We start from the raw sequence: 70,104 nt of genomic DNA on the forward strand, positions 1-70,104 counted from the left end.
AGAAGCCAATTCAAGGAAGTGTTTGGTTAAACTTGTCAAGAGGTTTTGTCACAAGCTGTGATATTAAGGAAACTTACTTTCTACTTTTTATCAGCACAGAACCAGCAACAGATATGTTATAAAGGGTACATTGTTAGCAGCCTTGACAGCGTTTGAGACTGTGTGTGTGTGTGTCATCATGGCAAAATGTGGTCCTGGAGACACCCGCTGTAGTGGAAACTACCACAGAGGCGGTTTTGAGTACTTTGCTAAGTGCCTATATGTCGGTCTGTCTGCGGACGAATTCTGTTATCACAACAGCATCACAACCGTACGAGATGCAGTCACGAAACTTTACAGGTGAGTAGTTGAGATCAAAATGAAGCGAGGGTGCCCGGGGCAAGGGCGTAGGAAGTAGGGAAGGGGTCATTGCCGCCCCCCCCCCCCGGCTGCTGAAAAAAAGCTGCTGAATGACGTGTTGGATTGGTAGTAATGTGATTAGCTGAAGTCAGATGAGACAGAACTGAGCGCATGCCTCTTTACAGCAGAATGATTTCTCAAGGTAGAATTCCAGTCAACAAAGAGCCGAGGAGGATTAACTTTTACAGCAGCTTCTGTTTTCCCACATTCATATTGTTGTAAGTTCATTACAATGAACACAGCGACATCATGTTCTGTGTTTTGATAAGAGCAGTGCCACACCCAAATAAATCCCATGACTTGAATACACAAACAGGTTTCATGGCAGACAGATGTCGTGGTTCAGTGAAAACACGCTAGGAATTATTTCTGACAAGAGAAAGCTCTTTGTTGATTTTGAGGCTACAACCTATTTTTTTTTTTAATTTTACTTTAACCAGAATATTTACTACAAACAGTGTTACCAGATTGGGCAGTTTTCCACCCAGTTGGACTACTTTTTATTGAATTGGGCATGTAATACGATCATTTGGGCTACTTTTTGTACCATTTGGGCAGTTTCTCCAATGAAAAGTTAGGCTATATTCCAATTAATCCTCATATGATTGAGATTGACAGGCCACTGTGTTCAGCAGGCTGGACTTGACATAAGGACTAATAAAGGATGTCACTAATGAAATAAATGGCATTTCAGTTATTGACAACCAGGATAACATATATATATATATATAATGAGTATTCATCATTCATCACTGTGATGAAAGATTTGTCTCTGTTTCATAAATGTCATGTTGGAGATAATTGTGTGAGATTATTGTGACAGTGATTTGGGGTTTGCAGAGTTACTTGTTTTATTTGTTTAAAAGGAAATAAAACATTAGACTACTACTTACTACTACTACCTGTCAGGTCTGATTAAATCTCGCACCACTGAATACAACAGACAGTGCTGAATCACGAATGAAAAACTTTCAGAAAGTCTGTTGTTCAGCTTTGACAGATGGATTTAAACTAAAACAATGGACCCAAAAAGAGGTCATTACACAATGTGTCCCAGCACACATGGGACATAATTCTGTGTTACTTGGATATAATGAACACAAATTTCCCCTGCTTTACTCGTTATCCTGTCAATACGTGTGGAGTTTACCGGTGAACCGTTTTTGGGCACATGCTCAAGAGCAGGTTCAACTGGTCTGACGATAGACGAAAGGTGTCAGCAGGAAGACGTTGGAGTAAACACCCCCTTCATCAGTTGCCCACATTGTCACACACACAGGACAGGTGTGACTGACGTGACGCCACATTAGTAACTAGCTGCAGTGATTTCTTGCCTCTTTTGCTATACTGGAGGTTAACCTGTACACAGCAACACCTTGTTTTCTGATCATCAATCAGTGGAAACACAGGTAAGGAGCAATATTTCACCTTGCTCTATGAGTTTATTCGGTTGGTACTTTTCATGGTCTAGAATTGAAAATCTGGTGCCAGGATTTACCGTATTATCGTCCTCAAATCATTTTATTCATATGTTTAAAAAGCATGAATATGGTGATAGTAACATAACAGTAAATGAACGATAGTAAATTATAAAATATAGGATAACTAAATGAAAAAAAGTGTGTGTTTGCAGTATACGTGTGCTCACACTTGGAATCCATAACAGTGTATTAAAGCGATCGAAACTAAGGAATGACAGGGCACATTGATGCCATTTCTGAGTATGGTATGTTCTCCCGAGAGACAGGATTGACTCCACTGAGACAAGTACAAACTTGTGATTAAATTTTGATATGTGGTTGTACCAATTTTTAACCTGGATTTATTTGACAATCATCGGTCAAGACCAACAGGAGTATCTCAGATTTCAGGTGATCAGTTGAAAGATCTTTTCTGTCAATTGTGTTTTTAGGAACACATGGATGTTGCACACAGAGAGATCCGAGAGGAGAGAACCAAGGAGCCGGTGGACGACATCACCGAGAAACAATTCCTTAAAAATCTCCACTTGTTCATGAAGAAGAGAGATACACCCATAGAGAGAATCCCAAATCTGGGCTTCAAACAAAGTACTTATAAGTATTACTCATTTTAGCACATTTTGTGACACTTTGTGGGCTGTTTATTAATGCATTTATTTGCTTTATGTGCCAAAAAAATATGTGCATATATGTATATGGACATAAGTTAGTAATCCTAATTACCTATCAACCATTCAAGTCATTTTTAAAGCAAAAATGCCAAATATTACGTTTAGCTCCTCAAATGTGATAATTGACATTTTTTTATTTGTTTCATGTCATTGTTAATTGAATTTATTTGGGTTTTGGACTGTTGGTCAGACAAAACAAACAATTTGAGGACTCACTATTTACTGACGTTTTATTGAGCAAACAATCAATCAATGAATTGAGAAAATAATCTGCAGATTAATCAATAATGAACATTCTAATAGCCCTACATTCTAATAATGAAGTGTTTTTGATTATGTATATTTTCCCTATTTTCCCAGTTGATCTGTTTGTGATGTTCCAGACTGTCAAAGAGTTGGGTGGCTACCACCAGGTAACTAGTAGTAGTAAATATTTCCAATTTAACTATTATTATTGTTAGTTCTATTGTTAATATTATTAAACTATTAACATCATCATTTTTTGATAACAAAAACATTATTATTCATTGTTTGTTGTTGTTGTCAAAACTAATACTAACTCCAATGAAGTCACATAAGTAAAAACCACTGTTATGAGGTAGAAGGTAAAATGACACATTCATTAATTAAACATTAATATATATATTATATCGATCATAATTATAATAATAATAATAATAATTATACAAAGGCCAATCTAGGGACTCATGTTGTAAATTACCATGGGCTATACATGCTATATACTTACAGCATGAACTTACTTACTTATACAAACAAACACAAAATAAAATATGTATCCCGCTTTCTTCCAGGTCACTGCTCAGCAGCTGTGGAAGCAAGTGTACAACAGGCTCGGAGGAAATCCTCGCAGCACAAGTGCGGCAACATGCACCCGAAGACACTATGAGAAGTGAGTTCCACAGTGCTTGTGCATTTGACAGGCTGAGAGTGGATGGTATGTTTACGCAACGGTTTTATCTGATCAATGATTTATTTGTGCAGGCTGCTTCTGCCATACGAATGCCACGTGAAAGGCATAATGATGAATATCTTGCCTCATCATCAGCCAAAGCACATCCGCTATGCCAACTACAGCAAAGACGATGATGATGATGATGATGGCCAGAGACCAGCTAAACGCAAATTTTATTCGTTTTCAATACCTCTGCGCCAGGTTGGTATTATTTTACTCTAGATATGAAAGACATAGCAAAGATGTTCAACTGGTTTGCACTGCTTGTGTCTGCACAGACTGACTGACGTGATTGTGGTTAAATACAGTAAATGTTCTTCATTATGATAAGTGGTAAATAATTACATCCAACATTAATAATATTATTTAATATATGTTTTTCTAAGGAGCTTATTCCTGTGAATAATCTGATTCTGACAAATGACAATTTCCATAACTTGTAGTTTTTACAGTTTGGTTTTTATACGGATTAATCAGACAAGATTTACCGTGTTTATTAGTGAGTTTTTAGAGATGCTGGAAGATGGATTTTGTTACCTTTGGACAGAGCCATGCTAGCTGTTTTCCCATTGCCAGTAATTATGCTAAGCTAAGCTAAGCGGGTCCTGGTTGTAGCTTCATATTCAGTGTAGAAACAAAAGAAAGCAGATAATAATCTTCCCTACATGTCAAACTATTCCTTCAACCTCTGACGGACCGGTTATCTTTCCAACAGAATCTTCAAAACCTCCAGTCAGACCCACATGAGCATGCCTTCCCTCTGCCGCTCCACTACCCTCACTACTATCACCCAAGCCATGCAGTTCTGCCCCCCCATGTCCCTATCTCCTCCTCAGTGATGATGCCACATAGCCCCCCTGCTGCCTCCCAGCCCCAGTATACTTTCCATCCATATCGGCTAAACTCAACAGACAGGGTTAAGGAGCCACTGGAGCAGTTGCGCTACCTGGCAGAACAGTACAAGACCTCATCTGGATTGTCTGAGCCACTGAACCTGAGCGTTAAAGCACCAAGACAGGAAACCAACAGCAACCCTGCCTCATCGTTCTCCCCGCCGCCATCCAGCAAGAACCCGAAGTTCTTGAATAAAGCCTCCCCGCTGTACGCTCCTCATTGCCCGCGGGTGGTGAGAGGTGAAGGATGTGAGACAGAAGTTAGTGAGGCCGGTTTAGGAGACACACCATATTCATATCCTGGGAAAGACAGGGAGGGTGTCCTCGATGTCAATGCTATAACAGCCTCAAGCAGCCCCACATATGACTCCGCTGCGGCACTGGGAACAGACGAAGGCGCCGCCACAATGGCAGAAAAAACCAGCTCACCAAAAACAGACTTTTCAATCCGGTCCAAAGAAGAGAGAGAGGGGAGTCCAGATGTAAGTGGGCTCAATCTCATACTGCCCAGTCTCCCTCGAGACAACGGAGGCAAGATGGAAATTGAGATACCGCTGTCTGTGTTTCATAACTGGCTCAGGCTTTGCGGGTCAGCCACGATGCATGGAGCTAAGCAGCTACCGACTCATCCTGCTCTGGAAGAACACTCCGCACAAAGGAGTTGTTCCGACGAAGATGTCCCCACCGACCTGACATTTCACGCGAATCCCCGACACCAGAGCTCAGCCGCTGAGGATCTAAGGCTGAGGAAGAGGAATTTGCCAAGCCCCACGTTAACTACCCAGACAACTGCTGAGCACCACAACACAAGCCAAGATCCTTTCACCAGCTACAAGCCTCTGCCTTCAGGTGGAATTCTGAAAAATGCAGCCAGCCGGGATGTTTATCCGTTTCACCAGCAGGATATTTATAAGTCATATAGCTCCAAAGCTCCCTGGGATGAGACCCAGGCTCCCCCCATCCAAGCGAAAATTAACTCCAGTCCCCGCAGAGTTCAGCAAGACCTTGCAGCCTCTAAAACCTACAACGAAGACAACGTCCAGGATGGGATGGAGAAGTCCGAGATGAGTCCCTCAGCTGTGATAATGGTGAATTCCAGCTCCGCTTCTCTGTTGCACTTCACCACTGAAGAGGTGATGAAGCTGAAGAAAATCATCTCGAGCTCATGATGAAGATCAGTTCAGATATTTACACTGACTCTCCAACACCACATTAAAGCTGACTCACGTCACATTGCTACTTCATCTACTTCTTGAAGTTCTCTGTTTGGTATATGATTAAAAATATGTTTGTTATAAAGTGTCAGATGAACAAAAACAGTAATTTAATGAATAATATTTCATTCACATCAGCAGCAGAGCTTGATTTAAGGAGGATGTGCACCGTTGACCTTTTTTATGTTTTTCTGTACAGAAATATCACTTGTATAATAACTTTAATTTGAATTATTATGTAAATCTAAATAAATTCAGATAAATAAAATAGAAGTTTCATGACTCATTTGTTGATCCATTCAAATAAGTAATTATGTTTCATCAAGCTCATGAATCTTTACCACTTGGTTGGAAAAGGCGTAGCATAACAACCATTACTGCATTTTACGCCTTCTTAGAAAAGAAAAACTTCACCTTGTACGGAGGTAGTGGCGCCAAGCTATATTCAAGAGGAGGCATTCTTTTCTAGAACATCCGCAGTTTTCTATTCCCACAAGAATCTGCCTGTTTCAGTCTTTTTATGGGCTGTGCACACCTGTGTCATTACAGATGTACAGGTATGTGTTTGTGCACTAGTTAAATGCCCAGTAAACACAATGATATAATATTTATAGCTTTCCATGCGCTTTAAATTTGTTACTTCATGCCTTTGTGAACATATCATGACGGTACGCTTTAGTGAGCTTTGTTTTTATTTGTTTGTCATAGGTGCATGCTTGAAGTTTACATGTGCAGCCTACTCTTATGTTATTGTTACCGCTGTAATTATTATTCTACGATCCAATACGTAATGTGTGGAATTTTCAGGTGTGACAACAACATGGAAATAGAACTGACACACCCATCACTGTGACTTAAGACGTTGATTATTAGGTGCAAATTGCTAATTAACAGCACAAAAGTCCTGCAATAACTATTATGATTCATTGTCCTGAAATGTACTTTATTTGAATAGGACATTAAACCATTAACAAACAAGAGAATTCCACTTTTTCCATGGGTTTGTTTTGTTCACTTGTTTACCTGCTCTTTATCATATGAGATGCATCGCTGAGGTTTTTCAAAAAATGAGTGGTGATTGTGAGAAATCCAGTATGAACATGTTTAGGCAAGTGTTTCCTGTTTCTCAGCAGGTTATTGCTTAACTCAGAGGCCCTTTTGTTTGTGTGTGTAGTCAGTTTTTCAAATTTGCGGTGCCATTTGGTTATCAAAAACAAGAAACACTTTTGTTTTGAGCTACACTATGCCAAAAGCATTTTAGCTCACATAGTCACGTAGAGGGATTTACTGGGCTCAGGACAGGCATCAGGCCTTTATGTATGCCTCAGAAGCCCTCAGGCTTTTCACAGCACTTGCATGTTGCAAATATTGCCTTGCAAAGCTGAAATTGTCAGACAATGACACTCAATTGGAATTCAAGTTCTTGAAAGATTGAGGATATGCAGTACATGACAACATTCTTTAACATCATTAACTTCAACACAACAAGACCTGAATTATTGGAAGTACTGCACAACAGAAGTACTGCACAACAGAAGTACTGTACGCGTTTATGGAGTGATCAGTAATTTTGAATGAATAATAAAAACAACTAGGCTACACAATGTATTTGAAGTGTTCAAACCTCTTCAGCTTTCAACAGCGTGAACCCAAGCGGTGCGTTGCTATTGGACTGAATCCGAACCTGAGCAGCGTGCTGGTGTTTCACTTTTATCTAGTTATTAAAAGTCGATGATTGACGTTTAATTGTTTCATCTCGGTCTCGATGGCAGGGAAGTAGCTGCGTGTGTGTGTGTCAGGTAAACCCCAGGAGGTTACATGTGTGGCCATAACATGGTCAGCGTCCGTCGTGTCGGCAAGACACCCACTTGTGGGTACTCTGAGGGGTGCTGTCAACTTAAAGAAGGTTGTACTCTGGGACTATTTGCCTCATGACTCAGCAGAGAGGTGCAAGCAGGCAAACCTGCCAGGCTGTCACTGAATGGGAAAGTTGAATTGATCATAAATGACTACATACTGATGTGAACAAACCTTTAACATCATCAGAAAACATTAAATACTTGTATTTATGTCCTGTCTAGTGTTTGTTAAGTTACCTGTAAACCTGTGGTTTTATCATTGAGACGCTTGAGACTCAAACGAGCTAAACATTTGTCTAGTTTGTCAATGTAGATGTCTTCCAAACATTGGGCTTGAGGTTCAGTGAAAAATCATCATCAATATCCTGGAACTGCTTAAGAGTGAACAGAATAATTGTTAGAGGCCACTTGGTAGATGCACTGGTCTCTCTTTAAATGCATAAAATGTACAATATTGTTCGACAATGGTCCAATGAGATTTGTCTGCGCTTAAAATGGCCATAGAGTCAGTTTTGGGCTGGCTTGGGTAAACAGTTGAGATTCATGGAGGAGAGGTAGAAGAATGAAAAACAGCTGATGTTAACAGTAAGTTTCGATGTGTCCTTTGTGTCCGGGCGTGGCAACCACAAACGGATAGAGTAAGGACAGACCCTCACCCCTCCAGTGCAACTGTGGCAGGGTCATCAAAAACTGTAAAAATGAGAAAAAAAGAAAAATTAAGTACAGTGTTAAAAAAAATATGCTGGTGCTCTTAAATCAAATAAGCTTTGTAAGGTTGTTTTTTTTGTATCTAATAATAAAAACTGCCAGGCAAGTATCTCAAAATGGAAATAGTTTCTTTCTGACACACACTCACCACAATTAACGCCTGCATCTGTACAAACAGCACGCATCACACCATCCCGACAGTTGGAACAATTCATGCACATATCTGTTAAAACCACAGCTCAAGCAGAGAGTCTGCCAATTTCTTATCGGGGCATTGCTTGGTATGAGGATATAGTCCTTTTACTTTCCGGGAACACACACAAAAAATAATTTGCTAGATCACAGTGACAACAACATCTTTATACTGGCAGGCTGCATTCACCTCGGGGTAGGGGGTAATTTCTTTATTAGATTTTTTACATTTGTTTTTGAATGTATGCCCAGTGACAACCATACTGTGCCTTCAATACACGGCATATTAGCTTTGCATTTTCTGCTGCTTGTAAATTCTCAAAAACAACTTAATAATCCCCATTTTTATCATCTCTGCAGAGAGCATTTCAAGACTTAAATATAAATTCATCACAAGATCATTGTGTCACACTCTCAAATCAGTGCCAGTTCAGCACCGACTGTTCGTCACAGACATGGAAAATCACAGCTATGCGTCTAACGAGCATCTAGCTGCCGTCTGACCTGTTGTACACATAGAAATACAATATGGTTATGTATACAGTACAGAGACTCATCAGAGGTCTGACTCATTTCTAGAATACTGGTAAAAAAAAAAAAAACATTCACAGACGAAGCATTCAAAGTGTCAGAAAGGCAGCATTGTAAAAGCGGGTCATCTTCTTAGCTTGTTGCTTCACATATATCAACTATCAAAGTCTCCAGTGCAACCTGTTCTCCAGGACATCTTTTGACAAATCAGTGGCCTTTCTCTGCACACAAACCATGACATTCCTGAACAACGTCTGTGGCATTTGACTCGCAGGTGCATTATGTACAGACTTCAACTTGTAACTTTGACTGTTTGCCATCCTAAGAAGTCTCATTTATCTGTAAAACAGTCCGTGTTTAACGGCACAACGCCCACATTGTAAAAGAGGACCATTATGTGTTTGAGCCAAAGAGGTATTTATCTTGCTTAGCTGTGACGTCACCTGCCAAGTCATGTTACTGCTGACCTCAGTGGGTGCATGGAACAGTTTGTGACCTATGTCATTGTTCGTTATGTCTTTTACCATGATTATAAAAAAAAACCTTATTGTGTAATTACAACGTGTTAATTAAGCCTGAATCACAGAGCGCTACGATATAAAAAAATAAATAAACCTCCCACCGAAATTCCACAGTAATTGTGACGTGATTTCACTGAGCAGTCAATGCTATCGTGTCCATTGAAATGTTGACAGAAAAATATGAAAATATACATGCTTGTCTAAAGTATGTGAGCAATAATTTACATTTGCACTCAACACTTTTTGTCAGTCCGGGCATATCAGACATTTTTGTTTGTGTGTTGTAAAGTCAGTGCTAATTTTCATGCCTCAGAGTCAGTAGTGTGTCCTATTTAGCGTTACACTACCTCTAGTTACAATGCAAGCCTAATTAGACTGTCACAACACACAAGGGATTATGTGTGTCATGGCGATCATTAATGTGAGGATTTTGTATTTACTACACCAGGAGGAAGTAAATCACATCAACAAATTCATGCGCAGGTAAGAAAGCCTACCTTTCCTTGTAGTAGGAAGAGAGCAAAGTGCGTATCTCAACAGATAAATCCGGAACCACAAGACCCTTTCTGGGAGAGGAGGGTGTTACTGAAAAAGAAGAGGAAGAAGGAAGACAAAGAAGGAGGAGGAAGAGAAGTTCCTTTAATTTACAGTTTTAAAGATATAGATCAAATATTTTGAATATCTTCCTTTGTTACTGGAAACATTTTTCCCAAGTTGTTAAGCCGCAGACGACAGGGAATTCATTCGAGACAATCTTCCTTTACTGCACTATATTGTCCTCTCTTCCTTCTGAGGGTTTTTTTTTTCTCAAAGCTTGTCTTAAGGCATTTTGTTATTCAAACAACACACCCATATTTAAGGTGCAGACATTTTGTTCCCCATGGTTGCTTCTATAGAGTATAGCTGTATCTTTTCTGATCAGCATGACTGATGTTTTTGTCAGCAGGTGTTTGAGATAATGCACCTATTCATGTTGACAGTGTCTCGCTTATTGTCCCGTGTCATTGTTGGGCAGCATTATTTATCTCTTTGTGATCCTGCTATTTACTTAAACCTGTTTGTCTACTTGCAGGCCAGGCGCCGCTCCAGTTTTCTGCAGATGTAGACGAAACATGTGCAAATGAGGCATTATACTTCTTAAATCTGTACTCTTGGTTTACAAATCCATGTGCATGGTCATAATTTGTGCACACTGTTTTGCAGTCCATGCCCACAGATTAGTAAATCGTGCACGCAGAGGTCCACGGTTTAAAACTGGGCGGAAACAGTCTTTCTGTGAAGCAGCGAGTTCAACAGAAAGAAATGACTGAAATATCAAGAGGGTGGTGGACTGAAATGAAAAGCAGATGCATAATAATGTTATTTAGCCCAGCTCTAATACTGCCACAAAAAACGTGTTTCTGCCCAGTTGCACGCCAGGCTCGAGAGTACAGATTTACACATGGCTCTTTGTCTTTCTCAGCTGACCCCAGGGAAGCTCCGCACATTTCATCTCTCATTATGTTGTCAGAATACCTGGCATGGGGGGGACACATGTGTAAGTGGGTCCGATCTGATGTTACATTTCTGCATGCCATACAGCTTCAGATTTTTGCATATTTTTATATCTTCTCTTCAAAGCAGCAAGTAGTTTCCTTTCATTTCCACATGAACTGGAAATCAATTAGCAGACTCATGAAACTTGCTTGAGTTGTGAAGTCACTCACAGTGAGTGTATTAAAACAGCTACTTTCATTCTTTTTATATTAGCAATGGATCACATGACAACTTGTGTGTCACTCGTCGTCGGTCAGCTAGGCATTTCCCCCCAGGCCTAAGGAGCTAGCGTATTTCACGTCATTGTTATGGTTTTACAGCCTGCAACTTAACTGTTTTGGTCTGCTTTCATCAGCATAGATATTGTGCAGCTTTTTGTGCAAATAACCTCCAAAAATCCATGATAGTGCACTAACTAGCACTACCTGCCCAGCAACAACAGCAGACAGACAAAGTCAGTGACTGCCTGGTGAACATAGTGGAGCATTTAGCTCAGTATCTGCTGGATGTGTAACTAGGCAACTGTTTGCAAACAAGTTCTTCATATCAGCTTAACAGGTGATAATATGTCCAGTTTACAGCTTCTGTTCACTGCATCTTAATGTAACTTTGACTCAAATAAAAGCAGACAAGCTTCGCCGTGATGGATTACACAACTCTAGCAAGAGTCAGGAGTCTGCTAAAATATTCTAATATGTACAGAAATAAATGAAAATATTTAAATTGTACAAAGAACCATTTTCTATAAAATGATCAAATGTGATGTAAAGTGGGTGACTGAAAGTAAACCAGCAAAACCGCTGATATGGTCCTTAAAGGCTTCCGCTTGTGTTACACTACCTATTTCATGGTATAGCGATCCCTGCTTCACTGTAATGCGTCTCCTGGAGCTCGGCATTTCAATCTTCATGAGGTGATCACAGCACTGCTTCCATTGGCCTGCAACAAATAGCATAAGCAATGATTTTCAAAGCACATGACTGACAAGCTTTTGTCAGCAATGAACTTGCCATCAACTTCTGTCTTCAAATACACTGACAAACTGTGTCTATAGTAGCTGGCAGGCTGGTAGTATCTGTGCTTCTGTGGGAAATGGTGTCATACCTGTTGTGCCGCATACTAGATACCATACCTATAGATGTTGGCATGATGCCTTTTCTATACGATCTTAAATCCTGTCTACCTAATTATCAGAATAATAATTTGTGTTTGTGCTGTGTCATGAAGTCCAATTTGTGCTCCTGCAGCCTTAAATCTGAGCAACAACAATTTCCTTTGTTCCTTTGGCTTCATGAGACAAACCATGAGCCTGAATGAGTGGTGCAAGCAGGCAGCTGTGTGTCATCTAAACGTTGTGAAGGACAATGACAAACCAAAACAAAGCCCCTTTAACAAAAAGGAATATAAATTAAGGAGCACTGTAATGGGAAATGTGCTCACTCTCAGTCATACAAGTGATCTTTGCACGCCTGTTCACAGATAGGCCTGTAGGAGAATAACCGACGACTAAAAAGTGCCAAGATTTAGCTCCCACGTGTGTCATATGTGTGAGAAATGCCTGAGGAAGGCTGCTGTACTGAAACTACTGAACAACAACGTGTATTAGTGTGCTGTGCCAAGGACGAGGACATGCAGATCATTTCTTGTGCAAAGACAGTTACAGGCAAACACACCCTTGTACACACCAAGGAGTGGCACATCACCACATTCACTTATCTATTTTTGCCTCAAAAATTATTGCACAAAATGCAATTGCTCCCTGCAAACACTCTCTTGTTAAAGAATATTTATTGCATATCTTATTTCTCAGAAATGCACAGAGGCATAAAGAAGCTAGAAAGTAGCCTGAGGTGCACAGGATCTGATTTATGTTGCATCAGCAGACGTGTCTTCAGGTTGCAGAAACCTGAATGAATGAAAGTAATGCCCTTTTTCCTATTTCATCATCAGCATGGACTTCTCTTCTCTCTCCTTTTCTCCCACTTAATTAATCAAAGGTAGCTCCTACAACAAAGTAAATGTTGATGGCATAAAATATATTACACAATGTCAAGATTAAGTGTCCAAGCTAGTAGAAAGTAGAACGTAAACTGCTCAACTGAAAATGTCAATATTGGACCAATTTCATCTTGTAGGACAAGCTTGAGACTGATCTGGTAGAAGTTACACAATCATGATTATTGTTGTATAAGGTGTGTGTGCAATAAAAACTAATTACCTACCAGTCTTTTGAATTCACACAATTGGCTAAGTCATTCATATTTGATTGTTTTACAACACTGAAACCAATTTCGAACAAATATTTCCTCTGACCATGATGTTCAGGAAGGACACGCAAGGCAGAACAATAGGACTCCGCCTCTATATTCCTTTTACAATACAGAATACACGACAGAAAGATATGAATATTGAAGGGGAAAAGGAGCCCTGCGAGTGTTCACATTAAGGAGACGATACATTACAGTGACTGTATGATTTAATCAGGCAGGGTGGCAGTTACTGTCCCTCACCTTCTTCCCTAAATCTTAACAGTTATGTCAGGATTGGGCTCAGAGATCCAGCTTCTGCTGTTCTCCTCCCTTAGTAACCTTATTTGTTCAATAATTATCAGTCAACATATAATTGCTGCATGCCATTGTCTGTAAACAGGCTGATGGTATGTGGGGTAATTTGAGTACTATGATGATGGCACTTGGGTGCAGGACAAAACATGCCTCAGTACTGTGACTTATATCCCTGTGCCTTAATTTACTGTATAATTTGGCGTATTTGACCTGAATGGTGAATCATCTTATTGATTGTTATATAATTATTAAAAGAGCCTTGACATGGCGTTTCCCTGAATCAATTAAATGATTACTTACTATGTGTCATCTGGATCGTGCATTTGGTGACGTAAAATCTTTTACTCTCATAGCTTCTAATTCTAAAAGTATGCATTTGTTTTTGTTATAGATCTAGATTTATTAATGGATCAAATGACTTCTTGTATGTAAAGGTGTCACTCGTAGTGATCCCACAATTAATTACCACACGATTCTACAGTTTTAGCATCTTTCAGCTCATTGTTTTGCTTTTACGGCCAACAAATTTGCAGTTTGGTTCACTCGCGTCGTTCTTATGCAGGGCTGCCAAGTCTCATACACTGACCATGAGACTCACGCAATTGACACTTTTCACATGCTCTCACGCCACACGTCCTACCCAAAATGCACCAACTTCAACGACAATGAAGCTCACTCCAAACTAAATTGAAAAATAATTTTCAGCAGCAACAGGCAGACAGAGTTAGCAAAGTTAGCGACTAACTGGTGAACACAGTTGAGCATTTAGCAGCTAAAGAGCCAGATATTTCATTTGGGAGTTGATGGAGATCACAGAGCTGAAAGGCTGAAATATTGGACTTCATCAAATGCCCAGAAACACAAATGAATGCTAATGTCCCTCTGTGTCTTTTGGATGTATAAGTAGGCAACTGTATGCTAACAAGTTCGCCATGTTAACTTAAAAGGTGATAATATGTCAGTGTTTTGTTTACGGCTTGTTTCCGCTGCCAAAAAGTGGCCAAAAAATCTCAATGTCGTAGTGTAAAGGTAATACGAAATTAGTTCTGGCTGGAACGTCAACATAATGATTGGGTGTTACCATAATCAAAGTTGGGAACACCACTCCCCCTAACCCATGACTCCTTTCTAGTGTACTACATGTAGAACTGCTTTTATTGTCCTACCTCAGAAGATGTCATGTATCACATTGTTGTCTATAAATTCAATGGACACTGACTTCACAGTTTCCATCATCATGTTCATACCACACAAGTATGTCGCACATGCAAGTTAATGTGTCTGTTAACTTGAGAATTAAGTAACTAAGCAATGAAGGATAGATAGATCGATTAATCTATAGTCTATAGATAAATGGATCATTACATTTTGTTCATGTTCACTAGATGAGGAAGTACAGACCAATAATCAGTCAGATCTCAGTCAGAGACAAGACAAATATTTTCTTTGTGACACACTCATAAAAAGGCATGTACGTCTCACTGATGCCATAAACATGTCACTAAAGAATGCCGTCCTGCAGGTATGAGCAGGCGTATTTTGTATCCCTTTAAAATACAAATACAAAGCCTGATAAATATCCCCTCAAACCATTTCCAAGCATAGGCACTTGGCTGAGTTTGAGTCATGGCTGTAATCACGCAGGTTTGTTTCTCCTGCTCTTTTAAATGAAGTTATGGTTATAACTCTGCTCAGCTGTGTTTAAATTAAAATGGAGATGGTGCACTTTTGACTTTCATGTAACAGTATTACTTGCAGTGGGGTCTTGCCAAACTACTAAGATTCAAGACTGAGACTAATCAAGTTAAGATGGACGTTATGAAACTGCTCCAGCTGTCATGGGAAAGTTAAAGCCTCTTGTAAAAACAAGAGTGACGCCCTGGATAGACGGCCTGAACTGGCAAGTGCAGAGCCAGGCTAGCTTTTCAGCCTTTGGAAAATCTGGACTACTGACTGAAAGACACATCACAGGAATTATTAACTATTAACTACAGCCTCAATATATATGGATATAAATATCCATGACATTGCATAAACAATCTCTGACTATCTGACATAAAATGAGCATTACTGGCCTCACAAAAGTAGTATTTATTTCATGGCTCTTGAATAGATTTCACTATTATCTCTGCATCCAAGGAAGCTTTATGTGTGTAATAACACATTTAGATTTTGCAACCTTGGCAGAAGTATGAACTTTCTGAGTGCTCTCTAGTATTAAAAAGGTGTTGGTTGTGTTCACACCGTGCACCTGTCAGCTCAGGTGAAAGTACTTTTTCATTAATGGTGACGCTAAAGTAATCTCTTCTTCCTTGGCCCATTGCCAAAAGTTTATTGAAAGAAAACAAAACGTCCTTCTAATGTCTCAGCCTGCTAATATAAAGTCTCAGCAGCTTTGCTTGTAGGTAGTAGTGAGAGGACTGTATAAGTGGTCTTGGGGTTAAAACAGGCATTTTGTTCATCCAGGTCTCACTCATGTTATAGACGTGCTGCCAGAGGACCTCGGTCCAGCGCTGAGTGTCTTCAGGTCTGTGCATGGTCAGCGCGTAGGTCACATCCTCTCCTTGACGCTGCGTACTGATGTATATACTCCGGCCGTGGACAGGATCTCTCTCTGACATGCAGATCAGGGTATCCTGACAGAAACACACACACAGAAATATGTTCACATCTAATTAGTCAGATAATCAGGTTGGATTATTGCTTGAAAACACATGGTAAAGTGTCAAAGGAATGTTTTCCTGTAAACATTCATGTAGACATTACAGGTAGCCACAATGAGATACCTACGAAGATACTAATAGCTGACATGTTGACAGAAGCTCTGCCGCTGCCAAAAACATCCTTTTACAGATGTATCAGCTGACTATGTTTGAATATGACCGTACGCTTGAGACCATTTTTACTTTTTAACTTCTTTTTACATTTTAACAACATCATACACAATTAGGTAGTTTAATCCAGTGGTTCTTAACCTGGGGGTCGGGCCCCCACAAGACAAATCTGGGGTGACACAAGTCACAAAGGTTGGGAACCACTTTAATGTATTTATACTTTGTTGTTTTTTTATAAGCTAATCCAATGTTTTTAATCTTACTTTTGAAAAGTACTCTTGGTGACTTTACACCAATGGATTTGCACAATTTGTTTGTTATGTGTAAGGTGTAAGTGTAAGATTCACATTCTTCATATCTGTGATAGTCAAATTTCTCAAATGCAACAGGGTACTATTTAGTTTGGAATTAACTGACATTTTTAAATTATAAACTATATAATATGTCTCACAGAGTGTGACAGAAATGAATGAAAGTGCATAAAATATTCAAAAAATCACTCATTAATACACCAGTGCACTCTATTGGCCTGGGCTTGTTATTGTAATCAACACGGACAAAACTGTAAATGAATCCATCTCTTTATTCATGAGACTTTGCTCATTCAGAACCAACCTTTTTGATGGGGATTACAAGTAATGGTTCGTCCTCAGACTCCAGGTCTTCTTGACTCTGATAGCAGAGAAGACTTTGTCCCCTGAGGACGCCATAGACATTTTCCCAGCAATTAAGGTCCTCTCCAAGCTGAATGAGAGCAGGGAGTAAAGTGATACAGTGAATTGTAATGTGGAGCAATATTTAAAAGAAAGACAGGATAATACATGAAAATCTAGTCACCTTAACCTTGAGTTGGCCACTTATGACTGGCTGAATCATGCACACAGGCTGAGCAACTAGGCGGCAGCACATATTGCCATACAGAGGCAACCAGAATGGACTATCCTCTGGAAAAATAAAGAGATTAGGGATTCATTTTCAGGAGGAGAGGAGAGGAGAAGAAGAGTAAGGGAGACAAGAAGAGGAGAGCACTAACTCACCTGTCGCTGCAAGTGACAAATCATGTGTCTTGAAACCTTCCTGGATGTGTTCGATTGTCAGTGTTGTGTGAGCCAGCAGGTTATACTTGGGCCCCCTTCAGACAGAAAGCAAAATCGATATTTGCTCAGTTATAGAATATTCCCTTTTAGTGTGTGTTTCAGGGAGAACTGTCATCCTCACAGTGTGGACAGGTCAGGGGATAAAGGCGGTGACACACTTCCAGGCCGTTCATCTCCTCCACTGGAAACGGATCCACAAACAGCTGCAGACTCAAACGCAGCGCGGATCTTTTTCCCTGAGGAGCATCCCAGAGAGCCCCCCAGGCGGCTCAATCTCCTGGGTCCTAGAGCCCCCGGGAAGAAATCCTCAATCGCACAGCTGCTGTAGAGCTCAACACGAAGCTGAAACCCTGGACCTACCTCGTTGCTGCGTACACACACACACACACAGACATGTTTATACAAGGACATATGAAATGTCTTTAAAGTGGTGTTGGACAGAAACTGAACCTGGTGACTTACAATATGATAGTGTCTTCAAAACATATGTCAGTTAAAGTCCTGTCTACCATCACCAGACCAGTGTCATGGATCTCTGTGCCACACTGAAGCAGGCAGAACACGGCGCAGGAATGAAGCTCTGCAAGTAGAAAGAATAGAGTAAAAACTGCAATGATTCCAAAGGTCTTGCTATATATTTGTTTATTTCCTGTGATGAAATACACTCAGGAAAGTCAGGTACCAGAGAGGGTGTTGCAATCTTTTCAGTGCACTTTTATAAACTTCACCATAATGATATCTGGTAAAAGGACCAGGCATTACGGAGAGGCTGACAAGGTTTCCATGCAATCAAACGCTTTGTTTTTGAGTTAAGTTCCTCTTTCGATCCATATAATCTCAATTGAGACAGACTTTAGTGCGATCAGCTCCCTTGATCACACCATTCGTACTTACCTCCTTTGTTTTTGAAGTACTCTGAGTCTTTCCACATCAGTGGGATTCGCAGGTCTATAGATTACAGGTTAAGTTAGAAACTTAAAAGCCAGGTTCAAGTATTTTTATGAATTTGTGGCAAGATAATTTGTTAATACTCACCCGAAAGGGCGACTTTTCCCAAACATGGCACTATATCTTCAGATGGCCTGCAGTAAAAGACATAGATCATCTATACAACTATTCATACATACATACTACATACAGTGCAGCACAGTATGTACATGGGGTGAAACAACACATCTGGCACACAATCTCAACTAAACTGAACATCTGTTGTATTTCATCAAAATGTGTCCACAATGTCCACTATTACATACATATACGTGTATACGTGTAAATATGCATTATTAACACAATAACTCAAACCCACACCTAAACAAAACACTTTTTTAAGGGACTCAAAGGGTTGAAAATGTTAGCTTGTCTGACCTCTAGTGGCCAGTAGGCGGCATGACAATGTCCACACTTGCACCCACTCTGCAATACCACTGTATAACATTCCTTAATATGCCTCTCCACAGATGATAGATGTATTATCTGTGTATTTATTCATACATACAATATCTCCTTGCACTCCATCTGACCTGCGTCCCACTCTCTGTAGGATGTGAGCCTGCCTCATCTTCTGTAGTTGGCTGAGCAAGGCCAGGATGCGGGCATTGCAGCTTAGCAGGCTCTTGGAGGCCTCCAGGGCCTGCTCTCTCCTGGAACAAGCTGCCAGTAGCTTACTGGTCCCCTCTCGCATCCGCACCTCCCTCTCAACCTGCTTCAGGACCTCATCTTCCTGCCCAAGATTTGTGGGGGAAAAAACTACAAATATTTATATTCTTTTGACTATAAAAGAAAGAGAGATGAACAGCTTAGAGTGCTTGGAGGCTGGTACTAAGGATTATCTGACTTCCAGGAACCAAAGAGTCAGTCAAAGCATTTTAGCCAATCTTTGCTCCAATGTTGGTCTGTCAGTCGGTCCACCACTTTGGTCCAGACTTAAATAAATAAAACATTGGACAGATTGCCGTGAAACTGGTACAGACGTCGATGGTCCCCAGATGATGAATCCTAATTACTTAAATAATCCACTGACTTTTCATCGAGCACAACCAGCAGGTCCAAATTTTCATTTATCTACCAGAATGATTGGCACTAAATTTTGCACATGGTTTCCAGAAAATGTGTCCTAAAGATTGAAGCCCACCCTATGGTTTTGAGTGACATCATTAGATTGATTGTCATGAAATTTGATTCAAACATTCATGTTCCATGTTAAGCTATAGACTCGTAGTTCTGTTATTTGACATAATGTTATAATAATTCCAGTTTTCCAGTTGTTGTTGATGATATAAAGTAATAAACTACCACATTACATCAGGTGGTAGTCACTATTATCAGCCTTTCAAAGACTGCTGATCCTTCTGGCAAACACCCTGATCCAGACCTGTTACATAAGAGCCCAGGACCCATGGGGTGACAGTGTTAAATTAGGGCATTAATCCCTGAATAAAGTCCAGCTGTCAGAGCCCCAAGACTAAACTGATTCCAGGTGAGTTGGTTAGATTACAAAGCAATGACAAGGTGCATGTTAGAGAAGGTTGCCTTTGTCTTAAAGGCCTGTAACAACAGATTTTGCTTTACTATTCACAGAGCAATGGAGAAACCCTTCCAAAGTCCACTTGCAGTAGGTGGAATTCCTTGGGGGAATTCTTTATTGATAATCTACTGAGTAGCATGTTTCCTAATGAGATTTTACATGAGAGTCTCTAGTTGAGAGAGAGCTTTTTTATTTGTTGTTTCATTATGTGGACATTATAGCGTATAGTGATGATGATGAAGAGCTTGAAAACTGAAACTGCAAACTGTTTTTTGAGCCTAAACCCTGTTGACAGGTTGTGTTTTTGTTCTGAATAGATCCCAAATAATTACATAACCCTAACCCTAACCCAACTGGTTCAGAGATAACCTTGGATGGGTCATTTGTGCCGTATTACAATACCTTTAAAATAGCATAGCAGTATTTTGCACGTAGCATTAATGAAAACAAAACACACACATACACACACACATTCCTGCATTGAACCACAATATGAACACTGGTAATGAATTATTAAAAAATGCAAAATTAATTACAGAAATCATATTCTTTCACTAACCTGAGTGTTGTCATTCATGTTCCTTCTCTGCAGCTCCGGTCTCTGTGCAGTCGGCAGGCAGTACAGTGAGCGGACTGGCTAATCTCACAGCTGACTGAGAGAGTGTTAGAGTGGACCTGCAGACAGAGCAGTTAGTTACTCAACAGAGAGATCAAAACAGTCTTAAGCCTCACTACAAGAGGTTGCAGCATGAGGGGCTAGAGGAGTCTCGAACCTTACAGTCTTTTAATCCGTCAGCTCTATCACATGCAACAATGAATGCCTAAATATATAGTGATTCACAAGAGCACTACATCAGAATATTTAGCGTCTTCAAACAGAGATTCATTAAAAGCAGACATGTATTTAGACTTAGAGGACCAGTATAAGTAAAGGTAGTTCCTCTAAAACATAGCCAGTAGTAATAAAATTAATGAACTCCACAAAAACATACAGGACTTGAGTTTCTTGAGCTTATATAAATCTTGTACCACAATGGAAAGTACATGAATTGCTTCAAAATAATTTTAGTTCATAAGTAAGTAAAGTGGCGTTAATCCGTTATGATCAACACTGTGTACATTTCTATGCAATCTAATCCTGAAACAGCCATTGAGAAGCTTATAATGTTCCCTTGTGACTGAGTCAGAGAGGTGACTACACACTGGTACGGGGAATAATTGGATTGCATTATTGTATGATGTAATATTCTGTCCCCTTACTGTGCCTCAGAATGTGACTTCCTTCTGCGGTGCACACCTAGGCCTTAAACACAGCACATAGCTATGTGGTGATGTAAACATTCAAAGAAGCTTGTCATGTGCTGTTCATCAAGGCCAGCCAGCCACACACACACAGTCCCATAAGGTCGACGTCATAGCAACAAGAGGATTTAATGTCACAACCATGCATCAGCATCCAAAAAAAGTCGTAATGGCTGGAGGTGATCATAACCCAACTACCAGTATTTTCATAATACTGCCATTAGCTTCAGTTTGTGTGCACAAGTAAGTTTCCCCAGACACTGCACATTAAAGTTGATGAAACATTATACAGGTCTGATAAAGACGCAGCCACAGGTGATGTTCGAGGATGTACACCTTTATTAAAATGTTCTGTTTCATCAGAAGTAAACTCAACATAAAAATACTAAAGTAGAATCTACGTAGATGAAAGACTGAATCATGTCATCAGGTGGTGGAAGAACACGTTTTATTCAGATCTTACATAATCCCACGTTTTTCTTTTAATGAACTAATGAAGAATTTAAGACAACGCATGATGTGTTTTTGTTTCAAGTATCAAACATAATAATCTGAATGCTGTACAAGGACCTTTGAAGGATCAATTGATTAACACTATTTACAGTATAACAAAATGTCTTAACCTATGCTCCTTAGCAAAACAAAGTTTAACTATCTCTACTCTGAATATAATGATGAAATTCTACTGAATGAAATGTCTGATGTCTTGTTTTCTAAATGAAAAGTACCACAAAACAAAAAATAGTTTCACATTAGAATGGATGACTTAAAATTAGCACAAAAATACACAGAAGAGGCATCAAAAAAGAGAATACATTACAACATATATCTATACCTGATGTCAAGTAATCCGGTCATGTTCTTCTACCTGAGACCAATGTTTTACCAGTGGTCTGTGTTAAAATGGAACAGATATGAAAAAGAAAAATTCAAAAACCAGTTTGCTATTGTACAATACTTACATTTTCACAGGTACTTAGCAACCAAATTAGGGTAATCTGAGGCTCGAAATGTAATGAATAATTGGGAAAAGCTGCCACCTCTGAGGCAAACTGGTGATTTAACAATGTTGTGGTTATTGTGTACAATTCAGCACTTATTGTTGGAACTAATGCCCGTTTAAAATTCAAACTACTGTACATATTCAAAGTGCTTGTGGGAGTGAAAATGCATTTGTCAGTATAGTAAATTTAGCTTCACTTCATTACAACTGACAGCAAAAACAACAAAACCAAAACAGTCTTTCTGTTATAAATTAACCTTTACAGACATAACTTCACAAAACAAAAAAAATTAAAAAGACAAGCCACCTGCAGGTTGCTCCTCTCACTCCACCTCTCTATGGCTTTTATCCTTCTTCCACTTCTGTAAAAATGTCACTTAAGAAGTACTGAGAAACATTGGTGGGCTCCTCCTCTGTAGAGCTACTCTCCACACAGTCACTTTGCGGGGAAGCTGAAACCTACAACAAAAAGAGAAGAAAGGATCAGCTGTAATCGACTCCACCTGGGTGTGTATGAATTCCACTGAATTGAAATGATTCCCCATCCTCCTTACCTGAGCTGTACACTGAGAAGTGCTAGGAGCTGGGTCTGAACATAGTCGGCTGTGGTCAGAAGTCTGTTCGATGTCCACCTCTACTTGGGTTAATGATGTGGGAGACGATGTTGATTGGGTTTCCTCTGGCGGTAGTGTCGGACTGGGTGTGGGAGCAACATCGTATGATGTTGGGGCTACAGGTGCTGGGGTAGGTCGTTTTCCTGCTGCCCGTGGAGTTTTGACCTTAGGCCCGCTTGAAGGGGCAGTGTTGAGTGTCTCAGAAAGGAGGGAAGTGAAGCCTTCGGGCTTTCTGTCAGGTAATGGAAAAACAAAAATGAACTGACATTTAATTACAATTGATAGATATCAATATTAAAACTAGGAAAATTATTCAGATTTACAGTTTTTCCTCACCTATTCCGACACCTAGTCCCTCTAGTCTGTGCAGTTTGTGTTCCTGAGCTGCTATCCTCAGGGTCCTTCCCACCCCCCAGAGTCTTCTTTTCGATGTCTACATGATCACCACTTCCTTCCTGTGGCCCAGTGGAGACCGCATCAAAGGCTCTTGGCTGCGCAGAAGGCCCAGGAAGCTCTGAGTCCTGGGTGGTGTTTGTTTGGATGGGAATTGACTCTGCTTCCTTGGCAGCGAGCGCCTTGCTGGCTTGTTTCTTCCTTGGAGCATTGGGCTTAACCTGCAGCTTGGCTGGTTCAAAGAGAAATGTGTACATGATGAAAAAGATGGGTCCAATTTGCTGGGAGTGCAAAGACAAGTAAGTATTCCTCTACTGTATACCTCGTCTTCCAGTGCCCATCGGTCTCTGCTTTGTAGGGGGAATTTCAGTCTCATCATTGTCCTCTACAGTCTCTGGTAATTTGGATGGCTGGGCTGTAGTACTCTCTGTTCCATAAACACAAACAATCCACGTTTACCATTAGTAGTAAAACATGAATCATTAGTTGAAATAAATGGCAGAATAATGCGATCACTCTACCATGTGGATCCACTGGATTCTCCACGGTCGAAGCCTGGTGTGGGTAAGAAAAAGAAAATGTGTGACAAATACAGACATTTTATCACATTGCAGCAACAAGTAGTTCCTTGCCACTTCACTTACTATATATGCAGCTGGATCCGGCCCACTATCTCTTACATTGATAAGGCCTGCCTCACCACTCCCCTCCATGGTATTAGAGAGAGGCTCATCTCCCGCTGCTGCCAAACTCCCTCCAAGAACACTGCTGAGGGGTGAAGAAAGTTGTAGAATCAGACACCAAACAAAACCAGATCCACGCTCGCATGAACGGGATGACCAGCTGATAAAAAGGCAGGCACTAACTTCTGTTGTTGTATTGATGCATCAGTTACAGGAAGATAAGGGAGGGGCTCAGACACACTGTTCACCACCTCCCCTGACGAACAGACTGGGATCTCAGTCAGAGAGAGGATGAAAAACGGTTCATCTGGATCTGAAGGCACCTGCTGCGACAGCACTGAGAGCGAGAGGGAAAGAGGTTTTAGCCAAAGCCATGGTGCATTTACTGTATTTAATTCACAGCACAAAACCAACTGATGTGAACTCTAACGGACGTACTGTCGGAAAATATTGTGAGACTTGGATGACTTTGGGTCCCTCCTGTACTTGATGTTGATGCATCCTGGGGTTGTGAGGAGAATCAGAGAAACACATTTGAGGATTAATCCTTAAATTAGCTTTTTGATCAAGATTACACCCCACCCTTGGTTAAAGTTAATCAGTGCATTGACTTGGTCTAGTGCTTTGTTGGTACTTTACCGCAGTTGTTCCCAACCTTTTTTGTCAAATGTACCCCCACAGCCCTGTCAAATAAATATCTTAGCTGAGTAGAATTGTCAGGTACTTGTGTCACACAGCCGAGAGAGGATCCAGCAACATTTAATGGGGAATTTTGGTCACTACGTGGTTCAATAGCTTCCTCTACTGGTTCCTGGACGTCAGATCGGAGTTCAGACACAGGTTTGTGGAAAATCGAAGTATCCAGAGTATCAGAATCTGTGAAGAAAGAAGAACCATGAGTGATTAACAAATGTACCGAAAGGCCACGGATGGCAGTAATCCTGAATATCTGCTCAGCAGATATCAGAGGTAAAGACACTTTTATTTTAAAAAGGTGTCAAACCTGCTTCTACTAGTTGGGGTTGTGGAGGTTGGCTGCTGGGTCTCAGGTTGGGTTTGGGTTTAATGAGCCGGCCTCTACGAGTCTGAGGAGCTTTTCTTGAAGACGTGGAAGAGAGACTTGGCCCTGACTGATTAACATCACTGCTTTAAGTGGAAAACAAACTGTTAAAAGAGAAACTAATAATTCATTTAAACCATTAGGCTGTAAATAAGACACTTTTTGAGGACAGAATCAGGACAATATGATCCATATCTTACCTTTTGGCAGCTGTTTGCTTACTTTCAGTAGTTTCAGAGCATTGTTGGACTGCATCTTGACTTTGCTGACTTTTTGGCTCTGAGCCATTCTCTGAATGTGGCTGCTGAGTGCTTTCTGGTGTGGGCTGTGTCTCAGTAGGGAGTATCGATTCCATTTTTGACTCAGTTAAACCATCTTCTGTAGACTGGAAATCTGAAAATGGAGTTGGATCATCCGTTGGTTGGGTATTTGTCTCTGTAGCGCTAATGGACAAGTCCTGTTTGCAGTCCCATTGTGAAGCAGGTCCAGCCCCCACCTCGTCATTATTTGATGTTTTGTTCCCTGTGGATTCCAAAGATGTTGCTATAAAGATACCATCAGAGGACGCAGCCTTATCATTTGTGCTGTTGAGTGACTTCTCTGACTCTGCGGGTCCCAACTTTGTTGAACTGAGAGGTTCTGTATGTAATGAACAATGTGTTGATGTCTTGCTGTCTTTCTCCGCGAGTTTCGGTTCTGTTGGTGCATTGTTATTGTCCACAGACGGTTGTTCTGAGGTTACATTTGAAGAGGTGTCTATATGGTGCTGTTCTGCAGGTTTACTGATATCTTTTAACTGCAGATTTGTCTGTGTAGTTCTAGTGGATGATCCTAAATTGGGTCTGGGTTTGACCTTGGGAAAGCGTTGCCTTCTTTGAGGTACATTTTGTTCTGAGCCCTCAGAGCTTGAGTCAAGTGCACTTCCAACATCTGTCTTTTTGCCCTCAGTTGAAGATTCCTCTGTTGGTTTATGAGTAGAGCATAATTCCAATGATGGTACCGAAACTGAAGCAGTGCCAGTACTTTTAATTTGGCTTGGTTTTTCTGGAGGGGTGTTACTGCAAGTTGGTTGTGCTTCTACCTCTGCCATTGTGTTGTCAGTGGATTCAAGCCTTGAAGCTGGGCTGGAGGGTTTCTGCGTGACAGTGTCTTTTGTGGTTTGAGGTGTAGACCGCACAGTTCTTGATGTCTGTGGTAAGTTGGGTTTGACTTTTTTTAATTGACCTCTCCTAGTCTGACAGGTTGATGTGACTTCACTCTCTTCTTTCTGACTGACAGGTAACTCTTCTACATGTGTAACACATGAAGCAGGATGGTCGCTGCTCTCTTGGATGGGGGACGACTCCATGTTTGACCCATGTCCAACTTGTGATTTTGTGACTGTCAGCAGGTTACTACAACTATTCTCAGTTGTCCCAGCATAAGACATTGGTTTTTCGTCCGTGAACTCAGATGCTGGCCTTGTGTCTCTGGTGTCCTGTTCCATACTGGATTCAAACTGGGCCTGGTTTTCTGCGGCACTCTGATCTGATGTTGCTGCATCTGGTTCTGCCTGACCAACATCTGTTGTAGACCGTTCCTCTGTGGGTGTAAGAGGAGAGCCTAAATTCAATGACGGTATCAAATCTGAAGCAGGACCAGTACTTTGACTTGGTTTTTCAGGAGAGGTGGTGCAAGTTGGTTCTGCTTCAACCTCTACTATTGTTTTTTCATGGAATTCTGGGTTTGGAGTTGGGTTGGAGTCTTTGTCTTTGTCTACTGTGTCTTTTGTGGTTTGAGGTTTGGAATGTAGAGTTCTTGATGTCCGTGCTAGGTTAGGTTTGACTTTCTGGAATCGACTCCTCCTGGTCTGGTGAGAAGGTGCGTCTTCACCCTCTTCTTTCAGACTTACAGGTAACTCTTCTGCAGGTGTAGCACATGAAGCAGGATGGTCGCTGCTCTCTGGGACTGGGGCTGTGTCTGTGTTTGTCCCTTCTCCCATCTGCGATTCTGTGACCGCTGTGTCAGACGTCAGCAGATTATTACTACTTTTAGTTGACCCAACATGAGACTTCAGTTTTTCATCTGTTGACTCTGATGTTGAGTCTCTGGTGGCCTGTTCCAAACTGGGTTCAACTAGACCAACAGACTTCTCCTCACTGCCAGATGGCTCTTCTGTAAGTTTGACTTCAGTACGAGAACTTTCATCTTTTAACAATTTTTGACAGTCTGCTATCTTAGGAGTTTCTTCGGCAGCTGATAGTGTCTCAGTGGCTTGAGAAAGTTCGGGAGCAACTGTGTCTTCAGCTGCCCTTACTGTTGATGTCCCTGGTTGGGATTTTGACTGAGCAGCCCTTGAGGCTTGGCCTAGGTTCGGTTTTGGTTTCACCTTGGATAAGCGTCCTCTCCTGGTTTGTGGAGAATTTTTCTTTGAGCTCTCTGGACTTGACTGCAATTGAGGAGTATCAGAACCAGTCACACAGGTTTTAATAATGGGAATGTCACCATTGTCTGGTGTGCTGTTCTGTGCCTCCACAGTGGCAACAGCTTCTGATGTTTCTGTGACTCCATGACCAGAAGTTGCAGACATAAGAGAAGTGGCGCTGTTTTCCTCTTGTGCAGCAGGCTTTGATGCAATCTCTTCTTCTAGGTTTTGGCTGGTTTCGTTCACACTGACTGACGTTGTCCCTGCAATTAAACATAACGGCACATTTTTAATTTACTGTAATTTAATCTAAAACAAATGAAATACAATTCCAATATAAGGAATCTTGTGGCTTCTGCGCTCAAACCTGTCATGCTATCTTGTATGGATATTTGATCCTGTGCCGACTGAGAGAGGTGAGCCAGGTTGCCGATGGTCAACAGGGTTTGAGCAGCCTCGTTGTAGCTCTCATCCTCAGATACTATAACAAAAAGACCCCCAAAAAATTTATAATTTAAGACGGTCTAAATATATTCATGTTTTCCACTGGAAGCTACTGAGAACGCCTCTTCAACGTACCTTCTGTGTGTTCTGAAGAAAGGAAGTCTATAACATCCTGCAAGGCAAACAAATATATTTTAAGTCACATCAAAAGTTTCCCATATAAGCCAGACCGGTTGTGAAAGGATGTGATGTATATGGAAAACATCTCACAGTAGTCCCAGTTACACTTCATTGTCATTTTCTTTGTCTTTGTCAGTTGAAAATGTTTGCTTTGAGTTAATCCAGCTCAGCAAAATATGAAATACCAAGACTGCATGCATCATTGTTCAAACTCAAACTTCTTGCTTTTCTTAAATTATAGTGTGCAAAAACTGAACTTAGATGGAAATTATGCTAAGTCACAATATGACTGTGTGATCCGACCACAAACCAAATAAATACATCCAGTAAAACTGAAAAGAGGGAGAAATTGTCCCTTTTGTAGCTAAAACTATGCAGATGGATCACGTCAGATCTTTAAGATTAGATCTCAGAAATTATATTAAAATAAAAAGTGTAACTGGGGATAATGATTAAATTTCACTGGTATTACATTTTAGACATAGGACACTTACAACTAGCAGGTCCAACTGATGTTCACAGGGTTCAGCTGTGTCATTTTGTGCCAGCTCAAAAGAAGTATCAGGGCACAGTGCATCTTGGGAGATGCCCAACACATCAGGAATATTGGCCAAGATATCAAGCTATGCGTGGGATGGGGGGGGGGCCAGAGTGGAGGGTTTGAGTTATGGAATGTAAAACCATGCACAAAGAAAAAACAAATTAAAAAAACACACAAAAAATGCTGGTTATAAGGATTATGTCAAAATAAAATTAATGGATAGTGTGTATCTGTGATGGGAAACAGTTTCTCATACCTCCTCCATAGTCTCCTCCACTTCTGATATCATAGGATGTGGGGAGCGCAGGCTGGCAGGCACAAAAACAGGGGCAATGCTGTCCTTACTGGAGCTACATCCAGGGTGCTGGTCCTCTTCCACCTCTTCTTCCTCCCACTGCTTTTCATCCTCCTCATCACTGTATTCTGACTGAGAAGCCCTGAGGGTGACTAGTTTGGGCTTTTTGGACTCTTGGGCTGATTGTGGCTTTGATGATCTTCCCCTCTTGGCTGTGCATTTGAGTTTAGGCTTGGCAACAGAACCGGTGCATCCCGCTGGTGTGGTTTCAGATGCAGAGGAGTGTGCATCATCTTTGGCAGGGTAAGTCAAGGGCTTGGTGGGTTTGGGCACTCGCCCATACCTACAAAACACAATCACACACTGAACCATTCCTATCTTATTATAGCCAATGTATTTTCTGTGGGAATGTTTCTGGACACAATGTTAAAATGAGAGTCATGAAATATGTGGAAACATGAAATATTGTACCTGGTAGGTTTCGGAGGTTGAACGGTGGCATCCTCTTCTTCAGAGGAAATGTCGTCATCGGCTGACTTACTCTTATCGGCTTGCCTTAGCGGTGATGCATCTTTATTTACCTAAAAGGTTAGCATAACTTTCAGTAAAGCAAGTAACAATATGAAGAAAGACCTGATGACTCCAAACTGAAACTGAAATAATGACCTGCTCTTTAGAGGCTCCATCACTCTCGTCCTCTTTATCATCCCCCGCAGTATCTTTGGCCTGTGTGGAGGGTGGTGGAGGCTTTTTACCCCACTTCCGGCCCAAAGGCAGTACTGGTTTTGGTGCTCTGCCTCGTGACAGTTTAGCTGGCTTAATTGCGGTGTCCTTGGCTGCATTCATAGTCTCAGTCTGTTCTGAGCTGATTATTAGGACAAAACAGAGAATTTTAATGCCAACTGAAAATGCATAAAAAAAACTTTTTATTTAAAACAATATTTTTAAAGTTTCATTACATGTCTGAATTTGTACGGTCGTCAGGAAGTGCTGCCTCAGCGTCTTCGGGTATGTAGGCCTCATCTGAGCATATAAAAGCAAAACAGAATTAAGCAACAAGCAACAATCAACAAGAGCAACACACGAATGGAGAAAAGGGGATAGGGAAAAAGGGCCAGAACATAATTTTGACTAATTCTAAATATTGCTTGCCCTGGGACCATAAGCATTCATTTTCTAGACATTTAGTTAAAAAAGTTAGGCAAAGCAAAATGGCAGCTCCTGTGTATCTACATTGCAATGTTTGTGCACACATACCTACATTATTTAAATGTACCATGTTTCATAACAACATAGTAGAACATTTTCCTGAAGTAACTGAACGCTCTCCTGTACCTTGTTCATTGCTTTGTTCACCCGCTTTGTTTTTCTTGTCATTTGGTTCCTCAGTTGAGGCCTCCTGTTTATTATTTCTTTTGCGTTTTTTCTTAGGCTTGGAAACAGGGGTTCCTCCCTCATTACAGAGGTCTTCATTCTCTTTCTCTCCCTCCTCCAAGTCAGGAATTTCATTCTCCTCTTCCTCATCTCCCTCCTCCACATCACTCAGCTTCCTTGCAGCTTTTTTGCCTTTATTAGAACACACAGGGATTGTTGAGACAAACTCAGGGAGAACAGAATAATATTTGAGTTATGAAACAATAATACACAACTCACTGAGTATTAAACATGATGGAAAGCATGGAAAGATAGTTACCCTTCGCCTTTCTCTTTTGCTTCTTGGAAGAGTTCTTCTCAGCGAGTGACTTGAGTTTCTTCCTGTTTTTCTGAACTTCCAGAATCTTCTCCAGCAGCTTAGAAAAATACTCTATGTCCAGTTTGCGCCTCTCTCCTACAAAAAAATCGGCAGTAAATGTTGCATCAAAATACACATAGGGATTGCACAGGGAACATTCATCATTTAATGTTAGATTCAACCAGCTAAACATACTGTCCTACTGAATACTTACTGAAAGCTTTGTCAATCCTCCAGGCATTCTCTCGCTCTTCTTTTTTGAATTTGTTCTGAAAGTTCAAATCAATGCAGTTAACACAAACAAACACATGATTGTGTATTTAGTGAAGCAGAGTGCTGCTTCTTCATGCCACGTTTATCTTTAAGTGGATGTATATCTGTATTCACCACTGACCTTTATCTCTGATCGAGCTCTGTGAGGAAACAGTTGACAAATCATGGAAAAGTCTGTCCCCACCATGCTAACTGCCAGGAAGAACATGTCTGTCTCTGATGGAAAACAGCAAACAATCAAGACACGAAAAAACAATGTGAACAAGGTATACGAGTGCTATAAAGATGCTAGATTATAGGTATTTCTATCTATTATTCATATCAGTTTAACCTTCACTGGACCAGGGTTTCGAATGGGTCCCTTTCCTGAAGCTTGAGTAAGTTGTAGTGGAGCCGCGCTCAAAGATGGGGTCTCGATCCTGTGCTGGGTTTGGCCCTTTGGCTCGCTGGACTTCCACTGTCAAGCTGAGACACAGGTTGAGAGGATATGACTTAGCCGCTAATCGGTTCAAGCATCTCCATTATCACAATAATGTAGCACTGTTTTATTAAGTTTCAAGGTCAGTTTCTATCAAGGTGATGAGGAAGGAAGATAAAGGAAGGTAGATAAATATGAAAGAATGTCATAACCTATAGAAGCACACTGACCTCTCTTCATCAATGATCAGTGAGCCATCCTCTGCTACTTTGACCTGAGGGACCATGAGCGCTTCTTCCTGCTCTTCCTCTACCTCCTCCTCTTCCTCCTCCCTTGGGCTTGCAATTTTAGGGACGACTTCAGGTTCCTGCGCTCTCTCTGGTGACCTGCAGGGAAAGAAGAGAGTGGGTATACAAGGAACCTGTACATCCAGACTATTCCATCATTTAGACTCATTCATTTTGTTGACTTTAGAAAGATGATGGGATACACTTACTCTTCTCTTCCTGGAGAAGGTGGGACCACAGTCTCATTCTCCTGAGCCGAGTCTTCTATACTAGATCTGGAAAAATCGCAAATTACGGTCACGTAAGACGAGACACAAAAGGATGGAGGTAAAAATTAAATGTTACACAAACTTGACTAAGTTGAAGAGGAGACACTCACGTCATGGGGTTAGACACTGGTAGATAACGGATAAGGTCCCTCATGGTCATTTTGGCAGGATCTAAAGTATATTCCTTTGGACGTGCCTTAGCTTTCTTGATTTTCTGCAACATCAAATCATAACACTCTTTCAGTGTAATGAATCAAGACACATCTAACAGTATATATCTAATTAATATGTCACTAAACTTGAAGTATGTTTACCTTTTCTTTGTGCATCTCCTGTTTGAGCAACTCTCTGAGCTTTCGGGCCTTTGCAAGCCTCTGTAAGTCTGAAGGGTCATTCAGGAGTCTACTCAAGGAGAACGCTGGGGGAGACAGTGAAAGCCCACTCTTAGATGACACTAGAGTCTTGGCTTTCTCTGATATCGCAATAGCTTCTTTGTCTGGTAGAGAGGGGGGGACTTTATCTGGTAGTTTGGAAGGAACTTCTTTAACTTGGCTGTCTGATGTGCTGACGCTGTCGGCTGGCAGGTGCGTTTGTTCTAGCGAGTCCTCAACTGGAGGTACAGCTAAAGGTCCTGAACTGTCAGAAGAGGTGAGGGTGGGTTTAGGTTGCACTTTAGGCTGCTTGCTCTCTTCTGAAGGCCTCCGTCGCCTTGGGGATTGGAGTCCCTGAGGGACTGCTGCAGTCCCAGTTTGGCTGGACGTTGTTGGATTGTCAAGGTCTGAGCCAGGGACTTCAACAGGAGTTTCAGAGACTGCCTTGACTGGAGACTTTGCCGTCCTAGCAAGCGTGGAGGGGCGGCCTGGGGCCACTTTGGGCTTGATAGAAAACCGCTTCCTTCTCTGGACTGCTGCTGAGGAGCTGGCACCTTCCCCATTTTGGTCATTACCATCCCTAAACAGCAGTAAGAATTGTTATTTTTGTTATACATAACAAAAGTAGCAGTCATTCTAAAAATGAATTTTAGAAGCCATTCGATGCTCGTCACTCACCCTGGCGCTGTGGGTTTTTCTGATGGGGTCACAACAGACTTGTTATCTGTCACAGCAGTAGCAGTGCTGCTCTCACTGACGTCTTTGGGGGTCTCACTGGCCTCCTGACCTACTGAAGGGGTTTCCTGAGGTGTTGCTGCTGTTCTCCCTGTCGTACCGACATTGGGCCGAATACTAAATCTTGACCGACGAAACATTTTGAACTGAAAACACACAGGAAGTCAAAGCTGCATCAGCATTCAAACAGTAAAACCTGACAACCAGCTGTAAAGGAAACATTACTAAAGAAAACTATTTAGATTAGATCAATAGAGACACTTCATATCAGCACATTAGCTCATTACTAAGCATTCAGATCACTGAGTCAATGCAACACATGTCTGCAAACATTTCCGTTGGGCAGCATTGCAACATCATAACATATCAAATGCATGGCAGTGGTGGAAGAAAATTACAATTACTTTCCTTTCAATACTGTAAAAATGTTGTCATTGTCTGCTGCAGTAGTGTAAATTGCGGTTTCTCGTTATATGTTATATTATTAAATATATAAGGTTTGGTTCCTCCTACAAAAACAAACTTTGTAGGCGACACAAAGCAGAAACATTTAACTGATGTCATGAAGTATAGACATAATTTTGCCTTGTGTGAATGTAGGGTTTTCTCTAGTTGCCATTAGTATAACATTGAGGAAAGTACCCTTATGTTGTCCCATCCTCAGACATTGGTTTAACGTCAACTGACAGGACTAGTGACGTTGACAGCTGAGAAGCCGTTAAGTCTGACCGTTAAGAAAATCACATGGAAATACCACGAGAGTTTTACTAAGCTAACACACCGTATTCAAACAAACAAACAAACAAACATTAAATGGACAAAACGAGTCGAAAAGGGGCACAAAGCTGGGCTCAAACTCGCATAACAACACTTTTAGTATGCGAGTCTTCCTGACTTGCACCGTCTTATTGTTGACGTTTAGACGCTGAAGCAGCTACATTTATAGTTTCATTACGTCTACACGGGTTATTTTGCTTATAACAACGTACCTGTTCAAGAATATGTCGTTTGTTGGGAGAAATAAGCTTTCATTAGTTGACGCGGTGTGGCAGACGGCGAACCCCATGCACACACTAATCCGCCATGTTTTTTTCCTGACGTCATATTGTGGTGAGTGAAAGGGTTTGTGGGAAATGTAGTCAGAGCTCTGCAAAGAGACGGCTGAGGCAAGAGCGTACAGTCTATTGGCAATATTGGCCTTCTTCTCAAGGAATCTGAGCATTACATAACTGTTTGAAGGCTTTCAAGTTATTGTCAGTGGTAGGACAAGTTTATTTAAGTAAAAGTAACAACAAACCAATCTAAAAATTCATCATTTTAGTTACGTAGAAATAAAGTAGTATTAGCTAGAACATGTACTTAAAATATCTAATAATTCCATTATTAATACTGACAGATCAACATGTGAGCAGTATTTCGATGTTGATGAAGCTACTTTTGATTACTTAATATACTAGTAGGTAGTTTGGTGATATCAATTGCATTTTATGTTCATTTTTTGTGTGTAAAAAGTTCATTTTCAATGTACATGGTAACTTAACCCAATGTAGTTGAGTAAAAAGTACAATATTTTTACTTTATCAAAGTATAAAGTATCAGAAAGTGGAAAAACTCAAGTAAAGTACACATTCCTCAGCACATTGTCCTTTCATTTCCTTTTTCAAACATACTCACATGCATGTTTTTGTTAGGATTGAGTATAATGGCCAATGATGAAATCTAAGTGAGTACATTTTAGTCAGGTAGGCTACTGTTAAGGTACTGCAATTTTGAAATACTTGTACTTAACTTGAGTTTTTAATATAATATTAAATGAATATAATATATAATATTATTGTACTTTTTCCTGTTGATGTCATAATGATGTACATTTTGAGTTCCTAAAAGGCCAGTTAATGTACATTTAAATGAAGATTTTCTTTCTCTGTTGTGCGAGTAGTACATGTCCAACAATGATTCACCTTATCTTTCATACCAGCTACTGTATGTCACATGTGTAACATACAATAAACAGACATGGCCTATAGAAACATTTTTGGGAGTTGTAACAGAACAAAGACTGACGCCATCAGTGTTTGGGCACGCAGCAAAAACTCTGACCTTTGTTTCTTGAAACATACAGTTTATCTGTTGACTGTTGAACCTCCAGCAGATTTCAAACTGTTGGTTCACTAACTCAGTCAGAAGAAGGCGAAGGACGTTGTGATTGAATTATTTTATTTCTTTAACACAGACAGCATCAGCAGTGAACCTCTTTGGACGTGCCTTTCTCTCACACACCACATTTCTTTCTTCAGCAGATCATGACATAACATTTACTTCTTAGATCAGATCAGTGGTCTTTAGGAATAAGGGAACTACTGATTGGACAAATAAAAAACAACAACATCAGAGGTGGAGGTGTAAAAAATAAAGGGTGGGTCAGGGACAAGAGTTAGAAGAGTTCATCATTTGGATTGTCTTGCACACGTTGTAGCAGCTTGTCCCAAAGATGTTATTTGATCTCCATTGGCTCCATTTACTCAATTTCAACTGTGAGGGCAGAGACAAGAGAAAAAAAAAAAGGTGAAAATTGTGTTCATCCTGTATAGATGAATTCAGTTAAGGAATAAACAAATATGAACACATACTTACTTATGGACAAAGTTATGGTCAAGCAAAGGGATTTCCAAAAGGGTCCCCAAAAGCAGCTGTTGAACCAGAAGTTGGACCAACAGTAGCAGTCTGCTGTAAGATTGAGAAAAAAGGCCAACATTACAAATCATTACTGTGATACTTGATGTGGTGTAAATATATGTCTGTGTGAATCTCCGTACCATAGCTACAGACGGCACTCCAAACGGACTGGAGTTTGGGGCCCCAAACGCTTTATCAAACATGTCTTGATCGTTTGCGATGGGAGCAGAAGAGAAGGCGGCATCGAGGAGGCCCGGGTTAAAGCTTGGAGCTGGGGCTGCAGCTGGAGCAGGAGCTGATTTAGGAACATCTAAACAGGCACAACAGAGGACACAATTAGTCATCATATAATCAAATACCTGTCAACTTGCCAAATTTTGACTACATGCACTGCAGTGCCTTGCTACAGCCGGTTTACCGTTAACAACTGCTGACATTTGATTGACATCATAGTCATCATGATCTGCAGTATCCTGAGCCAGGCCCACTTTACTGGAAAAGTACTGATCAAACGCCCCGGCTTCGCTGCTGCTGGAGGCTGGAGCAGAGTTGGACCCTAGCTCCCCTTTCCTCGCTGGGATGGCAGGGGGTTTGGCAAGCTGGAAGTCCTTGAACATGTCCTTTCCAGTCTTCTTCTCTTTATCTCCAAGGGGGTCCAAAGCTGTGAAGGCACTGTTTTCTACCTTTGGAGGGGCCTCCTTAGTAGGTGGCCTAGGCGGGGGGCGTGACGGACCTTGCTGGTCACCCATTGCATGGAACGGACCAGGCTGGAAAGGATTGGTCATGGCGGGCTGACCCCAACCTGGAGCACCAAGTGGCCCAGCTGGTGGAGGCTGGCCCCAGACATGGGGTGGGGATAAAGGCGGGGCACCAAACTGAGATGGCATGTGCTGGCCCCAGACTGTGGGTGGTATGGGTACGCCACCAAAGGCAGATGGCTGTGGGAAGGCAGGCCTAGGGCCTGGAGCTGCCACTCCTGCCATGGGGAACATGGAGGGTGCAGCGGTGGAGGCTCCCCACATGCCCGCCGCAGGGATACTTGCGGTAGCTGGAGGACCTAACTGAAGATTCCCTGAATATAAAGACAAAAATGAATATTAAGGATTAAAGGGGATGAAATGTAAAGCCAACAACATCTTCATATTTGGATAAGACACAAAGTTCCCCTCTTGTGTATTACCCAGAGCAGCTATGGAGGAGGGAGTGGAGTTGGCAGGTGTACTGTTGAAAAGGTCACCTGAAGCAGATGACCCTTCAGAATGACCAGAAGCAGCAAACAGGTCTGCTCCAAACAGGTCACTTGCTGTGGACTATTCAAAGAAAATACACAAAAATATGAAGTATTGTTGCACCACCATTGACATGATTTTATACATGATAACTCATAAACTGCGCAGTACTTAGAAATTAATATTAAACCAACAAATTATTTTATGGAGTTATGTAGTCAGAAAACACGCCAGTATTTACCTGAACATTGATACATATGCATGCCACTTACCAGTGCTTTTATCACTGAAGCATGAATGTTAGAAAATAGATTAAGAGCAGAGATGACAAAGGGTACAGTTAATTGTTCAACAGCACAGTCAAAGTGTCACTTATTCAAGCCAGATATAGAAGCATGTGACCACCAGTGCATGCACGAAGACAGAACAGATCCAAACAACAAGCCCTTAACTGCAGTCCTTAATTATAGGCCTTGCATCTTAACTTAACCAAATGCATCCTCTGGTGCATCCCGACAGACACCAATGCGTAAATGCTCAGAAAGAAAGATGTTAGCAAACTAATTACGCTCAGGGAAATGTGCATAAAACCCATTTTAGGCATCACACATGCAACTCTACTATGATTCATCTAGCTATGGAATTTCACCTTTGCACTCCTTCGACCTCGTCCAGCCTTAGAGCTCTGCGGAGGTGGGTTTAAGACTACTGAATCCTTGCTATGAGTCACTGGGGGTTGTGGGTGATGAGTTATGCCATTAGAGACGGGGGCAGGTGTCAAAGATGAGTCAAAAAATGGGTTTTTGGTTGAGAGAATTGGTCCAGATTCATTCCCGTCCATCATGGTAATTGTGTTTCCCTGAGTTATTTTGCCCCCTAGTGGCCACTGTCCGTTACTGAGAGCGAGGATCATGGTCTTACTGGATAACCCATTTATCTGCTGACTGAGGTGTTCAGAGTCTCCATTCAAACCACCGTTAATAATTGTCTTACTAGCGTTGCCAGCAGGGCTGTTTAGGTGATTAGCGGTGGTGAGGGAGATGTGTGAATTATCGGGTGCAGACCGAGGGGGTGATTTAGAAAGGGGGTCATCTCTGAAAGGGTCAGTGTCTGGGGTTGGAAAGTAGCCAAATGCTGAGGAAAAGGGATTCTCTGTCTGGGGAGATGCCCTACGGTCAGGGGCGCAGGAAGTTACAAAGGAGTTTCCCTTTATGCAATTCTGATTGCTGTCAACTTCAGCAGAAAAGTCCAGCAAGAGAATATCATTAGAGTCCTGGTTAACATGAGAGGGACAGTGGGAGAGAAAAAAAAAGAAAGATTTATGAATCAGTTCTGCAGAAGGAGAAAAACACACGTGTTAACAAAATGAAAAATGAATCACATGGTGTGAAAAGACAATTTAAAGCTGCTACATGCAGAATATTTACCTAAAATATATCACTGTCACTAAATCTCCTGGTAAGTCACAGTCTAGAGTCCATCTTCCAACTTGAATAATGAGGTTGCTACTCCTTAGACAACAGCAAGCTATATAAATATGCTCATTGACCTGAAACTAGCACTAGCTCATTGACCTGAAACTCAGCTAGTGAATTGGCTCAGCAACAGTGATGTAAAACACTACCAGTACGAGACACCAGGTGTCACCAGAGTCAACAAAAATGTCTCTTTCATAGATTCTACTTGCAGCAGCTTTAAAGGTTTGATGAACAACAATGAGATTGGTATACACGAAGCACAAACTCAATTCTTAAAAGATCCTTTTGATTGAAGTCTAAAATCTACAATTTATGATATGAATACTCAAATAATCAAACACAAAAACGGTGACCTTTTTAGAACTGAGTTCACACATGTGGAATGATCAGGGACGTGCTGAGGTTATTCAGTGGAGCCATTTTTTTCTTACAAATACACTGAATCAGATCTTGGAAATATATCTTTGACAAGAGGCAGCATGTAGCAAACCACATTGTTAGGATTGCACTTAATAGTCTCCAACAGGCTACTGAAATCATTAAGATGTGTAAAAAGAAAGTATAATACTGTAAACACACACAGCTACAGTTCATTCACTAAGTATAATTCTACAATGTGGTTCAGATAAATGGAACATTTACACTATGGCACCACACTTACATTTGGAGCCTGGATGTCTGGAGGGGTCGACATGTCTCCAAAAAGGTCAAACTGCTCCACTGGCTGGATGTCAAAAAAGAAACAGAAACACACTGTATTTATTCAGCTACTATAAATCAGCGGTACTTCATTTAATGTTAAGCTGCAAACACAACAGAGCAGAAACTCTTACTTGGGCACTTTTTACTTCACTATCCATTCTTAGCAAGGCATCACTGCCATTCTGAAAGCAGGACAGAAAAGCAGAAGGTTAAGGAAGAAGCCAGAGAAACTATTTGAAGAAAACAAGTGCTTCCAAGTGCTTACCTCAACTACAGTGCTGCCATTTTCACCCTGTAAACAGAGGTAGACTGTTAATGATTATACTTATTTTCTTAATTCACTGGAGGCATGTATCATTTCAATGGAATGTCTGAAGATGTGATTCGTTGGAAGAACACAGAGAGGCAGTGTTGACATTCAGGCGGCGCATACAGTGTGTTCCCTGTCAGCCTTCCCAGATGACCACACCAAAATGCTTTTCTTCAGAAATAAAATGTTCTCCCTTTTGAATGAAAATGCCTCTGAACCAGTTACCTTCTGTGAGGCCTCTGCCTCTTTCTTCCTCATGTTGAAGATGACCTGGAAGAGATCTTTCAGATCAATGACCAGGGGCTCTGCCTGTATAGTGACAGAAAGACAGCACATTTCCACTGTTGTCCATTTGTATTTGTTGTTTATGCAGATTTTTATGTTCTCCTGTGACCGAGTGTGAATGTGTGAGTTGGTGTGTGTTGGTTTGTGAGTGAGTGTTACCTGTTGTGCTGTCTTTATGGCGAAGAACTGATGCTGCCCTTCTGCACCGCACACGTATCCAAACGCCCTGTTATCTGTTACATCTCTGGCGATGAAGGAGATCTTATTCACCACATGCTCATGTTCAATAACCTGAGTTATAAGGACAAAGGTTTTATTAGCAGGCCGAAACAAAATCTAATGAACTTTGCAGCGTGATGTGACAGTAATGGAAGGAAATGGCAGAACTCACTCCTGATTTCTCATCAATGATCTTGATGCCCGACATGGAAATGTTGACCCAGATCCTCTGTTTGTGTTTGCCTTGGGACCGAGCAGCTACTGCCATACCCTGGTATAAGATATGTTATTCCATCTTTTGTAAGTTAACAAAACTTGCAGTGAGGACACGTCTACAGCAAATATGGTGTTCTTGTAGAAAGCTGCCGTGGACTTGAATCAGCCATTATAAAATTTAGAAAGAAGGTGCTAAACAACACGTTTTTCAACTGCAGATGACCTGCAACAACAGCAAATGTGATACCCACCACACAGATGAATTATTATTAAAAAGCATTAGAGATACCAGCTTTAAAATGCTATACACTTAATATTTTTCATGACATTTAAAAGATAGCGGGACACATTCCAGAGTCCCATGCTGCACCTTAAGTTTCATCATGGAGTCCTGGCTCATCTTGTCTCCTCTGGCCTCTGGGACATCATCGATGCCAATCAGCTTGGCCTTGTACCTCACGCCATCCCCTTGAAACCTGCCCAGCAGATACTCATCTGTCTTCTCTGAGACTGTAAAAAAAAAAAGAAAAAATCAACAAAACTATGATTTCTACAAGATCAGATCAGAAAGTTTTGCAATTAAATAGTCAGTCAGATGTGTTGATCATGGCATGATCATAACCATCGTCACTCACCTCTCTTCTTCTCTTTCTTGAATGGGACCTTGGATGCGGCCGTTGCAGGGGAGGTGGGAGGGGTGTTGGAGGTCGAGGCTGTAGATAGGGACGCGACGCTGGGATCGGCCGGCGCGCTGTTCTCCACCTCTGCAGACATGGTGCGGAGCGAGCCTCACTGGACAAGTGGACAGTCAGCGGTAAAGCAGATGGCAGCTCCGTGTTCAGGGGCAGTGAGGTCAACCGAACAGATGACTCTTAACACCCACACATGCTTTTCTTGTTATTTGCCTGGAGCAGAAAAAGTGAAGTGGCACAGTGCGTGTGGTGAGAGAGAAAAAAGGAGAAGGAGATGACAGATTAATATACACTTTCCTTGTGAAACTGCAAACAAAGATATTGGACTTTAAAAAGGGCTACAATTAAAATACTTAGTTACTGCTAGAAAGGTATTTTGCATCATAAACATCATATTCTTTTAACAATCCACAGTAAACATTTACAACCACAGAAGCACTCTTCAAAAAGAGAAGCATAACAGGACATATGACCCATAAAACATCGTGGTCTCATGAAGACGAGAACATAGAAAACACACACTTTAACCCAGCTTTACACATGCTGTGTCAGTTGTTCAGCCCTGTAAAAGAGTCAATTATCCTAAAGACAAAGACGGTCACCTCTTTAGAAATGTATTGCTCTCCTGCCATTGAACTTCATATTTATTTAGGGAGGTTTACTGAGGACGAATACCTAGCCACCACTATAAAAGCACAGATGGACAAAGAAAAACACATTTTGATTTTTGATTTATCAGACCCATAAAAACCCAGTCCAAAAATCAGGGAGCTTTACTGTGGCTGAGAAACAACATCCTAGTCGTATGTACCCGCACATCAACAACAACACTAACATCAATTTGTCTGCCAACAAACTGGACATTAGTCATGAATACTTCTGCACTTACACAAGGTAGTGTCACATGAGGCAGGAACAACATCACAGTGGTTTGGTAGCAGATGCCACAGCAGCTGAGATTCTCCTCAACAATGTTAGGTGCAACTAACTTATTTCATGCTGAACCGTCAACAAACACAACTTAGTCACTTAATGAATCAAACAATCACAACAAAGTGGTGACAATCACATGCATTCAGCCAGTCAAAAAAAAAAAAGCCATAAAGGACTCCTGCTCTGCACAACCAGTGTGGAATACAACCAACGCAAACATGGCTCTGTGTGGGACATACATACCGTTAGGACCAGCTCCAGAGGCTACGTGGCTACAATACCAGTGTAAAGAGGCTGTGAATACTGTAGGACAGACCAAAGGTTGGAAGCGGGCAAAGGTTGAGCAATTACCTGAGGTTAATCTTACGCTAGCAGAGCAAAAGATCTCGTGATGCCCAGCTAAGCAACTACAGACGGAAATTGAAGCCTTTGGAATGATCATTTACCCACAATGCTCTCATACCAAGCCGCGTAAATAATCCTCAAAACCCGTAATATACTGATGATGTGAAACCTGCATAAAATGATCCTCAAAAGGAGCACAATCCAAATGCACCTGTGTGAGGGGACAGTCGGGTCCAGAGGTTTCGTGTATGACGAAATCAATGAGATAGATAATTCGTTTGATTCATAAAGGAAATGGCAGCCATACAAGATGAGATAACAGATGGGAACTTTAAAAGGGCACTGAGTGCATTCCAGGTTTGTGCAAACTGTTACCTCACTGTGAATCAAATCAAACGGCATCAGAGACTGACACAAGTATATATAGAGACTCTGTAAATGAACACCTGTTCAAAATAGAGGGCGTGAAATTGAGCCTGTTTACTCACTATGAAATGATTTCAATAAGGGTTGTATCACAGGAGCTACTGTACAGCTGTAAAACAATAAAAAACGTCATTTTATCCACCAGCACCAGTTTTGAAGTCAAGAAAACAAGCAGGTTAAGGCCTTGTGTGTTTGGTTCCCCATGGTGACATTTAAATTCCTGCAAGGCACAGAGACACACACGCTGTTTTTGTTGCTGTGCAAGGAAGCGTAGAAAAACAAGACATAACCCTAAACACTTGTTGATGCTCCATTTACACGAGCGTGACACGTGACTGCACTTGTCCAGTAACTACAGCGGTGTCAGAGTCCCACTAGCAGGAGGAAAGGCTACTAAAAAAGGTGAAACGTCAGCTGTTCATTGCACATTTGAGTTAAAGGATTACATTTTAACAACTTGCACAAAAAGGTACTCACAACTACCGCATGAAGGATGAGAAGAAAAATAGCTCTTTACAGCATCCACCAGTGTCACAATACAAATAACACTTAGCCACAGAACACAAGTGTAAATTCATATTTGTCAGCAGAATAACTGCAGTGCAAGGGCAGAAATGTCACAATCCTGGGCCGTCAGGAAACGTAAACTAGTGCACATCTGGAGGAAATCAGGGAATGACTCAGTCTGCAAGTGAATGAGATGGTGAAATACCACAGGCCCACTGTGAACACAAAGGGCATACAAACACTTTCATACAAAATGAAGACTGTTTTGCACACAAAACTAAGATATAGATATATAGGTATGCGGATGGGAGACGCAACTTACTGAAAATCACATCTTACAGGATTAAAAAGAGGTTTGTTGATAGAGGTTGATGCCAGAGGAGAGAGTTCTGAATACTTACAGGGAGAAAAGTGATGTATACTGTTTGTTATGCCAACAGTTGAGACAGTAAAGGAACACGAATGAGTCACAAATGACAACAAGTGATGCGCCTTCACCGCAGTTAATGGAAAAACAATGTTAAGTCTGAGGAGCAACTCTCACAGAGCTACTTGGACTTATGATTGCGGCTTTTACAGACGAACTAAAAAGAAAACAGCATTTTTGCAACTCCTTAAACACGACTACCTGTGGTCCTTTGGTAGGTCCTTAATGAATGCATGGATGGAAAATGTTAACAACGCAGTGACCTACCTGTTTGAAAGCGCGCAGTAAGACGTGGAGATCCTGCTTCTGGAAACTGTGATTTTTGTTCCCGTGATGCCTCCGCGGCTCCGGCGAAAAAATGAGTAAAACCAAACACCGCGTCGGAAAACGAGCAGGAGTCAGATGTTTTCCGCTAAATGCCGTGGACAGAAAGGAGAGACCGCTGCAAACTCCCTGTTTAACCCTTCACTCACTGACTGACAGACCAACTCACTGCAGATTTCAACTGCAAGAGGGGCGGTCTCTTCACGTGAAAGAGCCCCTGGTCACAGTAGGGCGCATGAACATATAGGCTACATACAGTAAGTGGGTCATGACAAAAAATGTGTCCATAATGTTGTATCATAAGAAGATAGAACTGATTTCATTATCATAGGCTACAGCACACTGTTAAACACGGCTGGCCTGTTTTCATCCCCTCCTCATCTGTTTGCCTACACATTTGGATCTTTGCACATAATTGATTAATTATTAGACAGTATGGTCTAATTATGAAGAAAAATATATGTTTAAGAGATTTCTCCGGCAGCTGCAGGAAGCTGTTTTCAACAACAACAAAAAAGCCCTAAAAACCCACTGAAGGCTACGTGCCCGGCACCAAACAGAAGTTAGACAAAAGTTAGCGACCTGCTGGTGAACATTATGGAGCATTTAGCTGCTAAAAAGCTAGATATGTCCCTCAGGAGTTGGTGGAGACCATCAACAGAGAGACACATTCGTCAGGTGGCCAGAAACATGACAACATATGTGCTGGACGTGTAAATAAGCAGCTGTTTGTTAACAAGTGCTGCATATCAACTTTAAAAAGTGACAATATGTCAATGTCTTAATTGCTTGTTTCTGCTGCCCCCAAGTGGCCAAAAAAAGAAGCTATTGCAGCTTTAATTTTCCAGTGTAATGACCCTCCAAGTAAGCCCCTCCTCCCAAGTCTATGTAAGTCTAAGTAATGTCCAAAAATGGGCTGTTAACCATCTTTTTTGTCAACATTGTTATTGTTGTTCAAAACAGCATGTATTTCAGTATAAGTCTTGTTTTAAATGAAACATGTGATTTGAAGCATGACTATGACTTTCATTTGTTTATATTGTGTAAGAAGACAGAATGGCGAGAAAATGGCAGAGGCTGAGGTGAAGCAAGGATTCCTTGTTGCTCAGCATTTGTGGCAGAAATTGCTTCCTGCACTGGTAACCCGAAAAACCATGAATATATACCACCTTCCTCTGCCAACGCTGTGGGTCCACAGCATTGGATGACTTTCCAATGAAAAAGCTCATTCATATTATCTAAACGTCACATACACTGAGCATCATATCATAAAGTGTGGAGGGAGTGAGGGGACAGACGACTCTAAACCAGAGGAAAGCTCCAATGTTGCTGACACAGCACAATTTTTGAAAGACCAGGCACTGCTTTTCCTTTTGCCGTGCACTAGTGTTACTGCAATTACAGTAAACTGACGGCTGAAAACGGGTCATAAACTTCCTCAGTATAAATGTCTATTTTGCTTGTGATACCATATAGGGATTCAGCCATGTAATGACAGTTTTTATATTTGCTGTTCAAAGCACTGAGTGCCAGTTATGATATTCCCAGGAAGAAAATCCTCAAGCCACACAGGAAGTGTTTTGTTTCATGTGTGCAGAGGCATCAGTAGATGTTTGTTTGGGATAATTAAGAGAAGAACTGGGTAGTTAGGATAATCAGGGACAGCCACAATTAAAAGGACAAAGAACTGTGTCTCCTTCAACAGAAAAAACAAAGAAATAGAAACAAATGATTGGGAATGGAAATCAGGCATTTGTACAGCTACAAAACTAGAGTAAACATCAGCATTGAGATCTGCACTAACATGAGTGGTGACGTCAATGTAGCTTTTTGCTGTGGACTGATAGGTTTCACTCGTGTAAATGTGTCTGCGTTTATTACTTCGTTGAGCCGTCACTTAACAATGAATTTGAATACACATGTCAGACAATGACTGATGGTAACTTAAACACCATAAACATCCCACAGCTGACATTGTGGCCTAACAGCACTATAGGTTTATAATAATGTTACTGTTGGCATTGTGCTGGAGCTTATCGGTTAAACAACAAAAAGCGTGTCCCATGTGCAGTTTCTGATCATTTCTAAACCATTGGGGTGTATTAGAGGTGGTGGAGTTGCCTAAAAAGCAAGAGTCAGAACATCTGATCGTCTCACGTCAACCCAAGCAAGCTTAAACTAATAAATAAAAAAATATATACATTTTGCTGCTTAGCTTTGCATCTCTTAACTGGAGCATAAATATCTGAATTCACAGTTAGCCACCTTCTGTAAACCTGTTGGTGCTGTAAAAACTGAAACCATCACAGAGCCAACCAACCACCGTATGAGAACCGCCAGATGTAACAATCCCATCTGCACCCATTACTTCAACCCAGATCCCAGTCATATATAGTCATATTTATATTTATGTAAGATTTTTTTGCCAAACAAAAACAAACAATGTTGTCTGATGTTAAGGAGAGTACACTGTACAGTATACCGTATGTTGCAGGTTGACAGCTGAGGAATGATAGAAAGGGACAGAGGAAGGACGTCCTTCCTGCCTTTGTATCCTGTGTTCTGCTGACAGAGGCTGGTTTTGGGGAGATGAGTCCCTCAGAAGCCAGATCACTGACTAGCTGAGAGTCTGTTTTCCCCTTCAGTCACCAACCACTGGAATGATCTTTTTCATAACATCTTATTAAACATTTAATATCATCAGACTTGTGTTTATAATTTCAGAACCCCGGAAAGGAATGCATGTATCTGTACAGCATTTTCAAGAGTTGTTGCTGCATCAAATCTGACATATAACATTTGCAATTTATACTGTGCTTTATACCCTTTCATTTTTCTGACATGAATCAATGCGACAATATTCACAAAATAAGGGATTGTGAAATATGTTTTCTCGTATAAGATTTTGAGACCGCTTCCCTTTAGTGACGTGTCTCCAGCATCACTGTCTGATGACGTTGGGTTAAAATGATGGTTCCCTGTTCTGTTTAATGTGATTCATTGTCTGTTTGGATCAGCTGCATGCCCAATGCAACCGCGCTCTTGCATACAGGAAGACATGCTGGACGCTCTTTACTCATGTTAAACTTTCGGGTAGGAAAAAGGAAAAGTATGGGACACCCTTTTCAAGAAGCAGACTACAGATGGCACAAGTCAGCACATACAGATTAGAGGATTTATTTTTATGATAGAATGCTGACAGAGACAATCTGATGGGAAGTGTCCTTTCCAGTTTATGACAGGAAGGCCACAATCCAAACATCAAGCATTTAGGGCGTGAATCCTGGAACCGGCTGCCACCACAACCAGAACCTAAGATAGCCACTTATCTCCAGTCCATAATTGAGGTAGTCTTAGATTTTATCCTCTCCGTCCCTCTCTTTTCTTTTAACTCGTAACTGCCTTCACTGCTCTTGACCATTTCAGTCTAAAAATACAACATAAAGGAGCGGGGCAAGTGTTGATGCAGGAAGCGTCATATTCTGTCACACATGACGACAAATTCTATAGGATGTAGTGTGTAAATTACAGTAAAGCGGGGCAATAGGCTGTTCTACAAGTGTTTCTACATAGTTCCAACCCCCCCCAAAAAACAGGAAGTCTTTCTAGTCAGGAGAAATATTGCAAGCACCTTACCTACCCTCTGGTTTCCTGAGAAAGCTGGGAGGAAACTGCCAAACCTCGTAAAAGTGGTGACCTAAGCACATATTTGTGCCTCTCCAGCGGGCCATGACCACATAGCCCCTAGACTACCCCAGCTCTGCTTGCAGATACAGGGAAAGAACCAGGACAGGGCAGCCCCCACATTGACTTTGGAGACATCGGGGAATACTGTGTTTATTTAAGTCAGCAGAAAACAGTCAAAATCAGTTTTACTCCCTCAGATGTATAACAGCAGATGATTTGTCAGCCTCCCAACGCTGCCGAACCTTTGCGTCCACGAATAATGATTCACCTGATCACGAATGATTACCTAATTTGATCATAATCCTAATGAGTCCTGTCCACTTTTAAATTCACTACTTTCTTTCATCTCTCTACGCTAAGACGTGCTCTGTTTGTCCCTCTTTTTTTTGTAAATTATACACGCTGCCCTCCCTCGTTTGAAGAACTAAGTACTGCAGACTCAGCAAAAGCCACTCAGATCACATGACAGACCATTAGGTGCAACAGTTTAAAACTTCCTGTGCATTGTGCAAGGCTTGGTTTTATATAATATAATAAAAAAGCAGTGTTTGACTAGTCAGAGATAGAAATTAATTCGAGTGTTTTAGTCTCTATGTTGGTGTGTTCCCTCACCCTATACAAACACAGTGTGAGAATGTTAGAAATGGACACACTACACCGAATACTGCCGTTATCTGTTCGATGTCGCCATCTTGTGGAAAAAGAGTTGCACTTCAGCACACGCTCAATAAACCTGGACAACCAGAACCACACTTAACACTACCTATCACCACACATTTTGATGTTTTCCAGGCATCTTTGATGTTGGCAGTTACAGCGAGTGTGTGCTAGTTGAATTTCCTGTCATTCAGTTTCCAGTAACGATTTATATTACAGCCCGCAAAGTACTGCATCTTGTTCGCCAGTACCTATTGGTGCCGTTGCAGGCTGTAATCTAAAGTGTTTCCAGTAAATGTACCATGGACGTTTCATGGCAAAGTAGTACAACAGTCAAAACCTGCCTCTTTAAATATTTGCTGTAAACCTGCCTGAATGATTGCATAATCTTGGAAACACATAAATGTACAAATTGTCTCCAAATAATATAAGAATTGTATTTAAAAATAAAAACCAAAACGCAATAAATGACCATTGGCCTTGTGTATATACAGTGTGTATGCACTAAAAGAAACTTGACACAGCGGTGTTAAGAGTGTTTGTCAGCTTTCGTGTGCCTCCCTGCCTTTCACCCAGTGCATGCTGGGATAGTTTCTATGAATCAAACTAGGTTTGTATTTTTATATAACTGTCTGTTTTAGAGTCATGTGCTCATGTCCCTATCTGAGTGTGAATGTATATGTTTTATTGGCTTTTAGAAAATCAAGGTATGGTTTCAATCAGTGGATAAGCACATGACTGAAAGAACAGTTTACAGATTAATGTAACCATTATATTAAAGGAGTTTCCGAGCACTGAATCGATGTGGCTATTGACTTTGACAACGACACGGTCCTGGTTGAATAATCATTGACAGAAAGGTAGCTTAAAATAAATAATAGCACACGACAACATTTGTCTCTTCAAAGGTTCATCATGAGGATTGAAGTCGTGCTCCCGCTGGGCTTCTGTGGCCTGTGTCTTACTCTGGCGCTTCTTGGAGAAGGAATGTATGTATATGTCCCATTTCATTTACACAACAGCAAGGATGTTGATTTTATGCACTAACTAAGAATTTGGTGCTAGACAAAGAGTTGCATCACTTGATATGTGTATTTCAGGGGAGTGGAACTTCCTGATCCACCAGCAATAAACTGTGCTTGGAGCCGCTGGTCAGAGTGGAGTTCTTGTGATCCTTGCACGAAAACCAAAGTGAGTCCATTCAAACTGTAGTCAGAGCCAGTGACATCGCCTTAGCTGAAGTCAATTAACTTTAGGAGCTTTAGCTAGCAGAACATTGACAAATCAATTTTGATACTCCAAGAAATTAGTAATTGAGTTTGTCATACCACATAAATGAGACAGTAGCTAACCAGATCATGCTAATTGGTATGGTTAAGCTACCTTTTAATCTCATATATAAATGTATTAAATTGAAGACGACTTAAATTAATTACTTCAAATGGAAAACTGAAGAAGAAACAAGAACACGTTTGTTTGTAGATACTGGATTTTGTGCAGTATCTAAATTTGAAGGTTTTATGAAAGGTCTGTGGCAATCAGCCTAAGAAGGCATAAAATTAAGTTTTTTTAAACTTATATATCTGTTACACAGTAAGAGCCTTGAACTTCAAACCCTTGGTTCTTTGCCTTTTTAAGAAAGTGTACATTCTTAACAAAGAGTGTTATCATTTGTGATCCTCAGAGGCGTTCTCGAGTTATAGAAGTGTTTGGCCAGTTTGGTGGCCAGCCCTGCCAGGAATCAGTAGGGGACAGGATGATCTGTACAACAGATGCTAAATGTGAGCTACTGCTTCCCCCTGCGTGCTCTGACACCGAGTTCGAGTGCGAGTCAGGTACTTCAGTTTTTTTTTTTAAGTCACCTACAATACCTTTCTCATTATTATTTTAGGCCCCTTAGTTTAACCCACATCTTTACACAGGTTCTTGCGTTAAGAAGAGATTAATGTGCAACGGGGACTATGACTGTGAGGATGGATCAGATGAGGACTGTGAACCTGAGCGTAAACCCTGTGGTTCGTCAGTCCTGGAGAACAATGAGCAAAGCAGGACAGCAGGATACGGGTAAGAGTGAGTTATTAAAGAGCTCATTCAGTTGGAATCAAAAAGTCAATATACAGTAATAGGAAAGCAAAATGGAGGCGTTGTCATCACAACTGGGAGAACTTAGATCAGGACGGCACATTTGCCCATTCATGGTGACTATACATAACAGATATTAATCAAAGCATTCAAGTATTCAGTAGAGATACTTTCCTGTTTCATTTGAGTTGTTTATAAAAACAATGATCACTGTCATAAAATTACATATTTTGTACTTGAATATTATCTAAATATCTAAATAGTTGGACATTTTGGGAACTGCACTTAGTCACTTTCTTGCCAAGTTAGAGAGAACAATACCATTGTCATATCTGTATGCTAGAAATGAAGCTAGAGCGAGGAAACAATATGCTTAGATTATTTTAGCATAAAGACTGGAAGCAGAGGGAAAGAGCTAGCCAAATCTCTGATGATATTTTTCACCTTGAAAAGAGTCAGGCAAGTTGTTTCCCCTTGCTTCCAGGCTTTATGCTAAGCTAAGTAACCCATCTCCTGGCACTCCATATTTAACAGACAAACATGTGAGTGGTATCTATCTTCTCTAAATCTCTGCAAGAAAGAGATATAATACAAATAATACAAATAAGAGTACAAGTAACAGAACCTGTACAGGAGTAGTACACTCAAGAACTCTTCAAACTTGGAAGGCATAATGTTGTATATAGTTTTACGTTTGTGTCCATGCACCAGAATCAACATCCTGGGTACAGATCCTCGAATGAACCCCTTCAACAATGATTACTTCAATGGGCAGTGCAATCGAGTGAGGAATCCAAACACTGGGAAGAATGACAGGATCCCCTGGAATGTTGGTGTGCTGAACTATGAGGTTAGCCAGAGCCACTTATCTTATTTTATGGGCATATGCGTGTGTAAAATAATGTAAAATGATGATGAATACACAGTATGTCGGTGAGGATAACACTTTGTCTCCCTGTCTTTCCAGACTAAAGTGGAAGAGACCGTTTCTAGAGAACTCTATGAGAACACACACAGCCTCCTGAAGGAAATGCTGAGCGAGATTAGTTTTAAAATTGATACTGGACTTTCCTTCAAATTCAACCCAACTGAGGTGTCCTTGTCCAATACTACTCTAAAGGTGGATTTCCAGGCTAATTTCGAGAAGAAAGCAATGATTAAGGAGGTCTCCGAGTACGCCACCATTAAGGTAGATGTCAGCCAGTGACAAGTAATTCACATGCAATTTATAAGTAATTTCTAGCACATACAACAACATTAAAGGTCCCATATTGTAGAAAGTGAGATGTCCATGTCTTTTCTGATTATAAAGCAGGTCTAGGTGCTATATAAATACTGTGAACGTATCGGACAGAGAGTGAACCTAGGGGCTCCATAAAGGGAATCTGTGAATTGTGCAAAGCTACTCTAGTGGTGTCCCAGAATAAAAATATAGAGCTGAAATTAGCATAATATGGGACCTTTAACTAAACTAAAAAAAAAAAAGACATAATTATGTAACCAGGATTATCTCAAACTATGCATGCTAACTGCCTCTGTGTTTGATAATACTTCTCTCCTGTACACTCAGAACAAGAGCTTTATGCGGGTGAAGGGCACAGTACAGATGAGCACCTACAGGCTGCGATCCCGTGCGCTCCAAGTGGCTGATGAATTCCTGGAGCATGTAAAATCTTTGCCTTTGCAGTATGAGAGGGGTATTTATTTTGCCTTCCTGGAAGACTATGGGACTCACTACACCTTCAGCGGGAAATCTGGTGGCGAATATGAGTTGATCTATGTTCTCAACCAGGACTCCATCAAGGAAAAGAGTATGTGTACCCCAGCAAGTCTCTCTTTTTGTTTTGATTGTGTTTTAAGTTAATTTCTCCATCATGAGATCTCTCAAGGCACAATGTTGACTAAAAGTGATAAGCACTCATGCTCTATACTTCATGATTCTTCCAGATCTGACAGAGAGAACGATTCAAGACTGCATCAAACTAGGCATCACACCAGATTTTGGTGGCACGACTTTCTCTGGACAAGCAAGCGTGAAACCAAGCTATTGTGATACTGTAACAACAAAAGACGGAGGTCTGTTTTCCCTGTATTACCTGATCACACTGATTAGTGAAGCTTGAAAGTTGATATTTAAAGGAAAGGTGCAGATTTTTCAAGTCTATCTTAATACAATACTCAAATGCCACATGTCCGCTGAAAGAGTTATTTGTTGCTGTGATCATTCTTCCTGCCCATACTGGCCATGCCTTCATAGCATGACTACACTGTAAGACATTGGGGACAAAGTCTACAGGGTTTAGTGCCAGTGTTTTATCCTGGCAATTCAACTACCAAGACGTATCCCTCCGCTGCAGCTCAGTGAGGAGAAGCTGTCTGGGGAAACACAAAGAGGGAATTTTGTATGAAAAAGGCAGTAACTTTTGAAGATTGTATTAAGATAGACTTCATCCTAAATCCAAACCTCTCTTTTCTTATGCTCAGATACTGTGATGAGTATGAGTAAGGTTTACATTTATGTATCTGTTAAGGAAAGTCACTAAAAGTTGGTCCCCTGTTGCTACACAGTTGAGACTTTCGGAAAAGCAGTGGTGGACAAGGTGATGACATCAGTCAAAGGAGGTACTCTACCAAGTGCTGTTGCTATGAGGGCTAAATTGAATAAGGACGGGGTGATGGACGCCGCTACGTTTCAAGAGTGGGCCAGGTCCATCCCTGATGCCCCTGCACTGATCAACAGTGAGGTAGGAATGATGGATTGGCAACGTGAAGCTGTAACAACATCATTATAGGTGTCACCCTATGATGAAGATGTTATAAGCAATGCTAGCGGCATGGCAATGTCAGTCCGTCTGTTGGTGGGTTGGTCAGTCCACCACTTTGGTCCAGACTGAAATATCTCAACAACTATCAGATGGATTACCATGACATTTTGTACGGACATTCATGGTGTCGAGGATAAATCCAAATGACTTTGGTGATCCTCTGATTTTTCCTCTAGAACCACCATGAGGTTGACATTTGATGTTTTAAGTGAAATCTATCAACTGTTATTGGATGGATTGGATGCACCATGAAATTTGGTGCAAACATTCATGTCACCCTCAGGATGATTTGATTCCCCGACTTTTCGTCTCGCGCCAACATCAGGGTCAAATATTTAATTTGTCCAAATACCTGCAAAATGAATCATTCCCTTCATTCTCAGCTGTACTTTGTATTTACTGCCAATTATCAAATGTTAGCATGCTAATACGCCAAATAAAGATGGTGAACATGCTAAAAATTTGTCATTGTGAGCAGGCTTGTGTTAGCATTTAGCTCACATAGCCTCCAGCATTGCTTTAGACTCTTAGTCATGTTGCAAGACAAATGAAAGATGATGTGATGTGATTTTTCTGTTATCATATTCTGAATGAAATGGCGCACATATTCTGTTGTTTCTGACAGAGAGAACCCATCTATACATTGATTCCATTGGATATGCCAGACGCTAACACCAGGATATCCAACCTGAAGCTGGCCACAGCAGACTATGTGGCAGAGTATAACGTGTGCAAGTGTAAGCCTTGTCATAACGGAGGCACTCTTACTCAGCTGGATGGAAAGTGTATCTGCCTGTGCCCCAACGTGTTTGAGGGCCTGGCCTGCCAGAATTTCAAGGGGGATAAAGTTAGAAACTCAGGTAGGAGTAAATATAAAATAAATCACAACATACAGTATCCCAACACACCAAGGCCATTCATATGACTTTGGGTCATTTTTCTTTTATGTGTTAATTTGGACAATGCTTTGCAGGTGCAAGACCTACTGTTATTGAGGAAGGCAACTGGACATGCTGGTCTTTCTGGTCCAGCTGTAGCGGAGGGATACGCGCCAGGACACGTGGCTGTAACATAGAAGGGGTCCCTGGAGCTGTGTGCAGGGGAGACACCACCAGTGAGGAATACTGCGAAGCAGCTAAATGATCATTTAACAAACCATCGCTCCCTCTCTCTGACACACACACACACACGAAAAGGTCTAAAAGATGAAAATCAAAATATTTAAAGTCATGAGTCAAGACATTTTTGTCTTTACATGCTTAGTCAGGAGAACAGAGCCATCTTGAGGTTGGTAATGGATAATGCAGTTCATAAATTACAGTGTTGTTATGTGTAGATAGACTTTTTGATTATTTGTTGTGATTTGAATATATGGAGTTTGAGTATACAGTATCAATTATAAATATATACATATATGGATTTAGTAGAAGTGAAACTTAAAAAATCCATTGTACCCCAGCAAACACGTCTTCTGGATTTTAATTTCTACAAATTAAAAAAATGCAATCAACATTAACAGCTACAAAACAAGTATCAAGCATAACATGTATATAATTCTAATAAAGGTGTAGTGCCACAGTCCTCCACTCAATACTGTACATTTTGATGTTTGCATTACATCAATACCATTGCAGATTTAACTGAGCCCCTTAAGTTCTTGCCATTTTGGTCTTTGTCACATAAATCAAATTAAAAGCTACCTTTCAAAACCATTTCATTCAAAAGTCTGTGCTGTCTTACAACCCAGGCACCCTGGACAGAAAAAAAGAGCATGACCTATTTAGTCATTAATCCGTCATTTTTAGATCCAAAAGAACAGCTTTTGGACTGCAAACAACGCTGTGTCTTTCCACTTTAGTTCACTTAAAATAGTGTTGGGCTGAAGTATGTATTAATGGGCAAATAACTCATCTTTAAAAGCATGGACACATTCCAGCTGGCTGCGCTGCACAAATGAGAACCAGATGAGTTGAAGCAGGATGGAAAGAGGGCTGACACAGAGGACAACTAGATATTAAGGTGTTGGACACAAAGGAAGACATTACATGTGCAGTCCCAGTAGCCATCTCTTTCACACACGTTTGTTAACCCATAAATGTTATGGCAATTTTCCATATTGGTGTAATTCGGGTCGTTTTTTTCGTGAAACACACTTTTGGAACTCTTAAACACAAGCAGCACTGGAGGCACAGCTATCCATTAGTGCCAATGCAAATCATATGGGGACAAACCCCCCCCTCCATCAAATACAAACTATGTATATCTGCTTCCAAGGAACTGCATTTCTGTGATGGTTAGCATGTGAGGGGGCAAATCATCAAGTTATTCGACTGCAAAATAAGTCTAATAGTAATTCAGAACGCTCTTCTTCTGTTGTGTACTTACAACTTGCTGCCTCCCCCCCGGGTGCACAGGGACTCCTTAACATAGGGGCGTTATATGCTGGAGGTTCTTTGTGTTATACATGCTTGAGCAGTAACTGTCATGACATATTTGCTTATCTTAACAGTCTTTGATTTCCATGTTTGCTCATGGATTTAAACTCACTCATTTAGCACTGACACTGCGGGCATGACTGGAGATCCTCGTGCCAGTCAAGGCCTTGTTAAGCAAACAGCAGTGAGTGCACTGCTACAGCCTTGCACAATATTTAGCACAGACCTGTAAAAGGGACAGTTAGTATTTCTTTTCTGCCTATTTTGGAGATTTTTTTTCTGAAGTGAATTCTTTAGGATTCTTTAGTGAATCGTGTAGGTCACGAGTAAACATGTCAAACTGGGCAAAGCACATAACAATAATTCACAGATTTCATTAAATAACTCCTGATAGGAAACAAACCATGTCTTAATCATAGAGTCTTAAATATTGTGTAGGACTTTGTGAATCTGAGCAGCTTTGGTCCTTCTGATCTCACACTTTTTATTACTTCTTCCTCTCTCAGCAGACTTTCTGCAAATATTGCCTCCTGTCACCACTTAAATAGAGAGGAGTTAAAGTCCAGAAGATTGTGTGTGTGTGTGTGTGTGTGTGTGTGTGTGTATAGTGGGGGTGATGAATGCATACTTGAGAAGTAACCACTGGGGGTGGGACCCCCTGGCCTTTAGGATGTCAGCACAATGGGGTAAAACTTTGGGACCTTATTGAGCTCCAGGGAGACCCCATTCACTCCGGACAGCAACCCAGCCTCAAGCCATTATCTTAGTCTAAAATGTTTTGTTCTTTCCTCAGTCTTCAACAGAACAGTTAGCACAAAATAATGAACCCCTCTTCATCGATGGACTGCCCAATTCTCTTCTTGCTAATATTTACTTATACTATAAAGTGAGTAACAAGTGAAAATCTAAAGCTTAAATGAGGACTTTCAAAACCTGTCTGAGAAACATATATGACAGGTTATATTTCCAATATACTCCATTAGGTGAGAAAAACACATTTGCCATTTTAGACATATTCAGTGTTTATATTCAACTAATTCTAACAAGAATATTTTGCACTTAATGTGCAGAGTAGAAACATCACGGCCAAAATGCAGAACTTACATCTCTTGTCCAACATTTCGGCCTCGGTGACATTAAAAACAATATTCTTGATACTTTTCAAAGTTCATCAAGCCGGTTCCAAGAAAAATATGTTGGCAAACAGAGAACACGAAGTTCATTTTACTTCATAAAAACTTAAATCCCAGAATTCTTCACTTTGCAACGTGCTGCTCACAAGCTAGAAAATGAATTCTAAGTTTGCTTTCAAAATGTGAACCTTTGTCCGTCTCATCTCATGAACATATAGTCCTTGCTTTCAATGAAGAAGAGGTGAGGGATATTTTTTTAACAAAAGCCATTGGAAGGGTGTGAAAGGAGCCCCTTCGCACTCCTAAACGCCTGGACACAGTTGGAGTTGCCCCCTCCCCACTTCCCTGGGTCACTAAAGGCATTGAAGTTTTAGAGGGCTGCTACGGCAGATTACTCCACACAGCTGTCCCAGCACCGTGGAAATGAAGTTATGCCCCTTGTCAGCTATGTTTTGTGTGCCCCCCCCCCCGTCCTGTTCTTCTCTCACCCCTTAAAACTTTGCACCACTGCTCTTTGGCTGGGCTGCGGGAGGAAATCATGGGAGGCAACTGAAGACAATTCCTATCCCGCCAACGCCATCCCAATAGAGAAAATTGGTTGATCTGATTGGTTGATTAAATATTCCTTATTAGCATCATTATTCAGAGAGGCTTAAAATCCCTGACATTCAACCCAGCACAGCCCCTCTCCCATACCAGACCCTTCCCCCATTAACCCTCAATCATAAATCAACCCCTCCTCCACCTTTCCCACCTCTCTAAAAGCTCAGGGTACTGCCTTCCTCAAGTCCACCCCCCAACCTCCAATTATTGTGGGTCACTGGGGTTTTTTTCACTTCACTTAGCGTTTGCTAAGTTTGTTTATTTTTGGTCAAAACTGAACTGTAGTCCAAATCAAGCAACATGTTAAAAAAGCTTAACATGTGAGCGTGTAACTTTTGAAAAAAGCAGTAACACAATCCCCCTCCCAGAAAATAAAAGTAGGATTCACGAGCACCCAACTCCCCCCTGCTGAATTCAATATACCTGACTTGCTCTGGTATGACCAGTAGCTTATAGTGCCTAATGTTAACTAACTTTATTAGTTATTGCTTTGCAACTGACATCAGCTTGCTTGACTTTATGACAACTTGCTACCAACTGATCCACTATGTTTTAAAATCTCATAGATGGAAATTTCAATGGGTCTTTTGGAAAATAACAGTAAATTCAGTATCAGTGTATCTTGCTGCCACAGGGGTCGCTGTTCAGCAAAACTTACACAGTCACTTTTTAAGACATTTAGTATTAAAGTGTATTACAGTAGCCAAATGTATGGGAATGTGTTTTTTTCTTTTCTTTTACAGCTAGGTGTATTTTCTAAGTTTAGACCTTGTAGAGCTGCAACAAATGATTATTGTCATTATCAAATTATCAATTGTTTTTTCATTTGTAGATTAATCATTTAGTCTATAAAATGCAAATAAAATAGAGAAAAAATGCTTCAGTGAGCCTAAGGGGATTAGTTTTGTCCGACCAACACAGAAAACTATTAGATTCACAATTATATAAAACACAGGAATAATTATAATGAATAATTAAAACCAATAATAGATGATCAAAACTGTCTATGGTCTAATCAATTAATCGACTAATTGTTTCAGCAACTTGCAAAAGACAAACACAGCAAAATAAATCCAAAGCAAAGATCACATGTCACAACATCTGCAATATTCATTAAGTTATTACTCTGTAGTAGTACAAGTACATTTTGTGGCTATAGTATCTGACCAAGAAAGATGCCTCACTCAGCCAGTTTCTACAGAGAGTGAACAGTTGCAGTTTTAACTTAAGTTGAGAAAATAATCTCACCACAAGGTCCATTAAGTAACTGTTTCCAAGGCCAAGAATGAACTGTGAGCCTCAATAGGTATAGGGTTTCCAATTTATGATTACTTTTTAGATTTGCGGAGAACCAACTATCACTTTTAATACTTATGTCTTACCCTCTTTTCTCAAACTTTTTCACTCCATCTGACTTCTGGTTCACATGAGGCTGACACGAGTACAACTGAATTAGAAGCAGTCTTCTTTATTCCAGGACTGGGAGCTTCAAAATAGGTTCAACAGGAAAAAGAAGTCAGTCTGGCGTCCGAGCAGTTTTGAAATGTTTTGCAGAGTTCCACTGGGACTTCAAGAGGGAGTTATTTCATTGCCACTGACTGAGGAACAGTGTCTGACATCAAACTGATCTGCAAAATAGGCCCAAAGAATTTCTCCTTCCAAAACCTCATGTTGGGATTTAGATGTTCAGCCAGTATTATAATATAATGACATATTGGGGGAGGACTATACACATTACACCAGTAGCAAGGTACCAATAAAGAGAACAACATGAGAAAAAAAAGATCTACAAACATCACTGATCTGAGCGAATATTGTCTACAACATGTCGCTAAAGTAAGGCTGCCTGTTTGCTTTTCTTTAGTGTAACCTAGAGGACCAAGGGTTTTGGGCGGGGCAGAGGGGAGGTTGGCCAAGCAACAGTTTGAGTTATGATGAGGCAATTTTAATGATGTTCTGGTCCCTGCACCAAAAGCCCCAGCTGACTCTTTTCTGTTTCGGCATGGGAAAAAAAACACAACATTCCTATTTTCCTCTGGTGCCAAAAGTTAATTGAAAACATTTCAGGGCAAAGTATAGTCTGGGGCCCCCATATGATTCTCATCCCTTCATTATCCTCAACAATAATAAAAAGGCATTACAATTATTAATGGTTGGAGTAGAGGCCTACTCTCTTAAAGTGACAGTGACAGGCTTTTGCTTCTCATAACAAAGGCCCAGAAATGCCTTCACCACATCACTTTGTTGGTACTTTTTAACAATCGCTGCCATTGTAGGATTTATTATTTGTGTCTTTCTTTTTAAGGTTGTTTAAACCCTAATGACAGATTATGTTTTTCGGAGTTAAGTATAATAAAGAGTGCCAAGCTATGATAAAGGAAGTTATCCTCACAGCCTCAGAGAGAAGTTAGAGAACACCACTAAACATCTATTTGTAAGAGAACGAACTGTTGCACAAATGAATGTTAAACCGTGGCGTCTCTGCAGGAGTTAGACCGAGCAATAAAGCTGAACTTTCTCACATAACTCCTCTGTCTTCCTCTGGGGTAGCTGTCTCCTCCTCATGCTCCCCCACTCCCTGAAAAGGGTGACAGAGGAAAAGAGTGAATGAAGTGCCCCCGCATTGTGCCGCTACACCATTGTGTATTTTGCATCTCCATAATAGAGGTGCCACTCGACTTCTCGTCCAATCAATGGGCTGGAGGACCCATCTCTTTTCCTTGAAAAGCAACATGGCTGCCATCAATGGTTTCAAGGCCCATTATCACAAGTGAAGGAGGGGGACACTAGCTTTTTTGTATACTATTTTGTAAGTATAGAGAGCTGACTGACTCATAACATGAGTCACGAGCATGCAAACAGACACATGCACCCTGCAACCATCACTGCTACCACTGATTCAAAATCGCCTTATACTCGGAAAATAGAAATCCTAAAAATCTAATTGTCTGTGACAAAAGAGAAAAACTGTAAGCACATTTGCGATGTATAAAAGTATTTTTTTCTGTCACCACTGCTTGGGAAATGTACAGCACGTTGAAACAACTGTACTGATTAAAAACACTTATGGTGAGCCTGCTGAGCTTTCAAACTGTTTTACAAAGACTTTAAAGGAAATGAAAGTTTTGAAGCTTTGAATTGTTTTAAGGCCTCTAACCTGTCTGAGGAGTACTGACACTTATTACTGGCGTCTCAGTCATAGTTTGGGTAAATACCAAGAAAACCAGAGGAACTTTGACTGGAGAAGAATCGTTTATAAAGGACCCTTATCGGATGTTTTACATGCATGATGGTACAAAAATAAACAAGGCCTCTAAATGCAGAAGTGAAATGACTGTATTTCCAGTGACACCTGGTAAATAATTGTGTTGGTGTCTTCAGAAAAGAGTTGCACCCAGATCCATCTGCTGATTGCTTTAATCACCACCCCAGAAAATTTCAGTAGTTGCAACCAGTCTTTCAAAAAAAAAGATTAGAAGTTCAAGACAGAGCCACACGACTTCCAAATGAATCCTTGTAAAACATATTTATTTAACGTGCATGTACATTCAGAGGAGTGTGTTTTTAATGGGCACTTAAAATCTCCACTCACCCGAACACAGACATCTTTTTCTCTCAGCGTGTCTTTGTGAAGAACACATGATGTGAGGATAAACAAACCGACCGAACACTTCTTGGCTCCATTTGTGCTGCAAATCCCCCAAGAGGAGGAGTTTACCTTTCGCCCGTCCGTTTGAACAGTTTTCAAGAATTAACACTTCACACCTTCTGCAAACATCCATGTGTACAAGGTCAAGTGTGTCCCTCTTGCTTCAGATGCATTGTCTGCTCTGGGATTTAGACACATTTCTGTGGCTTACGTCAACTTTGGTTTGTAATGAAGGGGTTGAGGAGAAAGTTTCTTTACAGCTGGTAAAAGAAAATTGCTGCGCTCTCACAGCATGCCTCTGATATGGTCACATAATGGTGAATAAAACCAGTATAAAGACTTTTAGGCACTTTTGGACAAAAACATTTTTCCTTCTTCTGTGGTCATAATGCAGTAAAAGACTGTGACTCAAATATTCATACAGTGCAAATCTCTTGTCACTCGTAAAGAAAATATTTTGACGAAAACAAGTTTATACAATATACTGTACAATTTATCTTTATATAGCTGACATACAAATATAGATTCCTTCAGCATTATCAGAACATGTTTGAATGTGTAAGCGAAATATAACTAAGAGGCTACATGTGCTGTTGATCTGATCCACAAACTGTCATTTGCAGGCTTTTGACAGCAAATGGCCTTAATAGTAGGACTTGGGTTGAATTTAAAAGCCCCCCATGTGTTAGTTTAAGGACAAACATGGCTGGTTACATCAAAGCAGACAGACTGTAGTGATGTGAGTTCTGGTGTTAATTCACAATGAGCAGGACTACTGACTTTCTAGCATCTCAGATTAATTTGGATAAAACCAAAATGGTGGTCAGGACATTTAGCACAGTCTGACAAGGTGGGGAGTCACTTGAGTTTTCCACGTACTGATACTCCTCCTCGATGTAATCATCATCAGTGTCCTCCTCAGAGTCTGAAAAGCCGCTTCCCGCGAACCTATCAGCAGAATCCGAGCAGAAAGTCTTCATGCTGACTTTTATATACTCGCATATGTTCCTCTCCGTCCCGTCACACACACAAGTGTCCAGCTGCTGCGCTTTCGGTATGGAGCGCATGTTGGCTATCACTTTGCGGCACCCGTCCGAGCACCTTTCCCCTCCGAAAAGTTTTCGGCAGTGAAATAAATACTCCCTCATAGCAGAGCTGCACGGCTGGTCCATCTCACACTGCCGCCGGGCCTCGGTGCAGCCCATGGTGCTGGTCCGCGGCAGGCACGGCTCGATGGCTTGTTTGGTGCTCCTGCAGACCGGATCCAGGGCGCAGTCGCAGTCCTCCAGAGCCGGGCCGCTTTGGGTTAGATTGAGCTGAATGAGAGAGGATATGCAGTGGCTGGGACACTTCTTACGGTCCCCATTGATGACGGACGCGCAGGCATAAATGTACTGGTCATAAGCGTAATGGCACTCCGGCTCTCCGTGGCACTTCAGGATGGCTTTCCAGCAGACCAGCCGGCGGCTGTGGTTAGGAGATCCGACACATACACCGATGATTAGGATCAATACACTGCATATCAAAACCGCTGTCCGCTCCATCAATATGGCACGACTTGCCATTTCCAGGAAGAATGAATCTTAAAAACGTTAGACTTCATCAGGGCTTCTGTATTTCCATCACGCTGCGTCAAAACAAGGTTTCTCTTCAGTGGTTTCATATCATGTCACAGTGTGTGACTTACAGTCAGTGGGTCACTAAGAAACAGCTCCTGTAGGATGTCCCAACAAGCCAATCATGTTCAGATCTCACAGTTTCTCCAGTTCTCGCCACTCCAAGTCCGCGTTTGGCGGCTTCACGTGCGCATGTGTGTGTCGTTCAGCACTCACGCAGACGAGTGAAAGTTTTGATCAACTTTAACGTGTCCGCCAAAAACAAAAAAAAACTGTTTAGAAGACTTATTTCCGAAACTCTTCCTGAAAGCACCGCGATATATCCTGGTTCCTAAAGTCACTCATCCGCTTTCACTCCCAGCCCGCACACACTCGACCTGCCGCGGCTCAGTGATGCGGGCTGAGCGGTGATGGGCTGATTAGGTTACTGCAACAGCCACGTCTGATTGGTCCGACGAACCGTCGTGATGACTCCGTCACACGCGGACTGTGACGTAAGCCAGCCTGCTGTTTTCAAACGGAAGCAAAAGGAAACTTTAAGCAACGACACTTTTTTATTATCTTATTATGAAAACGATGCTAAGATATGTATTTACCTATTCGTGTTTGATCAGATCACGCTTTACAGTTCTTACTATTTTTATATCTATGGGGGTACAACTGTTTAGATAGATAGATAGATAGACAGATCTCCTGCTTTGTATTTAACCACTACAAAACTTGGGTTTCTAATGATATACAGTTCAACGTCTGCGGTCTGATTCTTGAATAATTGCTCATCCCTGCAATGAGACCAGTACCTAATGAGGCACAGTTTCTTTGGAGAAACACTGGGATTGTGTTTCCTCCCTGCAGAGCGAGACGACAGCTGTTATAACACATGCAGAGCTCCTGTCTTACACGTTCCACCATGAAACATATAACAAGCCTTGATTTCAAAAGTATGATACAGTGAGTATACCCATGAACCGCACTGACACATTTACACACACACACACACACACACCAATAAAGACATGACAGCTTAGAGGTTTAAGGACTATGATTTCCAGATATGGAGCTGGGAAAGTACCAGAAGACTTTGCATGAGAAAAATAAAAGAAAAAACACATTTGGCTGTTTTTTTATTGCCCATTCTGTGCAAGTGTAAGCAAGCAGCGGTGTGAAATCCTAATGACCACTTACCTTTTGGTAACGGGTAATTTCCTATTTCCTAACAATAACATTTAACAAGAGAAAGAGTGTGAAGAGAGACATAGCTACTGCAGTCACACGCCATGTAAACAAACATCTGTGAATGAAAACAGAATGGATCTGTTGGGGCCTTGAGGCCAACAGAGCAAAGTGTAGAAAAGAAAAACCACTCAGTCATTCGGATAACTCTGTTCTACTGACCCCGTCACATCACCACACTATGACCACAAAGATCTGGCAGCTCTCAGGGGACCCTCAGACCCCCGATTCTAATTAGAGAGATTAGAGAGGAGTCAAGACAAGAGCAGAAGAGTTTCTTAGCCAAACAACCCAAACACACCCTCCCACCCCCCTTCCACCTCCTCCAGCTGGCATACCAGAGCAACAGGATGACTGTAGACTCAATTTAAAGCAACATCAAAGTGGAGGTTGGAGAAAGCCCAAATGGTTAACTGCTCAAGGGTCTCCATTAACTGCAAGGAGCCTGACATCAGCCCAGACCGCTGAGGCCAAAGATGGCACTGAACAGAGATAGATATGGGTGCTGTGTCACTGCTGAGGATGTGACCAAAGTAAACACATGTTTTTAACTTTTGTGCAAAGTTTGTCTACCTCTAATTTTTGCCGAGCCACGCGCTGCGACGCATGAGGCCTGTTCAAAGCTTTCTTTTCACAACTGGGAGCAAACCAAAGAACACACCCTCGCCACACTTGCGTTTCACTTTTAAGAAGGAGTTCATAATGCATAGCAGAACCAAAATCCCATCAGTGCTGGACGGCAGCCAGATAAGAACAACGGCCAGATTCAGTCGAGCCATCAGCTCTGTATGACGGAGCAGGCAGCTGCTCTCCCCCAAACTGTACCCCTTCAATTACTCTAATTCATCAGATTCTTTACCTTTTTACCAAACTTCTCAGACTGTTCTGCAGGAAATATGAGGCCATTTTCCTTTGCAGTCTCGTCCTCCATTTATTTCAAACGAGTACCTCCGGATATGCATCCTGTACATGCGGTTGTTCATGGCGACTCGCATATAATAGTGTTTCCAGAATTGGAATGCGGTTCCCGAGAGTAGATTTGTAAATACTCATGCAGAGACAGACATGCTCTTCAGTTTGTCTCCACTGCTGTCAGAAGTCATTACACACAAGCTGCTATGCCAGAACAATTCACTGAACTTTGTATTCAAGTGCTTCCAAGCCCGGAGAGAGGCAGAGAGAGGGGGGGGGGGGGGGGGGGGGAGGGAAGAAAAGGAGTCAATATCAAAAAGCTGCCAAGTGTTTTTCTGCCTGCATTTTTTCATTTTTCTGTGGCTCATGGAAACTTCTCAGATGTCTGTTTTAGATATTATGATATTTCTTCTTCATTCTTTTCACATGAAAGAGAAGAATTAATATGCCTTTAGTGAAAACGAGAAGCTTCAACCTTTTTGTTGGCCTGTGCGTAGTCATGACACGAATACACAGAAAGTGTCATCTCGAATCAAGTCAACAACACAGCGCTGGAGTATTAGATTATACAGGAGGGACTGAATCACCTTGATCAAAGTATATAATGTTGGTCTGTTGGTCAACAACTTCATGATCCCCAGAGGATGAATCCTACTGACCTTGGTAATCCCCTTACTTTTCATCTAGCGCCACCAGCAGGTCAAGGCTTTCCCTAATCCAGTGAAATATATCTGTCTACAAGATGGAATGCTACAATATCTCATACAGACATTTTTAGTTCCCAGACGATGAATTTAAATGACTTTGGTGATCTTCTTTTTCCCATCTAATCTATGGATTGCTATGAAATCCGGTCCAGACATCCATGTCCCCCTCAGGATGAATTGTAATAACTTAATAGTAATAGTGCAACCAGCAGGTCAAACTTTTCATTTACCCCATACTTTAGTTTATGACCAAATACCTGAAAGATTAGTAACATTCCCATCAGCCTTAGTTGTATTTTGTGTTTAGTGCTAATTAGCAAATGTCAGCACGCTAACATGCAATTGGTGAACATGGGAAATATTATACCTGCACATTAGCATCAGCACTGAGCTCACAGCATCATAATCTCTCCCTATGTTATCTTTCCAGGCTGCAGTACGCCCTGTACTTTTATCACACCAGAGATGTTTTAGGATGATACCGCCATGTTCTGAGACTAAGTGCATCCCTCGGGGGAAAGCCACGCACCGCGGCAGGAAAAAGGATTTGACTTCACAGAAGAGAACAGAGCCCCAAGTTCAAACACAGGTCATTCTAGCTGTAAAGTAGCCAAAAGTAGTCTGAAAGTTACGATCGTCAAAGCCAAAAGTTTGGAACATGGTATGATGTGAGGATGAACAGATAGACAATTGTTTTGCTGTATTAGTTTCCCATCGGCAAGACTTTCAGATTCCTTTGGGTTGTTTTGTGGAACAGCTTAATACCATGACAGGCAGTAAAGCTGAATAACGTTACAAAAAGATTCATGTTCTGGTTGATACTGTTTCACTTAAGGGTTTTGCAGGAAAGCAGATGGGGCTGTTAAATAGATTGGAACAGTGAGTTAACCCACCAGACAGAGTAGACGCTGGTTTTGCCATCACAAAGGGCAGTAATTGATAACAGGTGCTGTAGTAGATTAATTACACCTGCAGTAAAATATGTGTTATACGGAACAATGGAAACCCTCCAAGTTGAGTAGCCTTGTAGTATGGAGACACTCAGTGACACTGGCCAGGTAATGATAAGTTAATTAAGAGCCGGGGAAGATTATAAAGCCACACAAATCTCCCCAAATGTAATACCGCTGAGGGTATCTGTGTGTAGCTGAAGAAAAAGAGACTCTAGGGCAGACAGGGGTTTTTATTTTTGTTTGAAACGTGACCTCTCTTCTCTAAACTCTGATCACGTTTCTCTTCAAGAGGAAATAGCTCCTCAAGGACAGATATACCACCGACACAGAGACATCATTGTTCAGTAGATCAAGACCTTAACAAGAAACCAGCATCCACATTACAAGAGCTGGGGAGACAAAAAGGAAGTACACCTGCCTCAGGAGGCTCCTTCATCGACTCCTGTGAATAAGTTTCAATCCCAGCTAAATGATGTTGATGAGCATGAATACAGACAGTTTGATCAGGCACAATAATTACTGCTGTGGCGCAGTGAGTCTCCATGTGACGGTGTAATGACTACTCATACCAACCATAATGTTTAGTGTTAGGGATTGCTGGTGTTGCTGCCAAGGGAAATGAATTTGGTTGTCATACGCACACAGACCTCTCAATATTTTAGCCATTTAGTAATATTTCTGAGACACCAGACTTGAATGTAAGATTTTGGACTATTCTTAGCTAGATAAGAAGGTCGATGCCACTCTCATATAAATATGTTAAATATAAGGCTACAGCTAGCGGCTGTGTTTGCCTAGTTTAGCACAAAGACTGGAAACAGGGGGAAACAGCAAGCCGGGCTGTGTCAAATGGTAACAGAATCCTCCAACCAGCACTTCTAAAGTCACCAATTAACACCATATGTCTAATTTATGTCAAATCTGTTAAAACAACAATTCTCCATTTTAAGGTGGGTCATATGCAGATTCATTTCTTGGCTCCAGGACTCCAGGAAGCTAGTAGTTTGGCAAATCCAAATCCACAAATTGAGCTTTTGTTTTACTTATAGGTGAATTTTTGTCACTTTCAGACAGAGCCAGGCTAGCTGTTTGCCTCCGTTTCCAGTCTTTGTGCTAAGCTAAGCTAACTGGCTGTAGCCTTATATTCAACGGACAAATATGAGAGTGGTGTCAATCTTCTCATCTAACTCTGACTCGATTTTACCAAAATGTTGTGTTATTCCTTTAAGCCCTCAAGTAACACAACATAGAAAGAGATTATGTTTACTTAAATGATATCTGAGATACTGCAGTCAGAGATAGAATGGATCATTGTGGGATTATTACTCTGCATGCACGTACGCACGCAGTACAGTTCTACAACTGAGTTGAAGAAGCAGGATACAAGATTTCCAGTTTTTCATTTCCATGGCACATTCTGTAACTCAGTCCGTCTGGCATCCTGCCAATGTGGGGCACATTTTGAGCTCAATCTTTAAGGCGTAGCTGCATAAAATGGGATGTGACCCAGGGCTTCCCTGACATTTGCCTGAGTAATCACAGTGTTTGAGCAGAATTGAAGACGCTGTTTGAATAGCATGGGCCATTGTTCCTAGATTATCTTCTTCTGGTAGCCTTAGGAGTATTCATAGAACTTCAGGCTAGACACAGGAAATGCGTGGGTTGATTTATGAGATTTTGGTGAGTTTCAACAGTTTCTGATGCATAACCCCAGCTGACAAAGGTGCATCTCATTCCAGTTTAGTGTAAAATCAGCCCAAGATACACAATAACTGCAGAACTTGCATGGGAAGAATGACACATCCCTCGTGAAAAAATATCCAAACATATACAAATGCAAATGCATTCAAGAGCACCCTTTGATATACTATATTTTTGTTCATGTAGATGGAGCAGACTGTAGTTTGGTGGTTAGATTCTTTCCATCTACATTACAGTTATTGTTCCTAAACTTTAATACGCACATATCAGACAAGTGGAAGAAACTAAGCTTGTGAAGAGCCCGGTGGTCAGAGCTCAGATGAGGCTGTCTTCAGTGACAGTAACCACATGCATGCTTTTAATCCAAACACACCACCCTTTGTAAGGCGCAGCACCAGCGGTGGTCTGGTTCAACTGTCCCCATCCATGACACCACAGAATAAATCAAGATGATCTGAGTGGACTTCTTTCCCGCTTCCATAGACAAATACCACAAAACACCATTGTTACTGCTGTATTTGAACCATCACAAATGAAACAAGAAAGAAGATCAAACTTCTTGCAGGATTCAGAAGACGTTCAGAGGACACACGTGATCATTTTGTTCTGATGCACTGAGATTTATTTTGTGCTGAGCCATGAGCCAGCTTTTTTGCTGAGATAGACACTTACCATAAAGCAGTGAGCAGATGGATATTTAATAAAATGTGCTATCAAAGGTAAACTTGAGAGTTATTGGACCAGCTCAGTGCACTGTAAGCATTTATCGTTGCCTAGTAACATAACTTTGGACAAAACATTTCATTTCTTCGCCCTCTAAACTGCAATAACGGTTTCTCCCATCCAAACTTGGCTTCAATAGACTTCCATCAGTTTTGGTTCCAGTCTTAGACAAGAGCGACAAGAAAGCTTTGGCAGGGTGACCAAAGAGTTAAGGGGAGGATTTCATACTCTACGACAGTCACTCAGATGTCAGTTTGAATTTGAGATTTTAGATGTGGAAATATGAACTGCGATCCAGTGACGGGAAAACTACCAAGGAAACTCATAAATGTTTTGACTGTTACCTCCAAAATAAGGGTTAGGGTGGGGCGTGGGGAGGGTGGACGGGGATTGGGGATGCATGAAGTACCAGGTACAAATATGGGTCCTTTCTGGATGAAGGTTGAGGCAGTATTTGGATTAGCAGTTAGCTCCGGTCAGGGTGGTCTGGGATACAGAGTTTATGTTTAATTTAAACATAGGCTCTCGGAGTCTGCATACTGTCACCGTGCTGAGAAAAGACATGCTGATCAGTTAAACAAGAGGTGAGATGGTAGGTCTAATGTGTAGTCTGATTACTGAAGTTATAAAACCTTTTTATGGTACACAGCCTGGCAAAGAGAAGCTTGTTTATAGTGGAGGTCACTGACTGAATAGGTATGTGGATATAGTTTTAATCTTTTGCTTATGAGCTACACTACAAGCACATGATCAGCTGTTGTCAGTCCTATATATCTGGGGTATTTCGTGGATTGTGCTAATTACCTTTGACTCGTTCCTGTCTTCTGTTAGCCTGTTTCATGACAAAAACACTAAACTAAAACATGCAGTTTTAGAAGCCTCATGAGAAACAGCCTTTTTGTTGGCACCCCGGTCGAGGTATTAAGGCGTTGACATTGAACTGCAACGTCTCCAGTTCGGCTCCAGCTGGGGACCTTAACTTCATGTCATTCCCCATCTCTGTCTCATTTCCTGTCAACTCTCTGCTGTCTGCTGTTTTATAAAGGAATAAAAAGTGCCCCCCAAAAATAGTAAGACATTAAGACTAAGAGTCTACAGCCATGCTGGCAGTGCTGTGTGGCTGTACTTTGGCATAGCAGGGCTTTGATCTAAATCAGCTAATCAGCTAAAAACAACAACATGTTATCGATTACTTTTATTTTAGAATATTTTTCCTTTATTTCTCCATAAACATAAATTAGAGGATCTATTGCCTTTGTGATCTTCCTTTCCATCCAGCATCAGCAAAACTGAGATGGGCTGAAGAGGGGGAGGAGGTTGTTGATTGAGTAAGCTGTCAGCTGCACAGACGCACCACAGATGCACCACTATGACACTCTTCATCAGAGTGTAAAGTAAACAGAGCCTGTCTGGACATG

General features: G+C 41.1%; 6 protein-coding genes across 8 annotated transcripts; 2 read left to right on the top strand and 4 right to left on the bottom strand.

The window, feature by feature from the left end:
- The first annotated feature begins 1,669 nt into the window (after positions 1 to 1,669).
- On the top strand, positions 1,670 to 5,893 carry arid6 (AT-rich interaction domain 6). Its single transcript, XM_070924716.1, has 6 exons — positions 1,670 to 1,808; positions 2,312 to 2,468; positions 2,912 to 2,964; positions 3,364 to 3,461; positions 3,554 to 3,725; positions 4,240 to 5,893. Exons 2-6 carry the CDS (start codon positions 2,318 to 2,320, stop codon positions 5,584 to 5,586), a joined length of 1,821 nt encoding a protein of 606 aa, XP_070780817.1. The 5' UTR covers positions 1,670 to 1,808; positions 2,312 to 2,317; the 3' UTR covers positions 5,587 to 5,893.
- A 5,827-nt stretch (positions 5,894 to 11,720) lies between these two features.
- On the bottom strand, positions 11,721 to 20,574 carry LOC139301632 (rhotekin-like). The gene is made up of 11 exons (XM_070925072.1): positions 20,557 to 20,574; positions 18,994 to 19,193; positions 18,509 to 18,555; positions 18,368 to 18,421; positions 17,936 to 18,053; positions 17,595 to 17,840; positions 17,414 to 17,508; positions 17,214 to 17,320; positions 16,992 to 17,120; positions 16,016 to 16,178; positions 11,721 to 11,917 (listed from the first exon to the last, which is right to left on the bottom strand). Exons 1-11 carry the CDS (start codon positions 20,572 to 20,574, stop codon positions 11,721 to 11,723), a joined length of 1,374 nt encoding a protein of 457 aa, XP_070781173.1.
- Positions 20,575 to 21,730: 1,156 nt separating this feature from the next.
- Positions 21,731 to 33,141, bottom strand: LOC139301294 (transcription factor TFIIIB component B'' homolog). Its single transcript, XM_070924651.1, has 29 exons — positions 32,945 to 33,141; positions 32,210 to 32,846; positions 32,006 to 32,109; positions 31,836 to 31,901; positions 31,570 to 31,725; positions 31,253 to 31,386; positions 31,043 to 31,137; positions 30,863 to 30,917; positions 30,610 to 30,744; positions 30,252 to 30,482; positions 29,876 to 29,939; positions 29,583 to 29,781; positions 29,388 to 29,497; positions 28,878 to 29,259; positions 28,575 to 28,703; positions 28,036 to 28,072; positions 27,824 to 27,937; positions 26,835 to 27,719; positions 25,253 to 26,366; positions 24,996 to 25,138; positions 24,672 to 24,868; positions 24,431 to 24,494; positions 24,176 to 24,329; positions 23,954 to 24,077; positions 23,831 to 23,864; positions 23,632 to 23,736; positions 23,265 to 23,541; positions 22,857 to 23,148; positions 21,731 to 22,761 (listed from the first exon to the last, which is right to left on the bottom strand). The coding sequence occupies exons 1-29, from the start codon at positions 33,139 to 33,141 to the stop codon at positions 22,648 to 22,650; spliced, it is 6,348 nt and encodes a 2,115-aa protein (XP_070780752.1). The 3' UTR covers positions 21,731 to 22,647.
- Positions 33,142 to 35,197: 2,056 nt separating this feature from the next.
- Positions 35,198 to 43,760, bottom strand: dab2 (DAB adaptor protein 2). Of its 3 annotated transcripts, none has more exons than XM_070924419.1 (15): positions 43,714 to 43,760; positions 40,752 to 41,021; positions 40,487 to 40,626; positions 40,073 to 40,171; positions 39,841 to 39,972; positions 39,622 to 39,705; positions 39,352 to 39,378; positions 39,218 to 39,268; positions 39,046 to 39,108; positions 37,556 to 38,179; positions 36,915 to 36,987; positions 36,096 to 36,749; positions 35,818 to 35,987; positions 35,636 to 35,728; positions 35,198 to 35,533 (listed from the first exon to the last, which is right to left on the bottom strand). In XM_070924419.1, exons 2-14 carry the CDS (start codon positions 40,888 to 40,890, stop codon positions 35,654 to 35,656), a joined length of 2,331 nt encoding a protein of 776 aa, XP_070780520.1. In that variant the 5' UTR covers positions 40,891 to 41,021; positions 43,714 to 43,760; the 3' UTR covers positions 35,198 to 35,533; positions 35,636 to 35,653. The 3 variants fall into 3 exon arrangements, with proteins under 3 accessions (XP_070780520.1, XP_070780519.1, XP_070780521.1); XM_070924418.1 differs by having other exon boundaries at positions 36,858 to 36,987; XM_070924420.1 differs by lacking the exon at positions 37,556 to 38,179 and having other exon boundaries at positions 36,858 to 36,987.
- A 5,269-nt stretch (positions 43,761 to 49,029) lies between these two features.
- Positions 49,030 to 54,164, top strand: c9 (complement component 9). Its single transcript, XM_070924592.1, has 11 exons — positions 49,030 to 49,103; positions 49,215 to 49,305; positions 49,799 to 49,949; positions 50,037 to 50,178; positions 50,908 to 51,046; positions 51,164 to 51,385; positions 51,767 to 52,007; positions 52,144 to 52,272; positions 52,765 to 52,940; positions 53,647 to 53,887; positions 53,995 to 54,164. Exons 1-11 carry the CDS (start codon positions 49,030 to 49,032, stop codon positions 54,162 to 54,164), a joined length of 1,776 nt encoding a protein of 591 aa, XP_070780693.1.
- A 6,539-nt stretch (positions 54,165 to 60,703) lies between these two features.
- Positions 60,704 to 62,829, bottom strand: gas1b (growth arrest-specific 1b). Its single transcript, XM_070925141.1, has one exon. The coding sequence runs from the start codon at positions 62,404 to 62,406 to the stop codon at positions 61,633 to 61,635; it is 774 nt and encodes a 257-aa protein (XP_070781242.1). The 5' UTR covers positions 62,407 to 62,829; the 3' UTR covers positions 60,704 to 61,632.
- Positions 62,830 to 70,104: the final 7,275 nt, after the last annotated feature.

The sequence above is a fragment of the Enoplosus armatus genome, chromosome 18, assembly GCF_043641665.1.
Source record: "Enoplosus armatus isolate fEnoArm2 chromosome 18, fEnoArm2.hap1, whole genome shotgun sequence".
NCBI lineage: Eukaryota > Metazoa > Chordata > Actinopteri > Centrarchiformes > Enoplosidae > Enoplosus > Enoplosus armatus.

What these genes read in the sequence shown, in the direction of transcription:
- arid6 (XM_070924716.1), top strand. Translation starts at nt 2,318, where the DNA reads ATGGATGTTGCACACAGAGAGATCCGAGAGGAGAGAACCAAGGAGCCG. An exon ending in ACCCGAAGACACTATGAGAA is followed by an intron (nt 3,462 to 3,553) that starts GTGAGTTCCACA and finishes TTATTTGTGCAG; the next exon opens with GCTGCTTCTGCCATACGAAT. An exon ending in TTTCAATACCTCTGCGCCAG is followed by an intron (nt 3,726 to 4,239) that starts GTTGGTATTATT and finishes TCTTTCCAACAG; the next exon opens with AATCTTCAAAACCTCCAGTC.
- LOC139301632 (XM_070925072.1), bottom strand. An exon ending in TTTGAAGACACTATCATATT is followed by an intron (nt 17,841 to 17,935) that starts GTAAGTCACCAG and finishes GTGTGTACGCAG; the next exon opens with CAACGAGGTAGGTCCAGGGT. An exon ending in GCAGCACGTCTATAACATGA is followed by an intron (nt 11,918 to 16,015) that starts GTGAGACCTGGA and finishes TATTTGTTGCAG; the next exon opens with GCCAATGGAAGCAGTGCTGT.
- LOC139301294 (XM_070924651.1), bottom strand. Translation starts at nt 33,141, where the DNA reads ATGTTTCGTCGGTCAAGATTTAGTATTCGGCCCAATGTCGGTACGACA. An exon ending in ACCCCAACTAGTAGAAGCAG is followed by an intron (nt 24,869 to 24,995) that starts GTTTGACACCTT and finishes CTTTCTTCACAG; the next exon opens with ATTCTGATACTCTGGATACT. An exon ending in CTTCTCAGTGTACAGCTCAG is followed by an intron (nt 22,762 to 22,856) that starts GTAAGGAGGATG and finishes TTTTTGTTGTAG; the next exon opens with GTTTCAGCTTCCCCGCAAAG.
- dab2 (XM_070924418.1), bottom strand. Translation starts at nt 40,890, where the DNA reads ATGTCTGCAGAGGTGGAGAACAGCGCGCCGGCCGATCCCAGCGTCGCG. An exon ending in AATGTCAGCAGTTGTTAACG is followed by an intron (nt 35,988 to 36,095) that starts GTAAACCGGCTG and finishes GTGCCTGTTTAG; the next exon opens with ATGTTCCTAAATCAGCTCCT. An exon ending in GAGTGCCGTCTGTAGCTATG is followed by an intron (nt 35,729 to 35,817) that starts GTACGGAGATTC and finishes TCAATCTTACAG; the next exon opens with CAGACTGCTACTGTTGGTCC.
- c9 (XM_070924592.1), top strand. Translation starts at nt 49,030, where the DNA reads ATGAGGATTGAAGTCGTGCTCCCGCTGGGCTTCTGTGGCCTGTGTCTT. An exon ending in CGAGTTCGAGTGCGAGTCAG is followed by an intron (nt 49,950 to 50,036) that starts GTACTTCAGTTT and finishes ATCTTTACACAG; the next exon opens with GTTCTTGCGTTAAGAAGAGA. An exon ending in AGCAGGACAGCAGGATACGG is followed by an intron (nt 50,179 to 50,907) that starts GTAAGAGTGAGT and finishes TCCATGCACCAG; the next exon opens with AATCAACATCCTGGGTACAG.
- gas1b (XM_070925141.1), bottom strand. Translation starts at nt 62,406, where the DNA reads ATGGCAAGTCGTGCCATATTGATGGAGCGGACAGCGGTTTTGATATGC.